The 57,884-nt window shown below is 48.8% G+C and overlaps 3 protein-coding genes across 5 annotated transcripts; 1 reads left to right on the forward strand and 2 right to left on the reverse strand.

The window, feature by feature from the left end:
• Positions 1 to 3,987: 3,987 nt before the first annotated feature.
• Positions 3,988 to 36,097, reverse strand: SMC1A (structural maintenance of chromosomes 1A). 2 transcript variants are annotated; one of them, XM_084871024.1, is made up of 25 exons: positions 35,874 to 36,097; positions 30,957 to 31,145; positions 30,746 to 30,858; positions 29,884 to 30,087; positions 29,547 to 29,785; positions 28,188 to 28,446; positions 27,950 to 28,090; positions 26,250 to 26,332; positions 25,874 to 26,081; positions 24,810 to 24,995; positions 24,547 to 24,726; positions 24,300 to 24,446; positions 24,067 to 24,204; positions 23,199 to 23,319; positions 22,997 to 23,099; positions 19,623 to 19,764; positions 18,223 to 18,368; positions 17,978 to 18,131; positions 16,854 to 16,964; positions 9,656 to 9,812; positions 8,775 to 8,929; positions 8,511 to 8,662; positions 7,268 to 7,337; positions 6,891 to 7,001; positions 3,988 to 6,517 (listed from the first exon to the last, which is right to left on the reverse strand). In XM_084871024.1, the coding sequence occupies exons 1-25, from the start codon at positions 35,980 to 35,982 to the stop codon at positions 6,434 to 6,436; spliced, it is 3,702 nt and encodes a 1,233-aa protein (XP_084727150.1). In that variant the 5' UTR covers positions 35,983 to 36,097; the 3' UTR covers positions 3,988 to 6,433. The 2 variants fall into 2 exon arrangements, with proteins under 2 accessions (XP_084727150.1, XP_084727149.1); XM_084871023.1 differs by having other exon boundaries at positions 22,997 to 23,103; positions 23,203 to 23,319; positions 35,874 to 36,078.
• A 135-nt stretch (positions 36,098 to 36,232) lies between these two features.
• Positions 36,233 to 51,827, forward strand: RIBC1 (RIB43A domain with coiled-coils 1). 2 transcript variants are annotated; one of them, XM_084871115.1, is made up of 8 exons: positions 36,233 to 36,411; positions 36,661 to 36,774; positions 42,604 to 42,720; positions 45,769 to 45,850; positions 46,054 to 46,398; positions 50,492 to 50,610; positions 51,061 to 51,470; positions 51,585 to 51,827. In XM_084871115.1, the coding sequence occupies exons 3-8, from the start codon at positions 42,604 to 42,606 to the stop codon at positions 51,664 to 51,666; spliced, it is 1,155 nt and encodes a 384-aa protein (XP_084727241.1). In that variant the 5' UTR covers positions 36,233 to 36,411; positions 36,661 to 36,774; the 3' UTR covers positions 51,667 to 51,827. The 2 variants fall into 2 exon arrangements, with proteins under 2 accessions (XP_084727241.1, XP_084727240.1); XM_084871114.1 differs by having other exon boundaries at positions 36,233 to 36,379.
• Positions 51,828 to 51,969: 142 nt separating this feature from the next.
• HSD17B10 (hydroxysteroid 17-beta dehydrogenase 10) lies at positions 51,970 to 55,590 on the reverse strand. The gene is made up of 6 exons (XM_084871152.1): positions 55,444 to 55,590; positions 54,931 to 55,095; positions 53,017 to 53,181; positions 52,762 to 52,890; positions 52,455 to 52,563; positions 51,970 to 52,303 (listed from the first exon to the last, which is right to left on the reverse strand). Exons 1-6 carry the CDS (start codon positions 55,471 to 55,473, stop codon positions 52,113 to 52,115), a joined length of 789 nt encoding a protein of 262 aa, XP_084727278.1. The 5' UTR covers positions 55,474 to 55,590; the 3' UTR covers positions 51,970 to 52,112.
• Between the last annotated feature and the right edge of the window lie 2,294 nt (positions 55,591 to 57,884).

The following is a 57,884-nucleotide window of genomic DNA, read 5'->3' on the forward strand; positions in this document are numbered from 1 at the left end:
AATAATATGCAGATTTTCTATTTATAAATTTATTGATCACTTTTATTTTTAAATATATTTTTATTGATTTCAGAGAGCAAGGGAGAGGGAGATATAGAGACATCAATGATTAAAGAGAATCATTGATCAGCTGCCTCCTGCACACCCCCTACTGGGGATGTGCCCACAACCAAGGTACATGCCCTTGACAGGAATCGAACCTGTGACCTTTCAGTTTGCAGGCCAATGCTCTATCCACTGAGCCAAACCAGTTAGGGCTGGATTCAGGATTTTGTCTCATGGTTTCTGTTCCTTGTGGCTCCTACTGCTTCATGGCTTCTGTGTCCTTTTGGTCTATTGCTATCTTGATATTTCATGGCTTCTGCTACTCTGTGGCCCATGTTCTCATGATTCAAATGCCAGGTTTCTGAAGTTTCCTCCTTGCTTTTGCTGTTTCTGGCACCACTTCTGCTGCACAAAAATCTAGTAGGCCATTGGCCAACCTAGAGATTAGGTGTCCTTGAGACAGATATTATCCCAAGCCAAGCATCAGTGGCCAGGATTGTGAGGTCATATGGTACAGAGCATAGCAACTTATGCTTCAGAAATGCTGTAAAGGGAACTATGGACACCGCAGATTTGCTGGGGGTTTCCAGAAGAGGACAGTGTAACGAGCTTTTTGTTTGGCCCGTCTAGTAGATTGATCTTCAAGGCCAATCTAAGTTCCACCTTTAAGGCTCTAGCAGTGATGGGGAAAGGGAACTTAGGCTCCACTTCTGGCCCCAACACTTCCTAGTAGCGGGACCTTGAAGTTTCTTCCCCTCCAAGGGCCTCAGGAGGGGGTTGGACAAAGTCTGTAAGTTCCCTTACAGGTCCGCCATCTGACCATCTCACTCTAGGTTCCTGTGTCAGGTATGTAAGTCGTGCCTGGGAACATTCTCAAAAACATTTCTTGAGGGAGGAAAGGGTCAAGAATCCTAACTTGGAAGAGCCTCAGTGTACACAGGCGGTGCTTAGCCAAGATTTCTTGAACTGAATAAATCCGTAACTGAGGAGAGGGGGTGACCACACAGCACAATAACTAACTTGAGGGAGGAATTTTACTTACTGAGTAGTCTGGATTCAGATAAACGAAGAAAGGGGAATTGCTGGGCTAGAGTAGAAATCTTGGCTCTTAATGGGTGTGCACTCTTATTGTCTCAGTCACCTCCACAGCCAATAATCAGTCACCAAGTCTGGTTCAGCATCACTCCTTAACAGGTCACACCTCACCACCTCCAAACCATTCCCACTGGCCTTGTCTTTGAGCAGGCCGCCTGGTATTTTCAAGTTTCCTAACTAATGTCCCTGTCTCCTCTCCCTCACAAATGCATTCATACTTTCAAAATCTATTTATCAGGTGCCTGTTTTGGGTCAGGTACTGTGCTTTTTGCCCGGAACATATCCATAGCAACACAACCCCAGTCCCACCCTAGTGCTCACAGCTTCTTCAGAGAGACAAAATAAGCAAGTAGAACACACTGTAGCACTGAACAACAGGGAAACTACAGGCATGGGAACGGACAGCATGAGCATCTCACAGGACCCACTGCATACGGACTGGCCAGGAAGGGGTTTGCTAGTTCCCATCTGACCCAGTCTCCCAACTTAAAACCACTCCACAGGCCCATTCTCCTCCCCCCACCCCCGCCTCTGCCTTCAGGCTACAGTTCTAGCCTGGCTGCACCCTAAAGTCACGTGCTGACCTCTATGCGCACTCAGGATCCTGAGGCCCCACCCCCCTCAGTGTAGCTGAACCTTAGAGGCCGGGTTCAGGACCCCCGGTGTTTCCGGTGTGCAGCCACTTTGGGAACCCCACTGTCCCAGGAGCTAAATCTGGACTCTGTAGCCAGGCTCTCAGGCTTCAAATCTGCTTACCTCTCCAGCTTCATTTCCTGCTGCTCCTCCTCCCCACCCCAGGAAACCTCCAGCTTCTGTATTTCTGAATTGCTTTGCTGTTTCTTGCCTTCAGGTCTTGGCGCATACCATTCCCACTGCCTGGGAATTCCTCCCACTTCAACTGGCTAACTCCTACCAGTCCCGCAGGACTCGGCTCAGATGTTATCTCCTAGATTAGAGGACACATTCCCTGAATCTCCACCTAGGCTAGACGCCCCTTTTTCCCTGCTCCTCACACCGACACTGGACACTGGATGGTTAGTGGCTGTTTCATGAATTGCCTCCCCAACTGGAGTGAACTCCTCAATGAAGACCAGACCCATGTTGGTGTGCACCAGGATTCCCAGAGTGAAGTGCCCAATTGAAAGTAGACAGTGTGGCCCTAGCTGGTTTGACTCCGTGGATGAAGCGTCAGTCTGCAGACTGAAGGGTCCCAGATTCGATTCCAGCCAAGGGCACGTGCCCGGACTGTGGGCTCCATTCCCAGTGGGGGGCGTGCAGGAGGCAGCCGGTCAATGAGTCTCATCATTGATGTTTCTAGCTTGCTCTTCCTCTCTGAAATTAATAAAATATATATATATTAAAAAGTAGACACTGCCGTGGTGTAACCTCCACTCCCCAGACCAAGCTGCAGGGTCCAGAGTATAAGGGACGCAACCTAGTGTCCTCCAATGAGCCCTAAGCATGCTCCTCAGATCCAGCTTTCTTTTGAAAACAGTTCTGCTGTCCGCCTCCTCTGAGCACAGCCCTCACTGAGCACGTCACTCCGTGATAGGAGGCGGGGAGGCACAACTGGAAGGCGCTAGGCAAGTACAGAGAAGAATCAAGTTCAAGTCTAGGCTGTGACACTGAAACACAGATCTCAGACAAGTTATCTCCTCTCTGATCCTCAGAATGTAAGATCCTTTTTAGCAATTGCGTTCCTGTGTTCCAGGGCCATAGCCCAAGGCAGAGCATATAAACCTTTCCACCCTGTGAGGTAGGAATGTTATCTAGATCAGCGATTTCCTGGTGTGCCGCAAGAATTTTTAAAGCACACAATGAATTCTTAAAACATGCAAGAATCTGACTAGTCAGGGGCACTGACCTCTTTTCCCTTAGGCTGTCAAACAAAAACATAACAGCCAACACAACAGCCATCCCACGTGAATGAATCAAAATACCTTTTTAATTTAGTCAGCTCGGGGGGAAAAAAAATCTAGTTTTTGGTGTGCCACCAAATTGTTGTAGTTTATATGTGCCACGAGATGAAAAAGATTGAGCCCAGCCGGCGTGGCTCAGTGGTTAAGTGTTGACCTACGAGCCAGATCATGGTTTTATTCCGTCAGGGCACATGCCCAGGTTGCGGGCTCCATACCATGGGGAGTGTGCAGGAGGCGACTGATCAATTATTCTTTCTCATCCTCTCTCTCTCTCTTTCCCCCTTCCCCTCTGAAACCAATAAAAAATATACATTTTAAAAAAGAAAAAAGGTTGAGAACCGCTGATATAGACGGTTCCCCACACCCTACTGAAGATCCCAGAAGCAGGGTCAGAGCACGGAGCTCTCGTCTCTGGCTGTGGAGGTGCAGCAGGGAGCTCCTGCTTTTGATTATAAGCCTTTCTGCGCGACCTTATTTTCCAACCTGTGTACATATTGCTTTGACTTTGAAAAAGGAAGAAGCTTCACAAGTGAGTTCAGTGCAAATCCGAGGCGAATGACCACCCTCAGTGGAGAAACCCCAAGACGGAATCGGAGGGCCCGAGTTCAACTCTGCTATCTGGGTCACTCACCCTTCCTGGGCGTGTTTCCCCCTCTGGAAACGGGAGAACAGCAATCGCTGCCTTCAGAGGCCTGCGAGAATGTGTCAGCCAGTGCTTCATCCTCCCGGCGCTGCTGCGGGTAGGCTTCTGTGAGCTCCTTTCCTTCAGCGGGAAACTGAGGCCCATGCAGGAGACGGAACAGGCTCAAGCTGCTACAGCTAAAACCTGAGCCAGGGTGACCCCCAAACTGCGCTTACAATTATGCCATTACTTCCCGAACTACGGCACACTGGTGGTATGGGGCTTCTTTGATTGAACACAGACAAATTTGTTTTGATTATACCTTTTAATATGCATTAAAAAAACAACATAACAACACATAAAACCCGTGGTTTCACGATGTCACTACTTAGGATGAAAATTGAAATACATGATTTTAAACCTAAGACAATCTGAAAAAAAATATTGAGTAAGTGGTACAGGAGGCCAATTTGGAATTATCTATTAAAAACAAAAATATAAATAGCCTATGACTCTTTCAATTCAATTTCTAGGCATCAATCACAGGTACATTTTCACACACACACACACACACACACACACACGATGATCCTATGTATTTTGTAATATCAAAACCAGAAAACAGCCTTATGACGGCAATCTATACAGTGATTACAAAGGATGACATGATCTATTATTAGCAACATGCACTGATCTCAAAAGCATTAGGCCAAGAAAGCAAATTACAGGACATGTCCATGTCCATATATACTGTCTGCATTAGACACAATAACATTTCCAACCCATTAGTATATGTAAAAATCTTAAAAGTCTAGCTAGAAAGATGTACAACAAACGGAACAGCAGTTAAGGGAGGGAGGGCAAACGGCGGTTGAACAAGGCTAGTTCTGTTTATAATCATCTAATGTCTTAAAAAGAGTGGATTCGCGGATGACTTGAGTAATGAGAACTGACTTAACTTTGCAGAAACAATGCAGTGAACAGATCGGGACAGGTCTGTGGTGTGTGCAAACCAGCAGAGACTGACCTCGTGGCAGCAGGCTGCGCCCAAAACGAACATCAGCGTGTTTGGCTGGGGTGTGGCCCAGGCCACCTCTCCCTACTTCCTCACCATTCAGGCCGGGGCCCTGGGCACCCCGTTCTTATACAGGATCGAAGCTCCAGATTTCCTTAGGCCGTCCACGTACAGGTAACCCCGCCCCCATCGGTGCCCGGGACTCTCCTGGTAACCAGGACGTTCCGCGTCCCCAGATTTGGAGGCTCCTTCTGTCCCTAACAACAGGGATCAGAGGCCCTCGGGGACCCAGGCATGAGAAGGCGGTGGGCTCCGAGCAGGGATAAGGCCTCCAGTGAGAAGCTTGACATCATCAGATCCTATGTGAGGTAGGTAAGATTGTGAGCCCTATTTGACAGATGGGGAAACAGCCAGGCGCAGGAAGGTCAAATGACTTGCCCAATGTCACAGGAGCGAGTGATTAAAAACATGGGACTAGGGCTCCTCGCTGGGAGCACGCCCGCGCGCTTCCTGCTTTTCCTCACCCCACCCCAAGTGCATTGCCATTACCGCCCTCGCTCCCAAGCTCCTAGGGCCCTTCCGTTACCTCTACTGTTTGGTTTCCTGCACCCATTTCTTCTAGGAATTATTTTTCCTACCTCGGGATTTCAAAAAACGGGACTAGAACCTGCAACTCTCTGTCCCTGGAGCCCGGGCTTTGCGCCCAGTGCCTGACCAAACCCTACCAACTTATCCAGGCCCAGCTCCGATCCGACCTCCTCCAGGAAGCCTGGAGGTGGTGGGCTCCTCAAATCCAAAGTGCCTATACGTGATTCCGCTGCCACAGGAACTCCTGAACCCGACGCATCTCCTGAGGAGGGATCACACGACTCAGTTCTGCATTCCTAGCGGAGAGCCTGACAAGCAGCGCGCTCACTATGCCTCTGATAAATACACAAATAAATGCAAACACAAATGAGGGGATGCAGGCAGTCTCACGTGACTGCCCGACTCCTTCCTATGAGATCCTGAATACCTTTGCCCAGTTCTGGGATGCAGTCATACGAAGCTCTCTTGGAGTCAAATTCAACCTAGGTCCTTTTTTTTTTTTTTTTTTTTTAATCCTCACTGGAGAAATGAGGATATTTTTCTGGTTGATTTTTAAAGAGTAGGAGGGAGGGAGGAGCGGGGGGGAGAGAGAAACATCGATGTGAGAGATACATCGATTGGTTGCCTCCCACACACACCAGGACCAGGGGCGGGGGAATCGAGCCTGCAACCCAGATAAATGCCCTTGACTGGGAATCAAACCCAGGACCCGTTAGTGTGCAGGCCGATGCTCCAACCACTGAGCCACGCCAGCCAGGGCCAACCTAGGTTCCTTCTAAAACGAGTCTCCAATATCATTATTTTGCAAACACAACCACATGCACACACACATACCCACACACAAGCAAAATGCAAGGAGTTCCATAGACCTATGTAATGGGCCGATGGAAGGCAAGGTCTGGGGGGAGGGGATGGACAAATGGCCCTGTTTAGCTCAGCACCTTCCAGAGGCCTGGATGCTCCCTGCAGCTCCGGAGTTTTTGCTCCAGACCTAACACCACCTCTGTTCCTCTTGGTACTCAGACAGCGGCGCCAAATCCCACGACAACAGCAAACAAGGAGAGGAGAGAAGGGAAGGTTGAAGCCAAATATCCAGAGATTGGCAGATGGGCAGCTTAGGGATCCAGAGAGGGTAGGAGGGCGGAACTGCTACTGCTCATTGGGATTGGGGTTGGCATCTGGGTACTTGGTGAGGTCAAAGGTCAAGACTTTGCTGATCACACAGTCCCCTTGCTGAAGGAGGAGAGAGAGAGAGAAAAATGAAATTGTAAGGAGGGAATTAAGAGGGGTCCAAGAGTCCCAGGACTGGGGGCTTCAAGCCCTCCTCCCTAGCAGTGGTTCTCTCTGGGTTTTCTCCCTGCCCACCCCTGCGTGCTGCTGCTGCTCTGTCTGGCTGCCTGGGCCTGGCCTTGCCATTTGTCCCCAGGTGCAATGGCCCTGGCCCGCTGGGGTGGGTAAGCCTCCGGGGCAGAGCTCCAACCAGCCCAGACGGCCAGTAAGGAAACTGAGTCTCTGGCTTCCCCGCCTCGCACCCCTTCCCTGTGGCCTTCCCGCCCTGCCCCGGGGAGTCAGGCAGGGAGTGGGGCTGGCTCCACGCCCACCCTACCTCCGGGTAGACGCCAATGAGGCTCTCGGCCTTGGTGTAGAACTCCTCCTTGAGAGAGATGACGATGGCCTGGAAGTTGCAGGTGGACTGCTCCTTGATGTAGTTGGCCACCTGTGGAGGGGCCACCGACACGCAGCAGGCTGAAGCCTGAGTGATGCCTTACGTGCTCCCAGCCAGAACCAGAAGCAGAGGCGGGGGCACAGGCCGATGAGATACTAAGAAGAGGCCACTGACTAGCAGGGCGTGAATGACCCTGGGCCCAGCCTCCCCACAGAGAGCAAACAGCAGGACAAGCTAGGGCACACTCAAGATCTGACCCCCCAAACCCAGCCCCAGCCTAGGGGCCTCCCTGGCGGCCCCTCTTCCCTTGCACCCACCTTGCCAATGTTGGTGTTATCCAGGGCGGCATCAATCTCATCCAGGACAAAGAAGGGGGCCGGCTTGTAGCTGGGGGGAGCAGGAGGGAAGGGGGACCAGTAGGTGAGTGACATGGGTGGGGTGGGGGTGGGGCAGAACAGCCCAGGGCCCATCACACAGGCCAGATTCCCCTCCAAAGGCCAACAGACCCACTGAGCCCTCCGCAGCACCCAGATCCCGTAGAACCAGCAGACACGGCCCTCCCAGGCTGACTGGGAAGGTGAAGCTGCCCTAGGCTCTGGCCATACTCACCAGGCCGGCTAGAACTAGTCTGCTCCGCCCACCTGCACCTTGCTCTCATGTCTGCCTGCCTACACACATATTACACAGTCCGCCTGTAATGCCTCCTCTCTCCCTGGCCAATTTCTACTCATTCTTTTATAATTGATTGCAGAGAGGAAGGGAGAGAAAGAAACATCAATAATGAGAATCACTCAACAGCTGCCTCCTGCACGCCCCCCTCCTGGGGATTGAGCCCACAACCTGAGCATGTGCCCGGGCTGGGAAATGAACTGTGACCTCCTGGTTCATAGGTCAACACTCAACCACTGAGCCACGCCGGTCGGGCTCTCCTCATTCTTTACATTTCCTGCTCATGTGTTACCTACTTTACCTCCAAAAGCCTTCTCTGGCCAGCCCTATCCTTCTCCAGAGTGAGTGGTGCCCCTCCTCTGTGGTTACAAAACCAAGCTCACCGCCTGCTTACACATCTGGCTCCCACTAACCCACAAGGTCCTTGAGGACAGAGACCGTGTCTGATTCATCTGTGACACGAACAGCCCCAGGGGGTCTGGTACAGAGTGGCCCTCAAGAAACGCTCACTGAATGACACTGTACAATCCAGCACTAGGTTGTGGGGGTCAGGTTCAAGTACAAGTGGCATTCACGAGGGGAAGGTCACGGTATGCTTCTCAGGTCAAAACAGGCTTCGCAGAGGAACAGGAGGAGGAGGAGACGTGAAGGGGCGGTAGGTGACGGTCACGCCGTATTTGCATGGAAAAGACTGATTGGCCAGCAATCACGTGAGCCACACCCTGGTGGGAGGACTGAAAACATGCGGGGCAAGTGGGGGCATGCTGATGGGGGGAGGAGGGGGGGGAAATGGGGCTAGGAAACCAAGGCCAGGTGTGGTAGTAGGTAGGGAAACAGGGGTGCAATCCCAGTCAGTCTCTTCACCAACTGCCCTGGCGGGCACAGCCTCACCTGTGAATGGCAAAGAGCAGCGCCAGCGCCGCCACGGTTTTCTCCCCGCCTGACAAGTTGTCCATGGGCCGGAAGCGTTTGCCGGGGGCCACGCAGTTGTAGTTGATGCCGTCCAAATAGGGCTCCTCGGGGTTCTCAGGGCCCAGGAATGCCTAGGGCGGAGGCAGGTGAGTGAGGACTTCGGTCTGGATGGGGATGTGGACAGGAAGCCTCGAGGGCAGCTGAGGGTGACAGGGGCTGGTTGGATAAGGGGCTCCCGCCTACCTGGGCACTGCTGTTGCGGGACAGGGCCTTGTAGATCTCATCGATGTTGGTGGCCACGGATTCAAAACAAGCGTTGAAGCGGTCAAAGCGCTCTTTCTTAATCTGTTCGAATGCCTGCTTGGCCTTCTTGGCTCGCTTTCGGGCCGCCTCGAACTCTGCCGCAAGGGAGACAGGCGAGCCCTCAGTGCCGAGGCTCCGCCAAGGCTGAGGACCGTGCTGTCTGACAAGGATGACCCGCAAATGACAATCTACAGAGCAGCGATACCCCGCAGAGGGAGACAGCGCCTGGGGAAGAGGCCCAGGGTGATGGTCCCACCACCAGCTGTAACCGGTGGACTGGCCACGTGATGCAAAGGAAGCAATATGGGCTTGGAGCCACATACACATGGGTTCTTCCCTGGGCTCTTCCAGCAACCAGTTGTGTAACTGTCGCAGGCAATTCGCCCTCTTTGAACCGCAGCAGTTTTTCCTATTCTATAAAACAGGTGTAAAACCCTAACCGGTTTGGCTCAGTGGTAGAGCGTGGGCCTGTGGACTGAAAGGTCCTGGGTTCGATTCCGGTCAAGGGCATGTACCTTGGTTGCGGGCATATCCCTAGTGGGGGGTGTGCAAGAGGCAGCTGATCCATGTTTCTCTCTCCTTGATGTTTCTAACTCTCTCTCTCTCCCTTCCTCTCTATGAAGAATCAATAAAATATATTTTTTTTAAAAATCAATAAAATATATTTAAAAACAAACAAACAAAAAAAAAAAAAGTGTGATAACCCCTACTGTTAGCCTCCTGGGAGTTTCAAGTAAGAAAGCATGTAGAAACGGGAGCTCTCGGGATGTACAGCAGGCCCCTGTCTTTATCGTGGCCCAAGTGAAAGGGGGCAATCCTACCGTCCGAGGTCTCCTGGAACTTGTCCCGGACACTCTCCAGCTTCTCCATGGCCTTCATGTTGGGGGCGGCGATCCGCTGCAGCACGCTCTGCTGCTCGTTCAGCTTCTGCTGCAGCGTGTTCATCTCCTGCTTGATCTCCTCCTCGGCCTGAGCATCCTGCAAACCCCAGGCCCCGTGACATCAAGGAAGGCCGGGGCCCATCGCCCAGCCCCCAGAGATGCCTCACTGCGTGGGTACCCGCTCCTGAGCAGAGTTCAGGCTCTTCCCCAGCTCGGTTCCTCCCACAGTAACCATCCCGCCCTCCCCGGAAATCACAGGCTGGTGCTGCTTTCTCATCTCTTCTCAGCCCTTCCCCCCAGCCTTGTCACCGTCTCCGTCTCTCAGGAGCAGCTGGTGGGGCCCCTCGCTGGCTCTCAGCCCAGGCCGGGAGCCAGCACCATCCCAGGGTGACCTCGAGGCGCCCACGCAGGCCGGCCGGGACTGTGCAATAAATAACCAGATCACTACATCTGAGCAAATTCCACTTGAGTTTGGTTTTAGGTTTTATGGATATTGCGCTGCGTGTCTGGGCTTGTGCCGCCTTTCTGCCGCTTTTAGTCAATAAATATTTACTGAGTGCCTTCTGAGTTCCAGGCACCAGGGCCTGAGAACCTGGGAGCCACGGTTCCTGTGCTCACAGAGCTGGCAGACTCACAGGGGAACACATGCAAGTACTTGATCGGGACACTACAGGGTGACACCAAGACTCTGATCAATAGACACGGGCCAGCACGCAAGGTCACCTACTCAGACTCTGCAGCCAGGGGGGGCTTCTAGGAACGTGCTAAGCTCAGGCCTGCGGACTGAATGGTGAAGTTGGAGAGAAAGAACAGGCTTCTACACAGACGGGGCATCGCATGCAAAGCCAGGGGTTTGCTCATAGTTTTTTTCAAGGAATTGGAAGCAATTCAAAAGAGTAGTCAGCCTTAAAAATGTCACTGGGTGGAGATGGGCAAAGGGGGGGTATGGGGTCATCTGTAATAGTGTCAATAACGACAACATTCAAAAGCCCCTCCACCCCACAAAAAAGGCAATTCAACACGGCAAAAGTAGCAACTGAGTGTATGTGTGTGCACGCGAGTGCATGCTAGGAAGAAGAGGCAAGGCTAGAGGCACGCGAGAAGCCTGATGATGAAGGGCCTTGTAGGATTTAAGAGGTTTGGACTTCATCCAAAAGATGTGACGCTCCACCGAATGCCTTGAAGCGCAGGAGTGACATGACTATATATATAAATATATTTTAGGAAAGCCCTTCTGAAGATTTCTAAATACCGGTGTGAAGTGGTCTCCAGGATGGAAGCGAAACACAAAAGGTACTCGACGCAATGCTACCTTTCATCTGAGAGCAGGAATATGAATATATTTGCATACAAATGTATTTGTCTTTCAAAAGTACAGCAGCAAAAAAAAAAAAAAAAAAAAAGGATAATCCAAGAGCTAATTAAAACGGTTACAGAGAGGATGAGAGGTTACGGGGACAGGAAAGGAAGCTCAACATCTCTTCATGTGTCTTGTACTATACTTTTGGGTTTAGAACCATATGAAGACTACATAGTTATAAGAAAGAATTCAACCAAAATGTGGAAAACACTGGGTAAAAGAATTGCTGGGTGGAGTGACTAGGTCGAGAAGGTGAAGGCATTAGCTAAAGGACATATACGAATCCTCCATGGACACAGAAGTAGTTTGGTGAAGGCCAAGGGAGAAAAGGCAGGGGTGGGTGGAGGTGGGCAAAGGGGGGAGGGGAGGACACCTGCAATGATGTCAACATTAAAATTTTTCCACAAAAAAAAAAAATTAAAAGCAATTGTTGGGGAACCAGATATTCACAAGATGCCAAAAAATCACCCCAAAGTTTTCTAACTATGTTCAAAGGTAAAAGTGTTCGTTTGGCGTTGAGAGATCTGGCCATACCTTAACTGAGAACCAAACTTAGCAGCATGAATATGGGGCATCCTGACAGTATGTGCCTCCTTGCAGGACGCAATCCAAAGTGCAAAGCATCACCAAGGAACTGTTCTTGCCAAAAAATTACTTAGTAACTGGAAGCCATCAAGCCTCCAGAAGAGATCAAACTCCCAATCACAGGAAGAGCAAGTTAAGCGACATGAAAACAAACTGGCATATCTATAACGTACCCCCAACATATCCATTCTTTGAGACAACACATAAAAATAAATAAAAAAATAAAAAGACCAACACACAGACTCTTCAAAAGATCAGTTATGAAAAAAGGTGAGGGGAATATTCCACATTAATGGAAATCAAAGGGACAGAAGAACCAAAAGCAACATACAATTGGATCATAGTTTGGTGGGGTTTTTTTTTAAGCTTTTATAAAAGACACTTTTGAAACACATAGGGAAATCTAAATGCGGGCAGGATATGAAATATGAAATTACTATTACTCTTCTTAGGTATAATATGGAATTGTGATTATTCTCAGGATGCTGAACCATTCGGAGTTGAAGCCTGCAGCTTCCTTCAAACAGTTCAGCAAAACACAGAAAAAGTGTGCCGTGTACAGGGAAGGGGATCGAGCTGAGAGAGAAAGCACACTGAAAAATATTCATTGGTGAATTTAAGGTGAAGGGCATATGGATGATCACTATACTATCCTTTCAATTATTCTATAGGTTTGAACGTTTTCAAAATTAAAGTTGGGAATAATTAATCACAATGCAAAAAAAAGAGCAATCCCTTAAAAACTAAAAACTAAACAAAAATACCTGACTATATATTAAGTTGTTTAAACCCAGAGAATTCTTTCAAATTACTTTAAAACAGAAACACATGTCCAATGAGCTATTCGCTTAACAAAAAAAGAACCTCAAGGAAATCTTAGACAGCATTCAAAAGTTAAATTGTTGCTAATAGTATCTTATTGTGGTTTCCAAACTCTTACAGAGTAAGATAAATATGTTACTATGTTAGTGTACTGGCAGCTAAGAACCAAGATTTTTTAGCAGGAGTAACTGGAGACTCAACCATAAAATCAATGATGTTGAACTATGAGAATTACTACCGTGTTTCCCCAAAAATAAGACATCCCCTGAAAATAAGACCTAGTGCAACTTTGGGAGAAAAAATTAATATAAGACACTGTCTTATTTTCGGGGAAACAGGGTATTTAAATTGGAAGTATCAGTATAAACTTGTGATACATGTTCCTTCCAAAGAAAAAATATACATTTTGTAGCTCAGTCTACCAAAAAGTTCTAGAAGCACCAAGCAACCCAGCAGTTCTAAGCACTCCAGTGTCCAGACGGTTGTCACTAAATAATAGCATTTTCCGACTAAAAGAAGTCAAGAGCTTTTCAGAGAAATGGCTAATTCAGGACATGGGGTAGGAAATGCAGAGAATGAGTCTGGAAATACCAAGAAGCAAGAAAGATATCAAAGACGACAAGAGCTGTGTCAAAATGACTCAGAAGCCAACTTGAATGAGTTCCCACTGGCCAAACAGGCGAAAATTTGATCAGTAAGAATCACCACCACCACGGAGTACAACATAGCAAATGTTGTACTCCGTGGTGGTGGTGATTCTTGTCATTATGAACTTAAACCTCTAAGTTCATAATGACAAGAAAACAATTTAGTGGACGTATCTTGAGAATGCCACAGAGAGAACTCATTAGCTTATAAATGGTAATACAGGGAAAGAATCAAGCATATATATCCTGCCTTTCCTACACAAACTATACCTCAGGGCAGTGGTCAGCAAACTCATTAGTCAACAGAGCCAAATATCAACAGTGTAACGATTGAAATTTCTTTTGAGCCGAAACCGGTTTGGCTCAGTGGATAGAGCGTCTGCCTGAGGACTGAAAGGTCCCAGGTTTGATTCTGGTCAATGGCATGTACCTTGGTTGTGGGCACATCCCCAGTAGGGGGTGTACAAGAGGCAGCTGATCGATGATTCTCTCTCATCAATGTTTCTAACACTCTATCCCTCTCTCTTCCTCTCTGTAAAAAATCAATAAAATATAATTAAAAAAAAAAAAAGAAATTTCTTTTGAGAGCCAAATTTTTTAAACATAAGCTTCTTCTAATGCCACTTCAAAACAGACTCGCCCAGGCTGTGGTATTTTGTGGAAGAGCCACACTCAAGGGACCAAAGAGCCGCATGGGGCTCGGGAGCCGCAGTTTGTCGACCATTGCCTCAGGGTAACCAAACAACTGATGAGAGAAAAATCTCTCTTTACAGTATTCTACATAATAAAGAAACTGTGACCTCCTGGTTCATAGGTCACCGCTCAAGCACTGGCACAAGAGGAAGACAACCAATCAAAGTGTCTCTCTCACATGGATGTTTCTCTCTCTCTGTCTCCCTCCCTCCTCCCATCCACTCTCGAAAAATCAATGGAAAGAAATTTAACTCACTCCCTCAGGTGGATAGATAAATAAATAAATAAATAAATAAATAAATAAATAAATAAATAAATAAATAAATAAATAAATAAATGGATAGGGCTAACAATATCTGAACCCAGTGATCAGGATTGTTTTTCTTTTTTCAAACATACACAAAAACGCAGAGAATTTAATGAACTCCCATGTACCTATTACCCAGCTTCAATAATCATCAACTCAGAGCAAATACTCTGCCATCTACATCTAATTCCTTTCCATGTTCAATTATTTTTAAAACAGATCTCAGAAACAGCATTGTATCCATAAATACTTCCACTTGATCTCGAGAGCGGGGTTTCGGAATTTCGGCACTGCTGACACTTGGGGCCAGATGCACGGGTTCTGTGGGGGCTGTCCTATGTGCGGTAGGTGTTTCACAGCTTCCCCAGATGCCGGGAGTAACCTCCGGCCCAGTTGTGTCAAGTGGGTGTGAGGATTATCTCCAGACATGAACACATGTCCCCTAGGGATGCAAACTCTACCTCACACTCCATTCTGAACCACTGTTATAAGACAGGACGGTTAAAAATAAAACCCGAGGGGGTTCAATTGGGGGAAAAGGAGACATATGTAAAACTCGAGAAATATAAATAAATAAATAAAGCCCAATACCATTCACTCGCCTAAAAATATTAGCAGCAATTCCTGAGCATCATAAATTATCTGGTCAGTGTTCAAATGGTCCTGATTGTTTTGTAAAAAAAAATTTTTACAGCCCTCGCTGGTACTGTTCAGTAGTTAGAATGCTGTCCCTAGCACTGAAGGGTCTCGGGTTCTATTCCTGGTCAAGGGTGCATACCTGGGTGGTAGGTTCAATCCCCAGCCCCGAGGGTGTGTGTGCAGGAGGCATCTAATTGATGTGTCTCTCTCACATCAATGTTTCTCTCTCTCCCTTTCCCCCTCCTTCCTTTCCACTCTCTAAAAATATCCTTAGATGAGGATTAACAAAAACCAAAAGCAAACCAAAAAAATTGTACAGGTTTTTAAAGCAAGGTATACACATTGCTTTAAAGCAAGGTACACACAAAGTAAGGTATACACATTGCAACTGGCTGACAGGTCTCTTAAATCTCATTTAATCTATAAATTCCCCCTTTCTTTGCAATGGACTTAAATGAGAGCCTCATATTCCGATGGGTTGATTTGTCTCCTGTAGTCTATAAAAGTTCCCCCTCTGTATTTATTTTCTTTCTTCATATATATATATATATATATATATATATATATATATATATATGGAAGAGAACAGGTCTTCTGTCCTTCACTTTCCAGTATGTATTTGGCTGAATGCATCCCTGAGCTTTTATTTCACATGTTCCTTTGGCACCCATGTTTCTTATAATTGGTGGTTATAAAAGCTCGATCAGATCCTTGAGTTTTTGGCAAGAATATTTCATAAGAATGTTGAACAATCTTATCCTGACAAAGACAGGATTGGCATTCAGTGTCCACTGATGCGACACAAAAGGAAGTTTACAACCACAGAGTACCACCTATGACGTATTCTTGTCAAAACTAAAAAATGAACCTGAATCCAGTCACACCCTAGACTTAACTACCGGTTTACAGAAACACAGGGTATAGAACAACATGTTAAATAACATGATGGGACATACTCAGCCAAATTTGGAATGCAGAAAATTGTGCAGGTCCAATGACCCAGTTTCTTCCATAAATAGGAAGAGAGAAATGTTACAGACTAGAAGAAACCAATTCTAACATATGGACCTCACTTGAATCCTGATTTAAACACAAAAACTGTGCAAAAGAAAAAAAGATATTTATGGGATGTTCACGGGAATCTAAACATTTACTAAGTATTAGATGATATTAACGAGTTGTAGTTACGTTTTTTAAAGAGTCCTTCCAAGAATGGAATAGCTGGCATTTGATTTAAATAAAATAGGCCAACTGGGAGATGGAAGGGTATAAAAAACAAGATTGACCATATGTTGCTAATTGCTGAAGCTGAGTAATAGGTACCTGGGGGTTCATTATAGCATTCTCTATATATTTGAGAACTTCCATAATAAGAAGTTTTTAAAAAATCAATTCCCTCTGCTATAATGATGGATTGGAAGGCATCAGAAGCTATTTAGGAGGCTCCTGTAGTCCACGGGAGAGGTGAGAGGGGCCTGCACTAGTAGGAACAGGAAAAAAGAGAATAGCTATTTAGGAGATAGAATGGATAGGGGTTGGTAATTCACTGAATAGGCCAAGTGAGAGAGGGCATCTAGCATGAGGCTCAGATTTCTGGTTTGAACCTGTGGCCAGCTCTAAGAAGGGGTAGATTAGGGGAGGAGGGCTGGCATCTGAGACACCTGTGGGCCCTAGCAGAGAGATGGTAGCTGAAAGAAAGATCCAGGAAGAGAAAAAGTCAAATGAGAAGAACGCCTGGGACAGAGGGCTGAGGAACCTCTGAGCTCTGTCTGTTCAGGAGCCTGTTCTCTGTGTGTGTATGGAAGTTCTCAAATATATAGAGAATGCTAGAACGAACCCCCAGATACCTATACACGGAAGGGGAGATGAGCAGTAGGCAGGGAGGGGCGCAACTTGAGGTCGGGGAGGAAGATGTGCTGGTTTATCTGTGCATATAGGGGGACACCCTGGATAATAACTCGACCCTCCCTCTCTTGCCAGCTTGTCTTTCTTTCTGGCCCTGGTCTCCAGAGGGTCCCCAGATGAGCTGACCCACGCTCTGGACAGTGGGAAAATGTCCGCCCAACCCCCGTGGCCGATCCTCACCTTCAGATCCTCACACAGGTCGCCGTAGTCGATTTCGATGAGGGCCTCTCGTGCATAGATACTGGAAGTTCGCTGAGAGCCACTCACGGAATCCTCCCCCTGGGAGCTACCCTGCAAAGGCAACGCGAAATGGAATGGAGCAGACTGGCCAGGAGAGGGCCCCTCTAGAAGGGGCTGGGGCTCCCTGGCAGCCTTCAGTGACAGAGTAAGCACCTTGTGGCAGGATGGCAGCTTTGAAGGCAAAAAGATCTGAGTTCAAAATCGGGCTCTAGTGCTGCCTAAGGCTTTGATCTGCTGCCACAGATCCACTGGGCTTTGTTCAAATCATGCCGTGGGATCCAAGCTCTCTCATCTCTCACATGGGCAATGCCTGCCTGGCAGAGACGTGGTTTGGATTAGATGTAATTATGTCATATGGTACCTTGAGCCCTGGTGCATTTCTGGTGTGCACAGTATTTTGCTGATTTAAAGTGAAATGCTTTTTTGGAAGAGGGGACGGAGGAGGACATGTGGGACTGAGATATGTGTCCAAGTAGAAGACAAGACCCACGCAAACCTCCTCAGTTAACATTCCCACACCTTGCTACCAATCCTCACTTCCAGTGGACAAAATGACTTGGCCCTTTTATCAGCTAGAGGCCCTCCCTTTCCTACAGCTAAGCTTTGTCGCCTCTGCATTGCTGATGTCCCTTACCCAACCCTCTCCTGGCCAACCTCCCTCACTGCAGCTAAGCGATCGTCCCTCAGGTCCTCCATCTTCCATCTCCCTTTCCTCTTACCTAATGTCCCTCAATTGCTGCTCCCACCAACATCCATCGCCTACAGGAGCTAACAGCTCAACTCCTAAGGTTAGTGATTGAATGTTCTCCTGGCTTACCTCCCTCACCACCTACGGGCATACAGCTCTACCCACAGTGCAACTTCCCTGTCACACCAGGCCACCACCTGCCACCTCACCCGTCTCCACAGCCCCCCCTGCCATCCCTTCTTATGTTTCACCACCCTTCTCTCTTTCTCTCTCTCTCTCTCTCTCTCTCTCTCTCTCTCTCTCTCGTCCTCCCCGGCCACTTGCACACTTTTAATGTTGCTCACAGCCCACTCCCAATACCAACCCTGACACTCACCTCTTCCTGGCTTATGTCGTCCATGGTGCCTTTGGACAGTGGTAACTTGATGTCCTGCATCTTGCAGGCCTGTAGCAGGTTGTGGCGGTCGCTGCGCTTCTGTTCAAGCTTGGTCTCAATGGCTGTCACCTCCTTTTGTAAATGCGTCATTTCCCTACGAGGATCCAGGGACACAGGTGAGACCCAGATCCAGCAGGCTGCCTGCCATACCTACCTGCCCCAACCCCAGGCCTGAACCCACTCACTTGTTGGCGCCCCCCAGTTTCTTACGAATCTCCTCCATCTCGTGATTCTTGTCATTCACCTCGGACTTCTTGGCCAGGTGCTGGTTCTTCAGATCCTGCAGCTGGGCCATGGTCTCATCTATGATCTTCATGTGTCTTTGTTCCTCCTGGTCCCGGCAAGGGGGGCAGGACAAGAGGTGAAGGCTTCCCTCTCTCTCCTGGGATCTCCCTCTGTCCCCCCTTTTCCGTTTGGGGGAGCTCTGCTTTCACAAACCTCTCTCACCCCTCAAGCTTCTTCTAGCTACTCTACATGCTCTGGTGGCCCGTTTTACCAGGTGCTAACTGCAGAAGTTCAAACTACAGGAAAAGTATTTAGCGGGGATGACAAAAACCACTCAAAATCCCACCAGCTAGAGATAAGCAATCAATATTTTAGCCGATTTACTTATAGGACAGATCCACAAAGTTAAGGCTAGACTATAATGAAAACTTGATATTTTGACTTGTTATTCTGGTGCATCTTTGCCACATCAAAACTACTGTTGTGAACTATAGAATAACATCAATGTGTTTTTTCAAACCCACACAAACAATATGGCGGATTTTTTCTATGAGTACACATACATGAATGCTGAAGTATTCAAGTTAACCAATACTTGCAGATTTGGAAGATACACACTCCGTGCAGTTTGCCCCGGGAAGAATAAAGGGGCTGGGAATGAGTGGTCAGTCACAGGGGACTATAGTCTGATTGTTTAAAAGGGGTGTTTTGTTTTCATTTTGATCTTAAAGTCACATAAAGAGGACATATTGACAGCTTACTCTCAAATGTCTCATAAAAAGTATATGCACAGCTTACTGAAACCAGTTTGGCTCAGTGGATAGAGAGTCAGCCTGGGGACTGAAGGGTTTCATGTTTGATTTCGGTCAAGGGCATGTAGCTTGGTTGCAGGCACATCCCCGGTGGGGGGTGTGCAGGAGGCAGCTGATCGATGTTTCTCTCATCAATGTTTCTAGCTTTCTATCCCTCTCCCTTCCTCTCTGTAAAAACTCAATAAAATATATATTTAAAAAAAAAAAAAAAAGTATATGCACAGCCCAGACAGCATGGCTCAGTGGTTGAGCATCAACCTATGAACAAGGAGGTCACAGTTCAATTCGCGGTCAGGGCACATGCCCAGGTTTTGGGCTCTATCCCATATGGGGCATGCAGGAGGCAGCCAATCCATGATTCTCTCTCATCACTGATGTTTCCATCTCTCTCTCCCTCTACCTTCCTCTCTAAAATCTATTTAAAAAATATTTTTTTAAAAGAATATGCATGCACAGAGAGTCTGGAAAAGCAAATATGGCAACATGGTAATGACTAAGGAATCTTGGTGATGGGGACATGGAGTTCTTCTCATGCTCTCCTTCCTCACCTTCTTGAGCTTTTCTATCTCATTCTCATCCTTTTTCACCGTTTGCTCCCACATGTGTACTTTATCCTGGTCCTCCTTCAGTTGGTTCTTTTCAAAGTCCAACTGGATGCCCAAGCGAGTCTTCTGATTCTCAAACTCCAGACTGTGGGGAGAAAGGAGAACTAGGCCCAGGATGTAGGGACCCAGGGTTACTGCTAAATCGCAGTCACCACCCAGCCCATCCACCCACACCCACATAAATAAAACTGTTCCCTGAAGTTGGAGGACTAAGTTCCTCGGCCAGGCCTTGTGCAAATGGCACCAGCCAGGGGGAACCGCGCCAAAATGCAGTAGTCTCCCTTTAACCGCTGCGGGACTCCGGACCCTCCACCCACAACTTCCTAGGTGGAAGCACAGAAAGGCCCACCTCAACCCACCAGCTGTAATTCCTATTTACTAAGCTTCTGTGTGCTTCACATACATTGCCTCTAATCCCCTAACAACAGCTTCACAACTAGGCATTATCCTCATTTTACAAATAAGGAGACGTGGGCCACAGAGCTAATAAATGGCAAATGTGAGACTGAAACCCAGGTCTCGCACCAAACCCAGGCTCCTTCTCCTGTGGCAGTGGTGCAGTCTGGTGTGGTGGGATAAGAGGATTGGTATCCCAATTCTGCCATTTACTAGTCGTGTACTCTCAGGCAAGTTAGTTATCCTCTCCGTGCCTGTTTCCTCATCTGTAAAATGGCAACAATAATAGTACTTACCTCGGAGTTACTGGGAGTTAATATGTATAATGTCCTTAGAACCATGCCTGGCACCCAGTTAAGGACTCAGTAAACTGTAGTTACCATCATTACTGCCAGGTATTCATCTTATATTGACTCGTTCCAACTACTGCCCATACATGTGTACCCCCACCCCAAGATTCCAGAACTTCTAAGGGGTAGTAGAGCTTGGGTATAAAAAAAAAAAGAGAGAGAGAAAATACTAGATTCCTGCTACTGCCCTCCTCGCCATCTCTTCAGAACTCAAGAACATGTAACCAGCATCCAGATATTTCCTGCGGCCCCACACCCCCAATGTGGTGTCATAGATGCTGCCAGATGTCATGCTGGCAGTTTAAACCTATTAGTCACTATAATCCAAACGAGATGTAATTGACTCTATAATTTTGAGCTATGCAATTTTAAGTCCAATCTCCTAAGCATGACTCATAAAGCCCTGTGATCTGGCCCCCGCTGACCTCCCCACCGTCCCCGCCTTCCACCTGACCCCGTTTCTGTGCTGCAGACATTCGGAACTCTGTAGTTTCCAGAACAAGGCGCGGCGATCACCTCAGAGCCTGCTGTTCTCGCTGCCTGGGACTCCATTTCATCACTCCTTGTTCTGGAAACCTTTCCCGGAGGCTGTGAGCAGCTTCTTAGTTTCCTGTACACTTTGCTGGATTCCTCCCGTTTTAGCCGTTGAGCTAATCGCATCCCACAGTTCCTAACGCATTTAGGATTGCTGTCTGTGCAAGACCCTTCCTTTGTCTCCTCCGTTCCACTCCCTGATTGTCACTCCCCTCATCTTCTTTACAGTGAGCGTGCACTCCAAAGCAACAGACTTACATATCTACATGAACATATGTGCACAGCCATAAAATGCATATCCTTGTAAAATGTCTTTTTTTTTCAATTTACACGAATGCATGGTGCTGTACATTTATACAGGGCACTGCCCATAAATCTAGTTCTTGCTTTAAACTGCCATGTAGTGTTCAGGAGTCTGCAGATTCATCACATGTAACTTATACTTTCCCCAGTGATGGCTGTCTACATTGCACCAACAGCCGACTGCCAAATTATGACAAGATAAACCACCCTGAATGTGTCCCCTTTGCGACCCTGCGGCAAGACCCTCCGAGATACATACCCAGGTGTGGCTTTGCTCAAGTCACAGGACTTCCGGAGACTTATTTTCACTGAATACCTCTAGATGGTTGTCATTTACATTTCTCTGATTAGGAATGAGACTGAACATCACTTTGTAATTAGCCAATCAAGCTTCTCTTTTCATGACATGCTAACTGCATCCCCTGTCCACTTTTCCATTGGGTCTCTTGTTTGGATTTTTCCTCTTGTTGATTTGAAGTTCCTTGACCATTTCCTTTGTATTTCCTAGCTACCTAAGGTACAGTATTGATCATACTAATCTGAAGTTGCTGATCTACTTGTTTGTCTCCCGTACTATCAATACTCCATAACTCAACTCACTGAGGGCGAGTTTCTAAACTCAATTCTATATCCCTTGAGCTTGGCTAGGGGGTAGAACAATGAATATTTAATATATGGGTTGAGGGCTATCAGAGCTGCCAATTGAGGCCCAGGGACCAGCAGATAAACTCCTTCAGGGAGACTCATCAGCCTCATCCCCATCTCCCACCCCCCTCCAATACCTGGCACAACACGAGTCCTCAAGAAAGGTCTGCTGAACAAATGAATAAACCGAAGTGGGGAGGAGAGGAAAAACTGTTGTTTTATTCTTACTATTCTTCTAACCTAGAACTTTGTTGCTCCTCGCCTGCATTGCCTATCAGGATAATGACAATAATAAAAGCTAATATTTGCTCAGCCAGTGTGGCTCAGTGGTTGAGCGTATACCTATGTATGAGCCTGGGGGGTCAGTTTGATTCCTGGTCAGGGCACATGCCTGGGTTGCAGACTCGATCCCCAGTAGGGGGAATGCAAGAGGCAGCCAATCAATGATTCATCATTGATGTTGCTCTCTCTCTTGCTCTCTCTTCCTCTCTGAAATCAATAAAATATATCTTTAAAAAAACACAAAACAAAACAACACTTCAGGATTATTTTAAAAAGCTAATATTTATTGCTCTTAGTAGGTGCTATTATGCTAGATGCTTTGTAAGGATTATTTCACCTGATCCGTCCAACAATGCCATGCATGACACAGGTATCATTATCCCATTTTATAGATAAGGAAATGGGAGCTGAGAGAGATCAAGTCACTGTCCAACACAAGTTGTGGAGCTGGGATTTTTAAAATATATATTTTATTGATTTTTTACAGAGAAGAAGGGAGAGGGATAGAGAGCTAGAAGCATCAATAAGAAACACCCATCAGCTGCCTCCTGCACACTCCCCACTGGGTATGTGCCAGGGCAACGCTCCATCCACTGAGTCAAACCGGTCAGGGCTGGAGCTGGGATTTAACCCAGGTAAACCACATTTCAAGTTGGCACTCTTAACCACTGGACTGTGTGACTCCACCTCCCTAATGTCCCTGTTCTCTAAGGCTGACCTATAATAAACGCCCATCTCTCTAAGAGCTGCTCCCAGCCTCAGGATGTCAGGCTGGGGTCCCAGAGGCACTGCAGTCTCTACACTTACCGCTTCTTGGCGATCTCATTCTGCCTCTTCACCTTCTCTTCCTCAAACTCCCGAATGTTACGCACACCAATCTCCCGACAAAACTCTTCAAACACCTCATCCTCTACCTGACAGAAGCGAAGGAGGGCAAAGGCGCTTTGGGTCAGAGTGTGATTGCAGGCCCAGCCCTGCCCCGATGCACACGCTGGCCTGGCTCCTCCACCAACCTGGTTCATCTTCTCCTTCAAGTCTTTCATTTCCCTCTCTCGGCTCTGGATGATCCTCTTGATGTCATTGATGCGAGGCCCAAAGTTGGCTAGCTCACTCTCCAGCTTGGACTTTTCCTGCAGGAAATGGGTGGAGAGGGTAAGAAGAGACCAGGCTCCTTAGAGGAAGGAGCCACCGGAGCTCCCTGGCCATGGACGCAAAGGGCTAGCTCTTCACACGCTGAGAGAACGCGACTTAGCGCCAGCCAAAGCTCCAGCGTCTCTCCAACTACCACAGAGCTTCAGAAGTTTGAGAAAACTCACACTTTTTAATTTTAGAAAAAGGCAAAACTACACACACACACACACACACACACACACACACACACACACACACATTACATAACCTTCCAGGGTGGTCTGGGGAAGCATGTCATGATCAAGCACATTAACATCTAGAAGAGCACCCCACACAGGGACTGAAATGTCTGTAGCTCACTTTCAATTCACTTTTAGAAGACGCTCCAATATTGATTAAATGAATTAATTCTGCTAATAATAGCCCCTAATATTCACTGAGCACTTACTGGGAGCAAAGAATCAGGCTAAGCACTTTACATGTACTAACTCATTCATTCTTCACAATGACCCTAATAAAGCAAGTAGTATCCTAACTACCATCTTATAGCTGACGATAAAAAACTTACACTGATAGGTTAAGTGACTCACATCATGTGACACAGAGCCAAGATCTGAACCCCTGGCTGGCTGACTTTGCGCTATGCTTAGTTCCCTGGAGCAGCCTGGGAGAGAGGGGAGCGGGACAAGTCCCCTACCCCCCGAGAAAGCTGGCCTTTAGAACACAGGGCTGGGGCCACAGCCCACCTGCAGGTTCAGGGCTAGATGGCGCGTCTTGGTCTGCTCCAGGTCGCTCTGGGAGTACTTGAGCCGCATCTGCAGCCCGTGGGCCTGAGACTGCACCTGACGCAACTCTGCCTCTTTCCGCTTGGCCTTCATCTGCTCCTGAAGTGGACAAGAAAGGAGGGCGAGGTGGTCAGAAGGCGGCTGGCCTGAGCTCAGGACCCCCCCTCCCAGGGACAGCGTAGCCAGTGGCTTACTTTCAGCTCCTCTGTCAACCTCTCCTTCTTCTCTTTCAACTTGTCTACCGCCTTCTCGTCCCAGCGCCGCGCCTTGGCCTTCAGGTCACTGGCCCCGCCGGAGATCACGCCTGACTTCTGGAACAGGGTCCCATCCAGAGCCACCGTCTGCACACAGGAGGGAGAACAGAGAAGGAGAAGCTGAACAGACGGATCTCCAATACCAAGCCAGCCTGCCCCGCTCCAATCTGGGCGAGGGAACCCGTACCTTGTGGCGCTGGTGGCCTCCGAAGGCAATGCGGCGGGCATCTTCCACGTTGTCACAGACCAGGGCGTTGCCACAAGCGTACTGCAGGGCCTTTTTGATGTGGGGTGGCTCGTAGCGAATGACATCGATCACCAGCTTGGCCCCCTTCAGCTCCCGGAGCTTCTCATCGGTAGGCTTCACCTGGAGGAAGAAGCTCGGTAGGTGGCAGAACAGGGGGGTCTAGGAGGAGGGTCCTTGGCGCACCGTCTTGACACCAGCCTCACCTCCAGGTAGTCAAGAGGCAAGAAGGTCTCGGGCTCCCCACGCTGCTCCTTGATGTACTGAATACAGTCCCGGCCTGTCTTCTCCGAGTCCACAATTATGGCATCCATGTTCTTGCCCAAAACCTTGGTCACGGCGATCTGATACTTCTTTTGTGTGGGCTGGCAGAGGTCAATCAGGCGGCCGTACTGAGCGAGGCACAAAAGGAAAAGCAAGCCTGAGACCTTGGGGAGCTGGCTCAGAAACCCCAATGGCCAACGTGGGTAGATCAGAGTCTGTGGCAGGAACATAGCCCCCGGGCTATGAAGAAAAAGCCTACTCTGACCCCAAGGCAACAAGGACATCAGACAGTCAGATCTGAATCCAAAATCACCCTTGCTGAACCTCACTTTAACCATTTCACACCCTGCTGCCTTCCCAGACATCCTACATGCATGATCTCAAATTCTCACCCACGCCCAGCAAAAGAAACCTCTTTTCCCAGTTCATCTGCCCCCGTTCTCCCCAAACCAACCATGGTTCCCTAAGAATTATCAGATGAAGGGAAAGATCTTCAAGGGCAGGGCCTGAGCCTAATTCGCCCATATAAACTCCCCAGCAGTGTGAGGAAAGATCAGGAAATATTTATCGAGCCCAATTAAGCTGAACCCAGGGATGGGATTCCAGATCAGAAAAAGCCAGGCAAATGAGCGGGTTGGTTCATAGCAAGGGAACTCATATTGAAGCCTGCACAGAGCTACTTCCGGGGAGACTGATTTCTGCCCCATGGCCTCTCCCCCTTCCAAGGGTCTCTCTATTCTCCCTGCCTCCCACAAGAGTGGACACAGCAAGACGAAACCTTCAGGAAGAGGCAACCGATGTGATAAAAAGAACACGAGGTTAAGAATCGGAACAAGTTGGTGTGAACTGCAGTTCTTTCACTCATAAGCTGTGCTCTCGGGCAGGTCAATTTAACCTCACAGTTCCCCCAGCTGTAAAAAATGGAATTAACAGGGCTGCTGGGGAATGATCTGACCGAGTGTGAAAGCAAGTGCTCAGGAAATGAGTTTTCTCTCTCCGCTCTCACCACGGAGCCTGGATAGAGACGTTTGATGCTCTCCATAATCTCTGCCTTGCGCTGCTGGCGGCTGCTCTCCTGGCGGTCGATGCGGGCGTCCCCCAGCTGCTCCATCACCTGGTTCAGCTCCTTATTGATCTCATCAATACGCCGCTTGGCCATCTCCACCTCCTCCGTCAGCTCCCCCTCCAGCTTCTTCTGCTCCTCCAGAGACTGCCTATAGAGTAAGGGGACAAAGGAGTTATCCTGGCTGGTCAGGAAATACTTCCGGCTCAGAGGGCCTGGGAGGGGGGGGGGGGGGGGCCTCTGCCTGGGGAGGGTTGGGATAGGGAGGGTTCACAAGAACAGCCCCAGAAGTAGGAGGCAAGGCTGTAGAGCCACATACTTGCTAGTCATGATGTACTCCTCCAGTTTCTCAATCCGCTTCTGATTCTCTTCAATCTCCCGCAGCTTCTGCTTGATCTTGGCCTGGAAGAGAGACAAATACACTCCATCAGCAAGGGCTGAGCAAGGGAACTCCAAGACCATGGGGCCTGGGCTTACAGCCCCTATGTGCCTGCTTATCCTAAGCCCAACAGTCCAGGACAATGTCATTACTGCAGGCCTACTAAAAAGCAGACACTCAGCCCGGCTGGTGTGGCTCGGTTGAGAGATGTCCCATGCACCAAGAGGTCACCGGTTTGATTCTTGGGCAGTGCACATGGACAGGTTGCAGGCTCGATCCCCAGTAGGGGGCGTGCGGGAGACAGCCCATCAATGTTTATATCTCTCTATCCCTTTCCCTTCTTCTCTCTGAAATTAATAAAAACATTTCTCTAAAAAAGCAGATACACTGACAGTGCTCGGTGAGCTCTGCTGACGCGGCCTCCCAGGGCCTCCCCAGCCTGGGCTCTCTTCCTCACCACTGAGGGAGGCTCAAACCAATGCCGGGGAAAGCTTTCTGGGCCTTTCTGCACCTGTTTAGTCATCTGTGAAATGTAGGTAACCGCCACTTCAGAAATAATGTGATTAAGTGCTTAATATAGGGGAGCTATTAATATTGACACCTACCGCCAAAAGAAATGCTTAGCAGAATACCTGGAATGCTGAGTTCTTGGGGTAATATGACAATTTTTCCTTTCTTTTTTGTTTTCTTTTTCTTTTTATTTATTGATTTTAGAGAAAGGGAGAAACATAGTTTTATTGTTCCAATCATTTATGCATTCATTGGTTGATTTTTTTTAAATTTTATTATTTATTTATTTAACACATATGTATTTTTTAAAATATATTTTATTGATTTTTTAGAGAGAGGAAGAGAGAGAGATAGAGAGCCAGAAACATCGATGAGAAAGAAACATCGACCAGCCACCTCCTGCACACCCCCTACCGGGGATGTGCCCGCAACCAACATACATGCCCTTGACTGGAATCGAACCCGGGACCCTTCAGTCCACAGACCGACGCTCTACCACTGAGTCAAACCAGTTTTGGCTATTTAACACATTTTTATTGATTCCAGAAAGGAAAGGAGAGAAACATCAATGATGAGAGAGAATCGATTGGCTGCCTCCTGCAGGCCCCTACTGGGAATCGAGCCCACAACTCGGGCATGTGTCTTTGACCAGAATTGAACCCGGTCAGTCCACAGTTGACATTCTATCCACTGAGCGAACCAATGGTCTAGGGCCATTGGTTGATTCTGACAGGGGATTGAACCCACAACCTTGGCGTATTCAAACAATGGTCTAACCATTGTCTAACCAACAAGCAAGGGCCATAACACTTTTCTATTCTTGTTATTATTTCACTATCATTATTATTAGGACAGTAAATGAAGTATACTTGATAAGAGTGTGGGCTTTAGAGCTAGACTGGCCAGGTTCATATCCTGGTTCTGCCACTTAATAATGAAGTGACCGTAGGCAAATTGCCTCACCTCTGTGCTCTAGTTTCCTCATTTGGAAAAGCAGACATTAAATGAGTGAATACATGTATAGTGCCCAACACACAGTAAGTACTTGCTCCATGTTAGCTGTTGTCGATACAATTAAGATGATCATCCTTTTCTCTGGACCATCATCCCCAATCTTGTAACATGCCCACCTCTGTCTCTACTTTCTTCCGCTCTTCCAGATCCAGCCGGTCCTGGTCAGCTTTCTGGTCTCGATTGAACTTCTCCAGCTCCTGGGCCAGAGTAGCTGCTCTCTTGCTGGCTTCTTCTTTCAACCGGTGGTATTTCTTCACCTGTGTCAGAGACAGGGAAGGAGGACACAGATGGCCGGTCAGTCCATGTCAGCCCAGCAGTCTCCCCATTCTCCCCCGCAGCCCTCCCAGAGCCCACCTGATTCTCCTCCAGGGTCAAGTCTCTGCCCTGACTCTGACTCTCCTCTTCCATCCGCTCCTCAAACTCCTGCCGGGCTTTCTCCACCGAGAGCATCTCCTTTTCCAGCTCATCCATGTCGCCTTTACGCTTCTTGTAATGCTTCTGAGCGTTCTGTAGGGACTTCTTAGCTGCTTCCAGCTTCTTGATTTTGTGGGAGGTGTTCTCCTTGGCTTTGATGTATTGAGGCCGCTTCTGGTTCAATTCTGAGTCCTTTTCCCTTTTGTCAGAGGGGAAGGAAAGAACAAGGAAAGAACAAGTCAGCACTGTTGGGGAAGGGAGGGTTCCTAGGTTTTTTACCCAAAGAAAGGGATGCCTGAGCCCCACACACACACACACACACACACACACACACTCTCATACGCGCGCACACACAGCCAGCCCCAGGGAACTGCCTATGAATAAGGACGTGATGTCCCACAGGTCCTCAAAAAAGGGGCTGATTATTCCCCCTGGGACCTTCTGCCTGGCGTTCCAGGCCCTCCATAAGGTTAAAGCTGCCACCCTGGCCTCAACCAGCCAGGCCAGAACCCTCATAACAACTCTGAGAATATCCTGTGTTAGCGGGCCCCCATCTGAACTAGCCTTTTAAAATTCCTGTCCCTGCCCTAGCCAGTTTGGCTCAGGGTGTAGAGCGTCGGCCTGCTACTGAAGGGTCCCGGGTTTGATTCCAGGCAAGAGCACGCACCTTGGTTGCAGGCTCCTCCCCGGCCCGGGCCCTGGTCAGGGCACATGCAGGAGGCAACCAATCGATGTGTCTCTCTCACATCGATATTTCTCTTTTTCCCTCTCCCTTCCACTTTTTCTAAAAATCAATGGAAAAATGTCCTCAGGTGAGGATTAAAAAATGACCTGGGATTCTCATCGCTTCATCACCCTTTCGAGTTCTCCCTCTTCTGAGCACCTATCAACCCAGAGCCTGAGTATTTAAATACTCTATTTGTCTAAAATGCAAGTCAAGCCCTAGCCGGTTCAGATCAGAGGCTAGAGTGTCAGCCTGCGGACTGAAGGGTCCCAGGTTCGATTCCAGTCAAGGGTACATGCCTGGATTTCGGGCTTAATCTCATTGTGGGACAGGCATGGAGGAGGCAGCCGATCAATGATCTCTCTCATCATGGATGTTTCTACCTCTCTCCCTCTTCCTCTCTGAAATCAATAAAAAATATATATTTTTTAAATAATTTAAAAAATAAAAAATAAAATGCAAGTCAGGGGGAGAATAAAGAAACTAGCATGGACGCTGAACTCCAGGCTGAGGAGCCCTAGGAAATAGGAGCCTCTTGGTTTCCCATGAATCGCACGCCCACGCCTGTCTCTTACTTGATCTCCTTCTCAATCTGCTGCTGCTCCCGCATCATTTTGCCCAGCTCCTTCTTCTTCTCCTTCAGCTCGTCCTCCACCTTGTCCATGCGCTTCTTGTCCTTCTCGATCTCCTTGTTCTTGGAGGCCAGCTCCTTATTGAGCTTCTCGATCTCCACCTCGTTGTGGTACAGCTTAAAGAGCTGCAGCTGCACCTGCGCGCGCACCACCTCGTCCTTCAGGCGCTGGTAGCGGTCGGCCTGTGCAAATAGAGGCACAGAGGTTAGGGGTTGCATCAGTAAAGCACTGGCCCCTCCATCCTCTGTCAGGGCCCAGAGGCAGCCTAGCCGCCACCTACCTCTTCTTTCTCTTGTTTGGCCTCCTTGCGTTCCGCTGCGATGTTTTTCTTGCGGTGGTAATTGAACTGCGTGTCCTCCTCGGCTTTTACCATTTCCTTCTTCCGCTTGTCATACTCTTGGGCCAGCTCTCCAGAGCGACTGATCTCTTCAAAGAGCGCCGTCCTCTCTTTGGGGTTTTTCATGGCGATAGATTCCACGGCACCCTAGTAAAGGTCAAAACACTCTCCCCACTTAGACCCTCGCCAGCCAGCTCCTCCGACCTACTCCCGCTCCATCTCTCAGAAGGTCTCTGAACCCTCTCTCCACTTTGGGCTCTGAGGACACGTCCCTGGCCTTCTGAGGTGCGCGGAAAGCAAAGCAAAGCCACCGCCACGTATTATAAGCAGCAACAGAAGCAGCACAGAGGACTGCATGGAGCCTGGGGACAGGAGACGGGTACGAGTGTCTACACGGAAAGGTTCCCCAGGGGTGGCGCCGAAGCTGAGTTTGGAGGATGCGGAGGAACCACCCAGGAAAGTGGGGGAGACGAGGTTATTCCGCGTAGAGAAAAATGAACGTGCAAAGGCCTCCGGTCCAAAGACAGCGGGTGAATGTGGGGAACGGAAAATGGTTTCGCTGGTCTGGAGGGCAGGGATGGGGGAAGAGCATCGGCAGATGAGGCCAGGGAGGCCTGGGATGGAGCCTGAGAATGTGCATTTCTAATAAATATGTCGCCAGTGCTGCTGATCTGGAGAGGACAAGGGCCAGACTGGAGGGAGGAAGCTGCTCCGTTAGTTCAGGGCAGAGAGGAAGCCAGAGACGGAAGCAGGCCCAAGGGCTGGCAAACAGCAGAAAGCCAATAATGGTTAAAAAAAAGCCCACCTGGAAGACGAGGAAGTTACGAGCTTTGATGAGAATGCCCAGCTTCTCTAACTCCTCACTGTACTCGTGTAGCTGGACCACTTTGTTGTTGATCTTGTACTCAGAGGAACCCCCTATAAGACAAGTCGCCAAGGGTCAGGTTTTCCTCCCCAGCCACCTAGCCTAGTGGTGCTCCAGGACCCGGGGAGAGGCCCTGGCCGGCCTCACTCACCAACAATGACCCGGGCAAAGGTGCGGTCCTCGGCGCCCTCCTCGGAGTAGACCATGCTGACGAAGGCCCGGTTGGCGGCGGGCTTGCCCACGGGAGCTCCGTGGATCAGATCCCTCAGGGTCTTTACTCGCAGGTTGCTGGTTTTCTCGCCCAAGACAAAGCTGATGGCATCCATGAGGTTTGACTTACCTAAGGGGGGAGGGGACAACGAAGAGGAGAGGAAGTCAGGAAGAAGGGGAGAGGAAAGGAATTAGGGAGATATTGAGAGGAACAGAAACGTTCCCTAAGCACTCGCTTCTCAGACTCCGGAGGAGAAAATATTGCTCATAAAGACTGAGCCCAACCAAGGCTCTGGGTGAAAGGCTTAGAAAAACGTCCCTCTGCAGCTGTTACTTATAGCAGCCAAAAGCTAGAACCACATCTAAGGAAATGGTATATTTATAGAATAGATTGTTCTACATGCTTTAACTGTGTTTTGTTTTGTGTTTTAACTGACTTCAGAGAGAGGAAGGGAGAGGAAGAGAGGAAAAAACAAGTGTGAAAGAGGAACATCAATTGGCTGCCTCCTGCATGCCCCCTACTGGGGATTGAGCCTGCAACCCGGGTATGTGCCCTGACCAGGGATCAAGCCCACAACCTGGGTATGTGCCCTGACCAAGAATCGAACCCACAACCCTTTGGTGCATGGGATTATGCCTCAACCAATCCTCCAACCAACTGAGCCACACCTGCCAGGGCTGTTCTACAACCTTTAATAACATGGGGAAATACCCACAATAGGAAAAACAAACAAGATACAAAACTCAATCTATGCCCTAGCCGGTTTGGCTCAGCAACAAGAGCGTCAGCCTACGGACTGAAAGTTGAAAGTTCAGTTCCCAGCCAGAGCACACACCCAGGTTGTGGGCTTGATCCCTGTTCTCCCTCTCTCCCCCTTCCTCTTTCTCTAAAATCAACAAAAACATATCTTTGAGTGGGGATCTTTTTTAAAAAGCCTACATAATAAAGAAGTAATATGCAAATGGTCGTTACACTGTGACACATAACAACCAGCGGAGAGCTACAGGAGGGCGGGGCAGGGAGGAGAGCCACAGGAGGGGGAAGCCAGCTGAGACACGCAGCAGCGAGCTACTCCTGGGCAGGGCTACCAGTTATGAAATAAAAATGAAAGTCGTTACAATAGCAAATTTCTGTGTGTGTTTTGCCACCATTTTTTACAAGGCATATTCTATTGTGATACAATAGGAAGGACACAGCAACTAGGAAGGATCTTTCCAAAAATATTTAACCTGAATGTAAACAAGTCTTTAGACCTCCCTTCGGGTTAACAGGAAATACGGCAGTTAGAGGAACACGGTAAGCCGCCATGAGGAAACCTTCGGACAAACACAATGTGGGATAGTTCTACAAGGCAGCTGGCCTGGGAATTTTCAGAGGCAATGCCAAAAAAGAAAGGTTAGGAGACCCATTCCAGAACATAAGCAAAGGCGGTACATGAACTCCGATTGGATTCTGTCCCTCCTCAAAACCCCCCGAGACATTTTTGGGAGCAATGAGGGAAGCCTGAATATGAACTGGATGATTGATGACATGAGGAAATTAACTGTCTTAGGTGTGATAACGGTATATTGGAAACACAGGAGAATGGTTTTAGGAGCTGAATGCTGAATCCCTTAGAGGTGAATGTCATTAAGTCTACAATTTACTCGCAAATGATTAAGCAGAACATATATGTATGTCTGAAAATTTTCATAATAGAAACTTGGGGAGAGGGAAAGGCACAAGAAAAAAAAAAAAAAACACATGAAAATGTAAACAGTCTAACCGTAGTCACTTCGGGAAAGGAAAGTAGGAAACAGGTCAGGGGAGAAATGAAATTTTTATTTTTCTTGTATATCCCCTGGGATTTTTTTTTAATTTTATACCTTGTGCATTTATTAGCTATTCAAGCAAATATGCTTGTTAACATTAAGAGTGGTTAGAAGTCACAGTTTTTATTTTCTTCAGTTTAGACTCAGAAAAAAATAGTTTTAAATCTCAAGGTTCTCCCCAAACAGGTTACGTGACGGAAGTGAGGATCTGATTTCTAACACTTCTCTACAATCCTGCTACAAAAATGGTAGCCTGGGTCCTTCCACGGAGGCAGTTTGAGCCAGAGACTAAGAGCTTGGGTTCTAGGCAGGTATGCTTCAGTAGGCTGGGCCCTGTCCCATGCAGGCTTGATCCCCAGGAGGGGAGGGGGTGTGCAGGAGGCGGCCAATTGATGTTACACTCTCACGTGGATGTTTTTCTCTCCCTCTCCCTTTCCCTCTCTCTCAAAATCAATAAACTATTTTTTTAATGTTTTGGGGTATGAGTGTGGGGTGGAGGGGGTCAATGGGGACAAAAGGGAGACATCTGTAATACTTTCAACAATAAAGGAAGGCGGGGGAGGGATGGGAAGAGACTAATCAAAGAACGTATGCATATATGCATAACCCATGGACACAATAGTGTGCTGAAGGCCTGGGGCAGGTTGGGGGCAATGGGAGGGGCAGGGGTAGCCTAAAAGGGGTCCATGCGGGAAAGAGAGGGGCATCTGTAATACTTTCAGCAACAAAGATAGCAAAGAATCATATTTGGTTCAACAGTCAACAATTAAGTTGTTAACAAGTTTTAAAATCTATATAAAGAGCTCCAAAATAAAAAAACAACAATAAAGATAAATTTAAAAAGAAAGAAAAAAAAGCTCGGGTTCTAGTCCAATAAATTAGGTTGTATTTAGTTTCACTACTTCTTAGCTGACCTCATCTGGAAAATGGAGAAGCCACGATGCGTGGATAAAGCACCTAAAACAATGCTTGGCACAGAGTCCTCCACCGGAGTGCTCCTGCCACAAGCACAGGTTCTAGTCCTGGCTCCGGGGATCAGTGTGCACGTGATCGCAACTCTTAGCGCCTCAGCCTCTTCATATACAAAACACAGACAATGGGATCTCCCTCTTAGGGTCCTTGTGAGGATTTCAATGTAAAAGGGCCCAATAAGTCAAGTCTTCAGCACACAGTAGGTGCTCAATAAATGGCAGTCCTATTCTAACAGGCAGGATTAGCACACCGGAGTGGGCCCATTAGACACCCATTTCTAACCTGAGGGCTTCTCCCGTGCTCTCCACAGACCTTAGGAACAGCTCACAAAGGCTGCCCTATTCACAAACATTCAGTATTATAAACATGTTTATAACATGCATCAGGAGCTGAACGGTGACAAAACGTTTTAAGAAATGTCTTCACTGGGACACCTCTGGCCCAGTAATGAAGATACAAAAACATACCTTGAATATAAGATAGGGGAAAATAAACGTTGATGGGTCCCAAGTGCCTACTGTGAGCCAGAGGAGAAGAGCAATTCACTGAGGGAGATCAAGGAATGCCTCATGGAGGTGGGCATTGAAGGATGGGGGTCAGAGGGGAGGTCAGCCCAGGACCTTTTCAGAACAAATCTACCTACCCGTGTGGAGGGGACCAAATTCTAAGAAACTGGGGTGGAACTCCAAGCATTAGCCTTCCAAGCCAGTGGCTCTCAAGAGGTTGGGGGGTGGTGATTTTGCAACCCCCAAGGATGCCTGGAACCATCCTACAATGCACACGACCAACGCCACGGCAAAGAATGACCTCGCTGGAAATGTCAACAGCGCAGCTGTTGAGAAACCCGGCTCTCACTGAGAGCCAGGCAGGCAGGACTCCAAGTTAGAGCTACTTGAATGGAGGCTGGTGAATGATTTAGCCAGAGCAACTCACTCCAGCCTGGAGGAGCACCGGCGGGATTCCCAAACGAACTCTGGAGAGGGTAGATGGGTGACACCCACCGCGTATCATTTAGAGATGGAAGGCTAAGATAGGATACAGAAGCCTGGCCTGACCGCCCTTTCTCTCCCCCCCTTCCCCCCGTTTTACTGAAATATAATACGCTGTTAGTTTCCGGTGTACAACACAATGATTCCATATTCGTACACATTGCAAAATGCCCAGCACAGTACGTCTAGCGGGCATCCGTCGCCTCGCATAATTGCAATGTTTTTGTTGCGATGAGAACGCTTAAAATCTCCTCTCGCAGCCTTTAAATACACACGGCAGCACTGTTGCTAACTGCAGACACCACCCAGGCCACTCGCCGATAACATCTGCCGGTCTCGTTTCCGGCACAGCACTTATCGCAGCAGAGAGAGATTGTATTTTCTCTTTCTTTCTTACGCAAGTTTTCCTGCGAGCGCGGCTCCTTCTAGCCTGCGCTCCTCCCGCAGCCCCTCAAAACACAGCAAGCGCTCAATTTGGGGAGCGAATAGGTTCTGGCTTTGCAGCGCTTTCGGGGCTAGCATCGGGGCCAGACCGCGGCACGGCCGCCGCGGAGCTGGAGAGGGCGGCCGGAGATGGAGGGCGGAGACCCCAAGAGCCGGGTCTCAAATTCAAAATTGCCCGCCTCCGAAGCAGAGCACACACAAAAAAGGGGGGCCACATCGGAGCGTACCAACGCGAGGCGGGGCGGGTTAAACGTGCCCTTTGGGGACCGGCGGCCCCGGGAGGGCTACGAGCGGTCCCGCGCCTTGCAGAGGGTGCCTGCGAGGACGGGATGCAGCTGCCAGCGGACTTGGACCACTTTTGGCGGGAGGGGGGGCAGAGGGATGGGGCACGCACCGGGCGGAGCGTACCACTCGGGGTGCAGTGGGGGGCCGCGCCAAGAGCGGGCAACTGACATCTGGGGAAGAGGTTCAAGTCAGCGTCCCCGAGCCGGGACAGCGGCTCCGGGCCGGAGCCCCGGAGGAGGAGCGAGGAACCTGTTAGGGTTCGCGACATTTCAGGTGGCACGGGGCTGGGTGGGACTGCAATAGCGGAGAGGGGTCCCGGACGGGATGTGCGCAGGGCCGCCGCGGGGTCATCTCACCAGAGCCATTGGGTCCGATGATGGCGGTGAACCTCTGAAACGGTCCGATAATCTGTCGGCCCTTGTACGACTTAAAGTTCTCAATCTCAATCAGTTTCAGGAAACCCATGACGGCGGCGGCGCCGGCGGCGGTACGAATGGCCGCGCCGCGCCGTACGCCGGGAGCTAGAGTAACCTGCGCGGGAAACACCGCGGTGCAAGCCGGGCGGAGAGCAAACCTCGCGAGCTTGAGTCCCGGCCAGACGGGATTTCCTGCTTCCGGCGCCTGGCCGGAACCGGGGAGGAGGGCTTTCCGGCTGGCGTGAAAGTTTTGTTGACCCGTTGCCAGGATTCGAGCTTACGACACGCGTTTAGGGCCCGCCCCGCCTCCTTGTTGCTTGGCAACAGGCGTCGCCACCAACAAAGCGAATCGCAGCCGAGGAAGCAGACGCGAGGGATCGCGGGTCAAACTTGCTGAGACAAGTCAGAAATCATAATAGGGTTATGCCCTCCGGGGCAGGAGGAAGGTGGGAGATCGGCTGTGGCTGCAGCCTGCCCGGTTAGAAAGCTCAAAGGAGAACAGGGTTGGGAAGGACTGTACGGGAAGGAGGGGCCAGCGGGAGGATTCCGTGTTCTATGAACGCAGACCTTGCTGTGGGCGGAGGCGGAGGGAGTTGAAATTCGCGGTTGGATGAGGTGTGAAGGGAAATGGGGTATGCAGGGAGGTGAGGGTACTCTAGAGCGACAGGGATATGGGCTGACCAGAGGTCCTACCCTATCCCATCTCCCCCCTTGTTCTTCCAAGCAGAGTTCGCAGACTGAAGCTGTAGCCCAAGATCAGGCGTGGACTTGAGCCACTTGTTGGCTCCTGAAGCAGGACCCCAACTAGGAGCTCCAAAGTTGGGGGTCCTTGCTGAGAAAGGTATTTTATATGAACCCTTTATCCTTCTCTTCTCCCCACTTCCCATCTTCCTCTTCATGCCTTCATTCCCTCCTCCTCATCCCCCTCTGCCCCATCCTTTGCTTCCCCCTTCTTTTCTCTCTCCTTCCTCTCATTCACTGCCCCCCCCCAACTCTACCCTCTCTGTCCTTTTCCCCTCTCTATTCCCCATCTTTTATATCCCTCTCCTCCATCCCTTCATCCCCCTATCACCTTATACCTAGTCATTACTAAGGCCATGGCCTTAGCAGTCCAAGAAGCTTAAAATGTCTATGGAACCTTCCCTTCAATGACTCATTCCATCTGTCACCACAATGTACTAAGTATTGTGGTGACAGATGGAATGAATAGGCTGGGGTTAGTCCAGAGGTGAGAAGATTCTTAGTCTTAGGACAGGTGCAAGAAAGTGAGAAAGTTTGGTTGACGGAATCTAGAAGAGGAGCCATCAATGAAGTTCAACTTGAAGAAACAGTCACCATTAGGCTGAGGGAATAAAATGATCAAAGGACAGCAATCTGACAGGAAATGGAGCTTGGGGGCAAATCAAATGGAATCCCTACCTCTCATACCATATGCAAAATACAATTCCAAATAGGTTAAAAACTTAAATGAGAATGGCAAAACTTTAGAAATTTTAGAAGAATATATGGGAGAATATCTTTATGACCTCATGGGATTTCTTAAATAATAAAAACTAATATAAAAATAATAAAGTGAAAAGATGAGCTGCAAATTGGAGATGTTTGCCACATATAAACTAACAAATGGTTGTATAGAATACACAAGGAACTCCTAAAATTAAGAAAAGAGCACACAACCTGATTCTTTCTAAATGAACAAAAGAGGACTTATGTAATACTTTCAACACTAAAAAATTATTTTAAAATAAATAAAAATAAAAATTTTAAAATAATTTAAAAAATAAAAAATGAACAAAAGATGTGAATGGGCACTTCAGAGAAGAGTAAACAAAAATGACCAAAATATACATGAAAAGGTGTACAACCTCATTAGCAATAAGGAAAATTCCAATTAAAATCAATTATAATTTTATAAGCACAAATGGGCAAAAATTAAAAGCCTGCAATACCAAGTGTTGGTGAAGATATGGAATGTCTAAATTTTTATACACTGTAGGTTTTTTGTTTTGTTTTTTAAATAAATTTTTATTGATTTCAGAAAGGAAGAGAGAGAGAGAGAGAGAGAGAGAGAGAGAGAGAGAGAGAGAGAAGGAAAGAAACAACAATGATGAGAGAGGATCATTCATCAGTTGCCTCTGCACACCCCACACTGGGATCGAGCCCAAAACCTGGGCATGTGCCCTGACCAGGAATGGAACCAGGACCTCCTGGTTCATAGGTTGATGCTCAACCACTAAGTCACACTGACCAGGCTACACTGTAGTTTTTATGCACTGTTGGTATAATCTCCTTGGAAAACAAGTTAGCATTATCTTGCAAGTTAAATATACTTTAAGTGCTGGGATCCAGCACTTCCACTTCTAGGTATATGCTACAGCAACTTTCCCACCTGTACATACACTGAGTGACCAGATTATTATGATCTCTGAATGCATAATAATCTGGCCACTCAGTATATATATTAGAGGCCCAGTGCATGAATTCCTGCATGGGTGGGGTCCAGCTAGCCTGACCAGGAGGAGGGGACATGGGCAGTTGGCTGGTCTGCCTGCTGGTCGAACTCCTGGTCGAGGGGATAATTTGCATATTAGCCTTTTATTATATAGGATATACACTGAGTGGCATTCAGAGATCATAATAATCTGGCCACTCAGTGTATAAGTCTCTCACAATCTACAGATTCCTCTTCCCTATTCTTTTCTTACAATTAAAAATAAATAAACTGGGTTGTTTGGGTCACAGAGTCCTTGTCTTTCTTGGAAACTACTGCAATCAGGCTTTCATCCCCACAACTCCACCAAAAATATTCTTGACATGGTCATCAACAATCCTCATATTAAGTACACAGAGTTCTCAGTTCTCCATCATCAGTCATTTACTCTCTCCTCCCAAAAGCACTTATCTTGGTTGGCTTCTCTGACACCACACTCCTGGTTTTTCTTCCACCTCACTGGCCATTCCTCCTTACTTCAGTGCTGGCTCTTCTTCCTGTCTTCCCTCGGACATTCTTATCCATACGCACTCACTACTCCCTTAGAAGTCTACAGCCTTATAGCTGTAGATTCCCTTATATCAGTCAGAATAAGCTAAATTATGCTGAGGTTATAATCTTAAAATCTCAAAAGCTTATAAAAACAAACATTTATTGAGTGTCGACCTATGAACCAGGAGGTCACAGTTTAATTCCTGGTCAGGGCATATGCCCAGGTTGTGGGCTCGATCCCCAATAAGGGGAGCATTCAGGAGGCAGCCGATCCATGATTCTCTCTCATCATTGATATTTCTATCTCACTCGCCCTCTCCCTTCCTCTCTGAAATCATTAAAAATATATTTAAAAAAATATTTCTCATCCCTGCTCCTTGGGTTGGTTGCATCTCTGCTCTATGTCACCACTCCAGGACCCAGGCTGAAGGAGCAGCCCTTACAGGGACCTTGCCAGTCTCATAGCAGAGAATGAAGGAAAAAAGTGGCTCTCACCCAGTGGCTCTTAGTTGTGCTTGGCAATGACACATGTCAATTCTCACACTGGAAAGGGCAAAGCAAACCATGTGGCTAACCTTGAGGGCAATGAGATAAGGATGTATAATCCTTTCGTAGGCCCAAATCCTTGAAGTTATTCTTTTTTTTAAATATTTTTTTTTGAGAGAGAGAAAGCGAGATGGGGAGAGACATTAATCAGCTGGACTGAACCCAAAACCCAGGTATGTGCCCTGACCAGGAACCAAACCAGCGACCTCTTGGTGCATAGGATGGCACTCAGTCCACTGAGCAGCACCAGCCAGGCTTGAAGTTATTCTTGACACTGCTCTCACAACTCACATCTAATCCATCATAGTCTTAATCAGTTCTGCCTTCGGAACATATCCAGAATGTGACCACTTCTCACCACCTCTGCTCTTCCCAATCTGGTGTGAGTCACCATCATCTCTTGCCTGGACTATTGCTGTAGCCTCTTGTGTGGTCTTCTGGCTTGTAGCCTTGCCTCCCCTAATCCCAGTCTATTATTAACACAGCAACCAGAGTTGTCCTTTAAAAATCAAAGGCAAAACACATCACTTCCACTGCTCAAAACCCTCCAATGGCTGCCTGTTTCAGAGTAAGAGTCACAGCCTTTCCGATGGTCTGCAAATTCCTACGTGCTCTGACCCCTGCATTATCTCTCTAATGACATTTCCTACCTACTTCTCTTTTGCTCACACAGTTGCCTCCTGCTGTTCCCTTGAATGTGTGTCCATCTTTTTTTAAGTATATTTTTTATTGATTTCAGAGAGGAGTGGGGGAGAGAGATGGAAACATCCATGATGAGAGAGAATCATTGATCAGCTGCCTCTTGCACACACACACACACACACACACACACACTGTGGATAGAGCCCACAACTGGGGGTGGGAGGGCAGAGAGAGAGAGAGAGGGAGAGAAACATCATATGCCTTGACCCGGATTCAAACTGTGGCCTCCTGGGTCATAGGTCGATGCTCAACCACTGAGCCACACCGGTCGGGCAAATGTGTGTCCATGTTAAGGCCTTCACACTTGCTGTTCCCTCTGACTGAAGTGTTCTCTTCCTAGATATCTGTATAGATGACTCCCTCAACTTCTTCCAGTATTCAATCAAATATTACCTTCTTAGTTATGTGTCCCCTGATGTCCATATTTAAAATTGAAACACCCTCCTCTATTTCCTTCCCGCTTTCATTGCTCCTTGTTGTGCTCTATATTTTCCCCCATAGCACTTACGAACTGTTTAATGTACTCTTTGTTGTATTGTGTGTCTGGCCCCACTGGAAAATAACCTCCACAAGGACTCCACTTTTTATCACTTATGCTCCTTGATGTCTCCCAATGCTTAGAAGAGTGACAGTAAGACACTTCACAAATATTTGTTAAATGATAAAATGAACATGAGTGGGAAAAAAGAAAGATGTAAAAGAATACGTTCTTCGTGATATTCTATAAAGTTTCAAGACAAGACAATGTTTTAAAATGTTATTTGGGGACTGGTACACTCAGTATATTAATGCATATTAGTAAGGGAGTGGTGCCATTTGGGACAATGGTTATCTCTCAGGGTAAGGATAAGGGAGAAGAGATACAAGATACTTAATATTGATCATATTCTATTTCCTAAATTGGAGAGTTGGCTCATGGATGTCTATTTTACCATGCTTTCTAGCTTACATATGGGTCATATATATTCTCTTGTGTGTATCTAATATTTCACAGTTATAAAATGGTTGTGTGTTTGTTTGTTTTTTAATCCTCACCTGAGGATATTTTTCCCATTGATTTTGAAAGAGTGGAAGGGAGGTAGAAGGGAGAGATAGAGATAGAGATAGAGAGATAGAGAGAGAGAGAGAGAGAGAGAGAGATCAATGTGAAAGAGACAAATCAATTGGTTGCCTACCGCATGCACCCCAACAGGGACAAGGAGCGAATCTACAATCTGGGTATGAGCCCTTGACTGGGAATCAAACCTGCAACCATTAGGTCCGAGGGCCAATGCTCTAACCACTGAGCAAATAGGCCAGGTCAGAATTTGTTTTCAAGATGGGAACTAGCCGTGGGAGGAATTGAGGAATGGTATTCCAAACAAAACAATGGCTGTGGCTAAAGGTCCTGCGGTGGGAACAGCTATTTCATTGGAGGACTTGCGAGGTGTGCCTGGGGCTCTGTGAGCAGGGGTGCCGCTGGCATGAGATGAGCTGGCGAGGTGTGCGGGAAGCGGATCCCGAAAGCCTATGGCTAGGCATTTGGATCTGCTTCTAAGTGCGGTGAGAAGGCCAGTGGAGTGTTTTAAGCAGGTGAGAGACATCGTAAAAGTTTAAAAAAATGTAAAGTATGACTATTTTAGGCCTTAGATCCCAATCGACATCTTCCCTGAGATTAGCCGAGGCCTCTGTGTCAGGAGGATTTCCTGGAGGCCGAAGGGCTGTCTGCCCTTAGAAACACGTTTTGTAAGTCTCGGCGCAGACTGCCTGAGGGACATGATAAGATTTATGTACAGTGTTTTGGATTGTGGCTTTGGCTGGCTGCGTGCCCAAACCGGACTTTCCCAGCTCTGAAGGGACACAGGTAATTTTAAGTCCTGTAGCTTTTCATTTGACTGCATAACAACAAAAAGAAACCAAGGGGTAAAGGTGGTGCCATTTGCTGAAACGAGGAAAAGGGAATAAAGCCTAAGGCAGGGGTCTTCAAACTATGGCCCGCGGGCCACATGCGGCCCGCAGAGGAGTCTGATCCGGCCCGCCAGGTTTTTTGGGCAGTGAGCGCAGCCGAGGTGTTACAGTAGGAATTAGTAGTTCATATAGTCCGGCCCTCCAGCTCTCTGAGGGACCGTGATCTGGCCCCCACTTTAAAAAGTTTGAGGACCCCTGGAATAAAGCCTAAGGTGAAAGGGAGAGTGTTATAAGTTTGAGACTTAGAAAGGTGAGCAGGTTGCAGGTCCTGGAAACACTCTTCTGAACCCAGCAGGTGGGAGTAGACTGGCACCAGATTGTGAGGCCCGAATTCGGGTGTTGGCAGCCTAGATGGAGGACACAAATATGAATTAAAACAGGAAGTATATAAAACCAGTAGGAATAACCAACCAACCAGTGAGATACTATGGGGAGAAAGAGATGGGGGTGGGGTCTAACACTGACGGACATCCTGCCTCACCCTTTCTCCAGATGTTTCCCTACAGCCTGCCACCAGATCCTAAGGAGGTGGCGGCCATTGAGGCTAGACGGAATCGTGAAAAGGAGCGACAGAAACGATTCTTTGATGTGCGCACCAGAGTCATGGGGGTGAGTGGGCAGTGGGACCTTCTTGGGATCCAGAGCCACCTCACTTTTGCACCTGGAGAGGAATGTAGCAGTACCTGTTGCCCCCTCCCTGAATTTAAAAGAAAATAAGGTGATTTGTTTTGTTATTAATATACTAGAGGCCCGGTGCATGAAATTCATGTACGGGGAGGGGGGTGTCCCAAAACCCAGCCTACACCCTCTCCAATCTGGGACCCCTAGAGGGATGTCCGACTGCCCATTTAGGCCCAATCCCACCGGGCAGTCAGACATCCCTCTCACAATCCAGGACTGCTGGCTCCCAACTGCTTGCTTGCCTGCCTTCCTGATTGCCCATAACCGTTTCTGCCTGCCAGCCTGATCACCCCCTAACCACTCCCCTGCCAGCCTGATTGATGCCTAACTGCTCCCCTGCCAGCCTGTTTGCTAATAACTGCCCTCCCCTGCAGGCCTTATCACCCCTAACTGCCCTCTCCTGCAGGCCTGGTTCCCCCAACTGCCCTTCCCTGCAGGCCTGGTCAACCCCAACTTCCCTCCTCTGCCAGCTTGGTCACCCCTAACTGCCCTTCCCTGCAGGCTTAATCGCCCCCAACTGCCAACCCTTGCAGGCCTGGTCCCTCCCAACTGCCCTCTCCTGTTGGCCATCCTATGGTGGCCATCTTGTGTTCACTTGGGGACAGGATCTTTGACCACAAGGGGGCAGCCATCTTGCGTGTTGGAGTGATGGTCAATCTGCATATTACTCTTTTATTAGGTAGGATAGAGGCCTGGTACACAGGTGGTAGCTGGCTCGTTTGCCCTGAAGGGTGTCCTGGATCAGGGTGGGGATTCCCCTGGGGTGTGGGGCGGCCCGGGCCAGGGGCCTGTGGCCATGCCCCCTGGCAACCCAAGTGGAGGCCCTGGTATCTGGGGTTTATTTATCTTCTACAATTGAAACTTTGTAGACTGGAGCAGAGCCAAGCCTTCTGCTCCCTCAGTGGAGGCAGCCATTTCTGTTGCTATTTATTTATCTTGTATAATTGAAACTTTGTAGCCTTAATTGGAGGCCTGGGCCGGCCAGGGTGTGCTGAAAGCTTGGCTTCCTCCATTGCCAGGGCAACCCTAGCCTCCCTCCTGTTCTCTGTGATGGTAGCCATCTTGGTTGGGTTTATTTGCATATTCTCTCCTGATTAGCTGGTGGGCGTGGCTTGTGTGTCTAGCAGAGTGATGGTTAATTTGCATATCACTCTTATATTAGATAGGATTTTTATTGATTTCAGAGAGGAAGGGAGAGGGAGAAAAAGAAACATCAATGATGAGAGAGAATCATGGATCTGCTGCACGCCCTGTACTGAGGATCAAGCCTGAAACCCAGGCATATGCCCTGACTGGGAATGGAATCATGACCTACTGGTTCATGGGTCAACACTCAACCACTGAGCACACTGGCCAGGGCCCCTCCCTCATTTGAGCAGGCCCTGGGGATTCAAAGGAAGGAGAGGGAGAGGGAGAGGGAGCACCCACTTCTAGGCACAAGAAGGGCCTGGGAAGGCAGTTGAGGTTGCAGGGGAAAAGATTTGGGGAAGAGAAGCCTGCGACATCTGACTCTTCACCAGCCAGCTCTGGGCCCACAGGCCTGGTTCTTGAAAGACAACTAGCGTAGAACCAAAAGAAGTCTAAAGGATATTTGGTACTGCATGTGCCTAAGCCAGGGGTCTTCAAACTACGGCCCGCGGGCCACATGCGGCCCGCAGAGGAGTCTGATCCGGCCCGCCAGGTTTTTTGGGCAGTGAGCGCAGCCGAGGTGTTACAGTAGGAATTAGTAGTTCATATAGTCCGGCCCTCCAGCTCTCTGAGGCACCGTGATCTGGCCCCCACTTTAAAAAGTTTGAGGACCCCTGAAACTCTCTCTGGAAGGCTACATCAGAGACTGTTAGCCAGGCTGAAGGACAGAGATGGGAGGGACACATGCTTCTCTAAACTGTATTCCCCTTTGCACAATTTTGAAACAGTTTAAATGAATGAATTACAATCAAAATAAAGAGAAAACATTGGTAATTTTAAAAAAAATAGATTGGGGGTGGGGTGGGTGAAGGGAGGATGAAGCATGTATTGTGGAAAAGACTCCACACCTGCACTCAAGGCAAGTCTGCTGTGTACTAGGTGTGTGGCGTTGGATGAGTCCCAGGTCTTTGAGCTCTGAGCTCCTCCTCAGTAAAATGAGGCTAAAGGAAATGTTGAGGAATTAACTCAGGGTGGCAGCCCTGGAAACCAGAGCAGAGTGCCTGACCCAAGTGAGTGGTTGGCTGCGGCTTGAGTGGTGTGACTGAGATCCTGTTGGTCAGCACTTCCTAGGGCCTGCTCTGTGCCAAACGGTGGGTTGCACAGAAGCGACACAAAGTTGAGGCTCAGTCTCGGCCTTTAATGGACTCACTCTCTGTGGGAGGAAATCACCAAGAGAGGCAAACTTCAATATAATGTGGACAGTGCGTAGGAGATTGTAAAAAAATCAATTAAAAATATTTTTAAAAAAGAACGGATGAAAAGTGTTCTAAGTGGCTGGAGCAAAAGCTGTCCATGCAAAACAGACTAAGATGTGCAGGAAGCTGTAAGCATGGAGCTCCTGAGGGTGAGACAGGGGAGAGGGTACTGAGATGAGGCTGGAGAATGAGCAGAAGGTAAATTATCGAGGGGCTTCCAAACCATGCTGAGACAGTGGAACACTTATTTTGCAATATATTTTTATTTATTTCAGAGAGGAAGGGAGAGGGAGAGAGAGAGACAGAAACATCAATGATGAGAGAGAATTACTGATCAGCTGCCTCCTGCACGCCCCCTACTGGGGATTGAGCCTGCAACCCAGGCATGCGCCCTGATGGGGAATTGAACCATAATCTCCTGGTTCATAGGTCAATGCTCAACCATTGAGCCATGCTGGCCAGACTAAAGGTGCAACACTATTATCCAATAGGTATTAGGGATCTAGAGGAGTGTTTTTAAACAAGATTTCTGAGCAGGGTAAGGCCTGCTGCCGGGCCCCTGCCACAATTTAGCTAATTTCTTTGGGATCAGGTGGATGTGGAAGCCCTGAACAGCCAGGTAGAAGAGCGGAAGCTTCGCGAGGCAAAAGAGCGGAGCAAGGATGAAGCTCACGGTAAACGCCCAAGGCCAGAGGCCTGCCAAGGAGGAGGATGAAAGGGACTGAGAGGACTCAGTAAGGCAGTTCTGCCTCCAAGTGGGGCCTTGAGGCCTGGGGGTGGTGGGACAAACTGGGTGGGCCTCGGGGACAGGGGCCATGCTGAGTGGGCTCTGTCCCTCCTGTGGGGCCACTTCCATGTCCCTGCCCACCACCCCCAGGTACCGCCCAGGTCCACTATGATATGGTAGCGCAGATGCTAGAAAAGGAAGACGCAGAGCGGACACGTCGCCTGGCCAAAAAAGTCCAAGAGTTCCGCGAGCAGAAACAACAGCTCAAGAATAAGCGTGAATTTAACCTTTGGGGTCCAGAACAACTCTGGAAGGGATTTCAAGCCCTTCACGCTAACAATGATGCTCACTATAACCCGTCCAGCCTGCAGTGCTTCTCTGGGGAGGACCCCGCGAGGGCCATGACCGTGAGAACGCAGCAGGAGCAGTTGAGGAACAACCTGGACAAGCAGGTACACGAGCAGCAGCAAGCCAGGGCTGATGAAAGGCGTACCGGTAAGTAGCTGGGCCCTCCAGGCTGAGACCTGAGGCCTGGTAGGGAAAAGTCCAAGTCGGGGACAGCACCCAGGAGACCAGAACTGCAGAGGGGTGGGGGGTGGGGAGAAACGGTTCAATTACCCCTAGGGCTGCTGCTGAAAGGTTGATCAGACCCCAAGATCCCTGACTTTCTTCAGTAACTGACAATGTAGCCAATGGTCCCCAATCAACCTAGCATTTAAAAAATATATATATTTGTATTGGTTTCAGAAAGGAAGGGAGAAGAGGGAGAGGGAGAGAGAGAAACATCAATGAGGAGAATCATTGATAGGCTGTCTCCTGCACACCAATCCACTGGGGATCAAGCCCACAACCCTCATGTGCCATGACTGGGAATCAAATGTGACCTCCTGCTTCCTAGGTTGACACTCAACCACTGAGCCATGCCAGCTGGACAATCCTAGCATTTCATTACCAGGTGGCAGCACAGTAAAGAGAAGACAGACCTCCCAGCTCTGCCACTTACTAGCTGGTTTGGGCAAATGAATTTTCCTCTCTGTGCTTCAGCTTCCTCGTCTTTAAAATGGGAATGAATCCACTGCACATAGAGCTCATGTGAGAATGCACTGAGATTCTGTGTGCGCAGCACAATTTGCAGCACTGGGTCTGTGAATGGTCTGGTTTAGGATTCACACACAGTTTAGTGTCAGTGCATCCAGGGTTGAGGGTTCAGAAGAAGAGAGAACACCAAACTAAGGCATTGTGACTTTATTGTGTAGGCCAGTGGTCGGCAAACTGCGGCTTGCAAGCCACATGTGGCTCTTTAGCCCCTTGAGTTTTTACCAAAGGCCAACTTAGGAGTACCCTAATTAATTTTAAATATATATATATATATATATATATATATATATATATATATATATATACACACATTACAGAAAGGAAGGGAAAGAGATTGAGAGAAGCATCAATGAGAGAGAAACAATGATCAGCTGCCTCCTGCACACCTCCTACTGGGCATGTGCCCGCAATCAAGATACATACCCTTGACCGGAATCAAACCTGGGAACTTTCAGTCCGCAGGCCCACGCTCTGTCCACTGAGCCAAACCGGTTAGGGCATACCCTAATTAATTTAATAACAATGTACCTACTTATATAGTTTAAGTTTAAAAATTTGGCTCTCAAAAGAAATTTCCATCATTGTACTGTTGATATTTGGCTCTGTTGACTAACGAGTTTGCCGACCACTGATGTAGGCAGTGGGTCATCACTTGAGGGTTTTAAGCCAGTGCTCAATGACCAGTAGCTACCATTACTATGACATTATCTGTGGCCACTTTCTCCTCTTCCATTTGAGTTAGCACTTCCAGGGCAAGGACCATCTCTTATTACTCATACTGCCCACCTTGCAGTTACCCCTATTATACAGTATGCGGTCTATTGTACCACTTACAGATATGACTAACTCTGAAAGTGTTTGTGGATGTGTCTTCTCCCTAAAATGTTGGCTCACTAAAGTTGAACCATATGTCTCATTTGCACACCTGGATGCCAGTTGCCTAGTACAGGCTTACCACTGTGAATGGAGCTCAATAAATCGTTGCTGAATGATCAGTTGGAGACCAAAGTAAACAAGACAGGCACCCTCCAGAAGCCCACAGAACTATGCCTTCAAGAAAGCCAGTTTAGCCCTAGCCGGTGCGCTCAATGGTTAGAATGTCGGCCCACACACCAAAGGGTCACAGGTTCGATTCCCAGTTAAGGGTACACGTACCTGGGTTGTGGGTTTGCTCCCCGCTCCGGTTACCTTCTAGTGAGGATAGAGATGGGCAATAGCCAAAATGATTTTAAATGGTGAATATATTGGATGGTGACAAATGCTAGCAGGGGTCTTCAAACTTTTTAAAGTGGGGGCCAGATCACGGTCCCTCAGAGAGCTGGAGGGCCGGACTATATGAACTACTAATCCCTACTGTAACACCTCGGCTGCGCTCACTGCCGGAAAAACCTGGCGGGCCGGATCAGACTCCTCTGCGGGCTGCATGTGGCCCGCGGGCCGTAGTTTGAAGACCCCTGTGCTAGGGAGAAAAATCAGGGAAGGGAAATAAATGTTGGAGGCAGGCAGGTTGGTATTTTATGTAGGAGAAAGAGCGAAGACCTTATTGAGCAAAGACTGAGGGAAGCAAGAAAGCTGAGTCATCTTTTGCAAACCCACAAGGCAGGGGTGTTTGGCATGATCTAGAAGCTGCAAGAACAGTGATTGGTTTAAGTGTTAACGCCTTTGCTCATGTGATGCCAGTGGCCTGAAATGCCCTTTGCTCTTTCTGGCTAATATGCAACATGTATGTCAAGGATGACCTCCTCCTGGAAGCCATCCTCTCACCCACCATCTAAAGTTCTCATAAGCCCAGCCGGTGTGGCTCAGTGGTTGAGGGTCAACCCATGAACCAAGAGATCATGGTTTGATTCCCAATCAGGGCACATGCCCAGGTTGCGGGCTTGATCCCTAGTAGGGGGTGTGTAGGAGGTAGCTGATTGATGATGTTTCTCTCTCATCGATGTTTCCATCTCTCTGTCCCTCTCCCTTCCTCTCTGAAAATCAATTTTAAAAAACACATTTTTATTTTTTTTAATATATTTTATTGATTTTGTACAGAGAGGAAAGGAGAGAGATAGAGAGTCAGAAACATCGATGAGAGAGAGTCATCGATCAGCTGCCTCTTGCACACCCCCCACCGGGGATATGCCCGCAGCCAAGGAACATGCCTTGACCGGAATCGAACCCGGGACCTTTCAGTCCCCACGCAGATGCTCTATCTATTGAGCCAAACTGGTTTCGGCGCATGAAGGCATTTTTAATCAGTTCACCCTTCTAAGGATGGTCTCTGAATTCCAGCTAGTCTCCAACACTGCATAGAGAGCCCTGTAATCTGCTCTTAAACATACACTCTGCTCCCTATTTTGATTCTCTATGAGTGGTACTCAATGATGCCAGCTTGACAAACAAGACCAAAAGAAACCTCCACAACTCTATTAAATAAGCCACATGGCGCATTTGACTTTCCCTGAATGAATCCTAAGTGTCTCTTGGATGAATTTAAAAAGATAAAAACAAATTTTTCTTTAGTGTCTGTAACAGAAACCATAAGGAGAGAATAAAGAGCAAGTTCAGAGTGAGTCCAGCTATGAACTGGCCCTACTGCCATTGGTCACAGTCACATTCCTCTGGGACCCTGTAGACCACATCTACAAAGAGCCATAGACTTTTGGGGGCCTGGTGAACAGGGGTCAACAGATGACAGATTGTGTGCAGCCCAGAGCCCAAAAAGCCTATTAATATATCTCCAACGAGTATCAACCTTTTTGGGTGATACTGGTCCATTATCCTCCTTATTCAATTTTTCTGGCCAGACCCAGGGTTTTAGGAGCAAGCCCTGGTAAAAAACACATTTTTAAAATTTTCATAATGCCCTGTACACATCTCTCCTTGACCTTACCACACAGTGGTATGACGATCCATGTTTGACCCATTTCCCCCACTAGACATGGCGCACTCTGAGGACGCGATCTAATTCCATGGTGTCCTCAGCACCCAACACATGGCTCTTAGCCTGAGGCTCAGAGAGAGGGAGTGATTCCCCCAAGGTCACACAGCTCAGAAGCAACAGAAGAGCTGGCACTGGGATCCAGGCCCACTGGAGGCATCTTTTAGGCCAGTGGTGGGTAAACTGCGGCTCACGAGCCACATGCGGCTCTCTGGCCCCTTGAGTGTGGCTCTTCCACAAAATACCACGTGTGGGCGTGCATGCACAGTGCATGCGCAAAGGTTACTTTTCGGCTCTCCAAAGAAATTTCAATCGTTGTACTGTTGATATTTGGCTCTGTTGACTAACGAGTTTGCCGACCACTGGGTTAGGCACTTGAGAAATCCTTGTTACTGCCACCTTGGCTAGCCTTAGCCTGACAGGGTAGCTCACTCTACATGCCTACAAGTAGGATATTACCCCCACTTTGAAACATGCATACACACACACACCAACCATGCTTATTGAACAAATGGCTGAATGAGCGAACCCAGAACGAAACCCTGGTCATATTTCTCTGTGCAGATGAGCTGCGGGAGAAGCTGCGGGTAGCTGTGGAGACTCGGGCCGCCCAGCTGGCCAAGCTGGAGGAATCTTGCCGCATAGCCATGAAGTATGCCGTGGCCAATGCCCACAAAGTCCAGGTATGGCCTGAGGCACCCGGCGCTCTGAGCCCTCCCTAACCCCGTCCCCTCCCCCCACAACAAAGCCCTGGGGAGTCTTAGCCACAGCTTCTCCTCACAATTATTCTCCAGTCAATACCAGCCCTCATCTGAGGGCTTCCCACTTTCCCCAAGGGGACTCCTAGGGCAGAAGATGCCACGCCCCACCTCCAGACTCAGGCTGACTTGAGACAGAACACTGCCCTGCCTTCTCCATCTGCTCAGCCTTCTCCATTCCACCCCTTCCCCCACCTTCGGCCATGCAAGGGCCACGGAATACCTCTGTTCCTTCTTTTTTTTATTTTTTATGTTTATTACCTCTGTTCCTTCTACCCCCTGAGATGGAGAATAGGGCCATGTCTCCCCTTCCCCTCTGACCGAAAGTTCCCCGAGGTTGGGTACCCAACTGCTCCCATTCGGGGATCCCACCAGGCAGCCGAGGTGGCTGAGCGACGGCTCCAAGAATATCGGCGGGAACAGGAGGCCAACTTGAAAGAGATCCATCACCAGATCAAGAGTGACATACTGAATGAGAAAGGCCAGATCCTCACACCAGCCGGGGCTGTCCCCAATGCCTCCCGGATCCTGCCCTATGGCGGGAAGGGGAGAGGCGGGATTCCAGAGAAGCAAGCCAGCGTCAAGAAGGCCCAGGCGGCGCAATGCCATGAGAAGGAGATGCAACGCCGGGCCGAGCAAGCGCGGGATGCCGAATGGGAAAGACAGGCCGTGTGCCTGGCCCAGGCGTCCTTGGAGCTGGAAGAGCAGGAAAGGCAGCTCTGCGCCGAGTTCCGGAGGGGGCTGGGCTCCTTCAACCAGCAGCTGGCTTACGACCACAAAGCCCAGTGAGTTCTAGGGAGCGGGGCGGCAGGGATGACTGCCAAGGGGTAGGGAGGCATGGTGAAGGCCAGCAAGGCAGGGAAAGCCTATTGGCTGAGGCCTCCGCGCTTCTTTCACAGGCAGAATTACCTGAACTCAATGATCTACAGCAACCAGCCTATGGTCGCGTATCACCTCCGCTTCAACCCCAGCACCCGCTGAGCTCCAGACGGTCCTTGCTTCCTTCCCCCTGCCCCTGTGAAGCCCACAGGAGTTGGCAGTTTGAGGAAAATGACGCCGATCCCCTCCCATTCCCCAGAGGAAGATAGCTGAGCCAGCACCCCCACCTGTGAGCGTAGGTAATAAAGTTATTCACGAAAACCAAGGCCACGTGTGAGAACAGGACCCAAAGGCGTGAGGCGCTGCTCTGCCCACGTCACCCCTGGGATCTGTCCATCCATCAGTCTTCCCCCTTCACCTTTCCCCCCACGTCCATTCCCCCAGCACACAGCACTGCCCACTTCCTGTAAGAAATAGACTTTATTAGGCACAGGAGGTGATCAGTGGGCAGAGTTACCACATGGCTACCGGGCTTCCTCCCAGGCTGGAGCACAGGGCGCCGGGGGGAGGGTGGGTGGAAGAGTGTGTGTCTCGTCTGCCCCCTCCCTTCAAGGCTGCATGCGGATGGCCCCGTCCAGCCGGATGACCTCTCCGTTGATGAACGGGTTCTCGATGATGGACTGGACCAGATGGGCGTACTCAGCGGGGTGGCCCAGGCGGTTGGGGAAGGGCACCTGGCTGGCCAGGAAGTTGCGTACTTTCTCGGGGAGGGTGGTCAGCAGCGGAGTGCCAAACAGACCTAGAAAAGACAGTCAGAGGCCCCCCCTTTCCTTAGCATACTTGTAGCGCCTCCCTGTGCCCGGGGATGGAAGGCTGCTGCTGCTATGCCCCTCTCCATTGCCCATGGATCCCACCCAATCCCAGGTGTGGTAGGGAGGGGAGAGGTTTACCTGGAGCAATGGTGATCACCCGGATGCCCATGGGAGCCAAATCCCGAGCAATGGGCAGTGTCATGCCCACTATGCCCCCCTTGGAAGCAGAGTATGCAGCTTGTCCAACCTGGAGAAAGAGTGGAGGTCATAGGTGGGAGGACCCCAACACTAAGGTGACCAGACGTCCTGATTTGGCAGGACAGTCCCGATTTTGAACAATCTGTCCCTTTCCCAAAATCGGGACCGTCCCGCCAAAAGCGGCACGTCTGGTCACCTTACCCAACAGGTCACGGAGGAGGCACAAGCCTTGCCCCTGCTCACACACCTGGCCCTCGTAGGCAGCCACGCTGGCAGTGTTGATGATGACCCCACGCTGGCCTCCCTGGTCTGGTTCATTCTGGCCCATCTCACCAGCCACAAGGCGGATCACATTGAAGCTGCCTACGAGATTCACCTGGAGGACCAGTTAGAGCCATGGTTAGAAGCAGAGGCAGAGGCAGCCGTTTGTCCCCTAAAAGCTTTGGGGGCACCCACAGCCCGGCACATCATCTTCCTACCCCTAGACTCTCCAAGGCCTCACATTGATAACTCGTTGGAAGTCCTCCAAGGTGTGGGCCTGGTTCCTCTTTGCGTTATAGGTCTTGACGGCCACCGCGATGCCCGCACAATTGACGGCCACATCCACACGGCCAAACTTTTCTTTCGCTAAAGCCAGAGCTGCTTTCACGTCCTTCTCTGAGGTCACCTTGAGAGGGAGAAGTGGGGGAGGCACTCACCACCCAGCACACACGCTCCCCACCAAACCTACGGGAGGGGACAGCGGAATTATACAAGGGAGAGGCCAGCAGAAAACGGGGCAGAGAAAGCTGAAAATGTCAGTGTTTCAAAATGGGTTTTTAGTAAAGCAACAAGTACACTGTAAAATTACAGCGGGGAGAGTAGGGAGATCTGGGGGAGATAAGAGATCAACCAAAGGATTTGTATACATGCCTATAAGTACAACCAATGGACACAAAACTCTGGGGAGGGAGGGTATGTATGGGGGGGGGGCAATGTTAAAATATGTACACAGATAATAATTTAATAAAAAAATAAAAATAAATAAATAAATAAAAAACAAAGTTATTGTGCAGAATTTAAGAGCAGATCTAAAAGTCAAGACATTTTTGTTTAATGTGTTGGGCCTAATTTGCATGTAAATATGGGCCCTGGAGTATCAACTACACATTAAAAAAAAAAATGGGTTTTTAAAAATATATATATTTTATTGATTTTTTTACAGAGAGGAAGAGAGAGGGATAGAGAGTTAGAAACATCAATCAGCTGCCTCTTGCACTTACCCTACTGGGGATGTGCCCACAGCCAAGGTACATGCCCTTGACCAGAATCGAACCTGGGACCTTACAGTCCGCAGGCCGATGCTCTCCAGTGTTTCCCAAACTTCTCTCATGATGAGAATCACCTGGTGGAGTTGTTAAAACACAGATTCCTGAATCCCAACTAAGAAGTGCTAAACTAGAATTTTTGGGAACATATAGGTAAAATTGTATACTTAACTAGTGCTCTAAGACAGATGTTATATACAGAGCACTAAGTTAGGTATGCAATTTTACCTATATGTTCTCAAAAATTCTAGTTTAGCACTTCTTAGTTGGGATTCAGGAATCTGTGTTTTAACAACTCCACCAGGTGATTCTCATCATGAGAGAAGTTTGGGAAACACTGCTTTATCCACTATGCCCTCTTTTTTTTTTTTAATTTTTTTTTAATTTTATTGATTTTGTACAGAGGAAGGGAGAGAGATAGAGAGTTAGAAACATCGATGAGAGAGAGTCATTGATCAGCTGCCTCTTGCACAGCCCCCACTGGGAATATGCCCGCAACCAAGGTACATGCCCTTGACCGGAATCGAACCCGGGACCTTTCAGTCCCCAAGCCGGCACTATGCCCTCTTTTGATAATTTCCCATACGAGGGGAGATTCTCAATTGCTGTGGCTCAGAGCGCGGTTTTGAGAATTAGCGGTATGAAGGTGATCGCACCAAGCTTTACTGTCCGTAGTTTGTTTCATGAAAAGTTTTTCAACTTTGTAAATATAAAAGGACAGGGCACCATGAGTTTTTCAAACTATGCCCCTCCAGGAGATTGTGACATGTCCAATCCCCATCCCCACTGTTGTGAAGGGAAAAGGAGATGGGTTGTCCTGGCCAGTGTGGCTCAGTGGGTTGGGTGTGGTAGCATGCACCAAAAGGTTGACAGTTCGATTCTTGGTCAGGGCACATGCCTGGGTTGCCCACTCAATCCCAGGTAGGAGGCAGCTGATGGATGTTTCACTCTAACATGGATGTTTCTCTGTCTCTCTAAAAATCAATCAAAATGTTGTTTTAAGAAAAGGAGACAGGCCCACCCCTCACACAGACAGCAGCCTATGGGAGGGAGGGACCCAAGGCTGGTGCCTTTGGGGGGGGGTGTGTGTGTGAAGTGACCCCACTTACGTCGGTTGGAGCAAAGGCGCAGCTGCTCCCTAACTTCTTGGCCTGCTCCTCCCCATTCGAGCTGGGTATGTCCAGAAGCACAGCACTGGCCCCCAGTCCCACCAGCCGCTCCGCTGTGGCCAGACCTAGACCCGAGGCTCCTCCGGTTACAACGGCGACCAGGCCCTGTGAAGAGGTAGGGTCAGGGGTTGCGCTGTGCAGACCCTTTCCTCGGCCTGTTCTCCAGGCAAGGGAGGCTCCCGGTCCACCGTGCGGAGTGGCTCAGGGGTGACCCCTCCCCTAACCGATCACAACTCTACGCTTCTCGTCCCCAGAGGGTGCATCCAGGCACCCCACCTACACGTGCTGCAGAGAGTTGACCTTCACTTCCCGCCCCGAGCCCCATGGCCGCCACTCCCGGCCTAGAATCACGTGACCATTGCTCCCCGCACCGATCTCCTCCCCCAACTTCCACGGCCGCCAAAGTCCCAGCAGGTTCAGCGGGGCAAGCCGCAGGGGCTAGGACCCGGATACCTTCATGCTCCGACACGCCGCCGCAGCCATCTTTCCCACGCCTCTCCCCAACCTGCTGCCGGCGCGCGTCCAATGGCGAAGGGGGCGGGGCCGGCTGCCCGCGCTCCTCCTACGGGCAAGTGGGAGGGGCCTGCGGAGAGGGCGGAGCCAGATGCTCGCGCTCCTCCAATGGCGAAGGGGGCGAGGCGGCGAAGGGGCGGGGTGTCCGGGAGTGTGCTGACTGCTCTGGTCTCCTGGAGAGGGTTAGGACATGGCAAGGTGCCCTCCAAGAGCTGTACCACCTGGGGAAAGAACCCAAGAGCCGCAGCACAGTGCCACACCCTCCGCCCAAGTCTCTAGCTGGCCGGGGGCAGGCAGCCAGCTCCGTGGGAGGCGGGGAGCGGCAGGAGATTGCGAGTCCCTTACTCCTCAGAAAAATCCTTCATTCAAGTATAGACGTTGCTGAGAGACTCTCTTATGCTAGGCTTTAAGCGGGGATACCCAGAGGAATAATAAAGGGTTCATGCCTTCCAGGAGAGCACAATTCAGTTGGAAAAGAGATACTTACAGTACAAACACAGACAAAGGAATGAAAGAGAACCGGATTCTGGGACACAGACATGAATAGCTGAAGGTGGAGAATCCTGAGAGTCACATGGAGAGGAATATGTTGAAGAGATCGCGGGGAACAGAGATGCCAGGCCAGATCACAGAGGTAGATAGGGGTGTGGAGAGCCACTAAGAGACACAGTAGCTAGAAGAGACATTAGGAGACAGAGCTGCTGAGAAACAAAAGTCCAGAGGGGCATACATAGAGAAGCAAAAACACCTTTCACCAGTTCAACCTTTGCTGCTGTCCTCTGTATCCAAGGTATTTTGAAGCCCAAAGCCCAGATCACACACTGCAAACTGGATTTCAATCAGACGCTGTCATTTAAGACCCAGCTGAATGCATAAACAAGTGGAACAACTAATCGATATTTCTCTCTCCTCCCCTCTCTCTATAAAATCAATCAATAAATTTAAATTTTTAAAAAGAAATACATGTTATATGTGCTTCTTTATCAATCCATTGAACACCAAGCTCCATCAACAGATGTAGTGGCTGCCATGATTTCAAAATAATGTTTGTTATTTTGAGAGATCTGCAGCAACCAGGATAAGAAAATCTGACTTCTGTTGGTGACAAATCCACAGGTACTGCTACACTAGTGTAGCTTGTTACACCCTTAGGACAGAAGGACATTTCTGAATCCATGGGCTCTTTACATTGTCTCTACAGACTCCAAAGGGGCTGTGGACTCTTGGTTAAGAGCTCCTGTTTAGAGCAAATGGAGACAGGTCAATGTTTCTCTCCTTGGGTCTCAGAGAAGAGAGGTCTTGTTTGGGGCTTCCCTTCCCACTGGGCTCTGGGTCCTAGCCCCTCCCATTTCCTTGGAGGTTTGTGCCATTAAGCATGCTTTTTTTTTACAGAGAGGAAGGGAGAGGGATAGAGAGTTAGAAACATCAATGAGAGAAAAGCATTGATCATCTGCCTCCTGCACGCCTCCCACTGGGGATGTGCCCGCAACCAAGGTACATGCTCTTGACCAGAATCGAACCTGGGACCATTCAGTCCGCAGGCCGACGCTCTATCCACTGAGCCAAACCGGTTAGGGTGAGCATGCCCGGTCTTTATTGCTCAAACTTCTGGCTCAAGGTTGTTAGAAAATCAGGAACAGATGAACTCAACGGATATACATCAGTTTAGGTGCATGAGACCCAGAACCAGCAACATCCAGCATTACCTTACAATCCCCAGGGGCTATTAGCCATACCAGGAGATGAGAGAAAAACAAAGGTGGTCTTCACTCCTGGGAGATAAAAACTACAACAAGCCAAGCCTTTAAACTCCTGGGCGCGGGGGAGGGGAGGGTGCTAAAGTTACCCCTGCAAAGACAAAGTTGTACTGGATCTGGCTGGCTCTGAGGTGACTTTTGCAACTGTAGAGAGACTCAAATGATGAGTATGCAGAGGACCCAAATGTGTGCTTGTAATTTCCAAGTGAGTTGGGGCACAAGTGTTTAAAAAGTATGTTTTTTATTGCTTTTAGAGAGAGAGGAAGAAGGAAGACTGAGAGAAACATCGATGAGAGGCGAACATTGATTAACCAGTTACCTCTTATATGCACCCTGACCAAGGATTAAGCCCACAACCTGGGCATGTGCCCTGACCAAACCAGCGACCTTTTGGAGCAAGGGACAATGCTCAACCACCTCAACCACACCGGCCAGGACAATTGGGGCACAATTTGAATGAATGTTTTAAACTCTGAAGAAGCCCTAACTGGTTTGCCTCAGTGGATAGAGCATTGGACTGCAGACTGAAGGGTCCCAGGTTCGATTCCAGTCAATGGCATGTACCTTGGTTGCAGGCACATCCCCAGTAGGGGGTGTGCAGGAGGCAGCTGGTTGATGTTTCTC

This window comes from Pipistrellus hanaki (assembly GCF_964339955.1).
Source record: "Pipistrellus hanaki genome assembly, chromosome: X".
Classification (NCBI taxonomy): domain Eukaryota; kingdom Metazoa; phylum Chordata; class Mammalia; order Chiroptera; family Vespertilionidae; genus Pipistrellus; species Pipistrellus hanaki.

Coding starts and splice junctions, on each gene's coding strand:
- SMC1A (XM_084871024.1), bottom strand. CDS start 35,982: ATGGGTTTCCTGAAACTGATTGAGATTGAGAACTTTAAGTCGTACAAG. Junction 30,859..30,956: donor CTTTGCCCGGGTCATTGTTG/GTGAGTGAGGCC, acceptor CTTGTCTTATAG/GGGGTTCCTCTGAGTACAAG. Junction 24,727..24,809: donor TGCCTCTTGACTACCTGGAG/GTGAGGCTGGTG, acceptor TTCTTCCTCCAG/GTGAAGCCTACCGATGAGAA.
- HSD17B10 (XM_084871152.1), bottom strand. CDS start 55,473: ATGGCTGCGGCGGCGTGTCGGAGCATGAAG. Junction 53,182..54,930: donor GCGCCTTTGCTCCAACCGAC/GTAAGTGGGGTC, acceptor CTCCCTCTCAAG/GTGACCTCAGAGAAGGACGT. Junction 52,891..53,016: donor ACTTCCAACGAGTTATCAAT/GTGAGGCCTTGG, acceptor CTGGTCCTCCAG/GTGAATCTCGTAGGCAGCTT.
- RIBC1 (XM_084871115.1), top strand. CDS start 42,604: ATGTTTCCCTACAGCCTGCCACCAGATCCTAAGGAGGTGGCGGCCATT. Junction 46,399..50,491: donor GGCTGATGAAAGGCGTACCG/GTAAGTAGCTGG, acceptor TTCTCTGTGCAG/ATGAGCTGCGGGAGAAGCTG. Junction 51,471..51,584: donor GCTTACGACCACAAAGCCCA/GTGAGTTCTAGG, acceptor CTTCTTTCACAG/GCAGAATTACCTGAACTCAA.